Source organism: Sebastes umbrosus, chromosome 1 (genome assembly GCF_015220745.1).
Source record: "Sebastes umbrosus isolate fSebUmb1 chromosome 1, fSebUmb1.pri, whole genome shotgun sequence".
NCBI lineage: Eukaryota > Metazoa > Chordata > Actinopteri > Perciformes > Sebastidae > Sebastes > Sebastes umbrosus.
In genome coordinates, this window is record NC_051269.1 from 6,888,847 (window position 1) to 6,949,794 (window position 60,948).

The following is a 60,948-nucleotide window of genomic DNA, read 5'->3' on the forward strand; positions in this document are numbered from 1 at the left end:
CTGTACGTTCATAGGAAAACGAAAAAAAAGGTGGACTAAAAAGTTCCGAAAAATGTCTGACAAAAAGTTCAAAGAAATGTCCAAAAAATGTCAGAAAAAAGTAAAAAAAAAGTTCGACAAATGCCTGAAAAAAAGTAAAGAAAAAATGTCCGAAAAAAGTCCGACAATCCTAAATTCCCTCTGTAAAAAACGTTTACTCTTATATGTCAACAAGAATTTTGAACCTCAGATTTCTGGTCTGGAAATGTACGCAAATTAGCACAAATTTGATAAGATAATGCCTCATTTACATGTTTAAACAAAACATTTCAGAAAACTTGTAATTCAAAAAATAATTGCCTTAGAAAAGAATAAAATTCCTTTATTGTCATTGCATATTTGAGTATAACGAAATTAGATAGCAATCCTGACGGTGCATACACATCTATTAAACAACAACAACATACAACAACTATTAACCAGTAGAAATAAAGAAGAGTAAAAAAGAAAGATATATTATGAATAAAAAATCTGTATTTATTTGACCTATAAAAACAATAAGATATTGCACATTGCTTCATTGTACTGGCTCTATATACAAGTAATAAATAAATACGGGAGTAAATATGTACAAAGAAATAAACCAAGGTGCAGTCTTTACCCTATTCACCTGTAAAGTCTCCCCTTATTACAAACAGGTGAAACATCAGTAAAAAAAAGCTTCTCCCTTGAAGTATAATAGAGTGTTTGTAAGGTTTTATGTCTGACATTGACCGAACAATCTTTACACTCTTTAAACATTCGTCTCACACCTCATCTTCTAGCTCTATACGTTCAGCTTGTGCGCCCCACCTGCTGAAGTCCTGATGTGAGCTCTGTTAGAGGAGACCACCCCGACAGTAACAGGATCACATTTATTTATTGCCTCCAGGGGATTCGTGCTCGTTCAAGGTTTCTAAGATGCTTCCTGATATAGTCACACATTTGTAAATATCTGAAAAAAACTGGATGCAGGGATGTTGTAAACAGCTGGTAATTGTGAGGCAAATGAGGCCACGTTCCCCTTAATACTCAGGCCACCTATATTCCACATACCTTTCTGTTTCCAAGTGGAAAAACAATATAATTGAGGCCAGGTATACAGGAATGGTTTTCACTAATTGTTGTGTCTACATAGATTTTTGGAGCTGTTGAGTTTTATCTACTTCCACATTTTTATAGTTCTGACAACTACAAAGCTGTTACTAGAATATGACGTACTAACTGTAGTGGGTTCGACTCTGGCAGAGACCACTACCGCGACTCCCACACACCTCATCGGCTTTACTACACACAGACCTGTTTTATCTTTCTATACTTCTGAGGACCCTCGTTGACATAATGCATTCCACTGCCCCTAACCATAACCATCACAACTACTGTAAATGCCTAACCTCAACATAACCTTAAAACCACAGCCGATTAGAGTGCTGGCAGGCTATTAAATAGGCGCTATAAGCCCCATAGATGTGGGTCAGTAGAGGCCTACTACACCCAATAGTAGGTTTTATCATCTATTCACATGGTAGATCACCGAAAAAAGGTATAAAAGAACACGACAGCGACCTCTAGTGACCGTAGTAATTATGACAGGAGCAGAAGTGGAAGTCAGGCGCTGTAGTATAGACAGTGTGAAACTACATAAAGGGGGGAGGTTGGGGACAATGGATGGTACACAAAACAGGACGTTTTTTGTTGCCCAAACCTAAAGAAGTTGTAGTTTCGCTTAAACCTAAAGAAGTTGTTGTTTCCTAAACCTAAAGAAGTTGCAGTTTTATTGTCTAAACCTAAAGAAGTTGTAATTTTATTGTCTAAACCTAAATAAGTTGTAATTTTATTGTCTAAACCTAAATAAGTTGTAGTTTTGTTTTCTAAACCTAAAAAAGTATTTTTGTTTGTGTTCAAAACGTGACGTTTCATTCAGTTTTACATCTAAGAACGTGTTGCTTTTAAGTTTCACTTTTACAACGTAGTAGGCATAGTAGGTCCCTACTGACCCAGATCCATGGTGCTTGTAGCGACTGATAACGCCTATTTAATGGTCTGATAACAGTCCAATAGGGTGATACTACAGTGCCTGACTTCCGCTTCTGCTCCTGTCATAACTACTACGGTCGCTAAAGGTCACTGTGTTGTTCTTTTATACCTTCTTTCGGTGATCTACCATGTGAACAGATGAGAAAACCTACTAGTGGGTGCAGTAGGCCCCTTTTGACCCACATCTATGGGGATTGTAGTGATTGATAATGCCTATTTAGTAGCCTGACAACAGTCTTATCGGCTGAAAATAGTGCAGTTAAAATAAATATAAACATAAGTAAATATAAAATAGTAACGTAAATTTGTAATTTAGTTGAAGACAGTATTTCAGATGGGAAAACTGAATGTAAACAGTATGTATATGCATGATGAGAAGTAATACATGTATACAGAGGTGTAAACAGGAATCTAGTATTTAATAATGAGAAGTACTAAATACATATATATACAGTATATATACAGAGTATAAACAGCATGTGTGAACAAGAGGAGTTAAGGATTATTTATTGCCATTCTGCAACACAGGGTTGCACAACGAAGGGCAGTTGTAGCCTTGTTCATTTATGATACACAAGAAAAACAAAACCAGTAGTGCATTTTTTGAATTAGCATCAGGAGGAATGTAAACAGCAGCAACAAAAACACTAGTTAACTCTCTTGACAGATAATATGGCCGGCATCAACATTGGCTCTGTTGGAGCACCGAGCATCTGTCCTGCGGTTTGCCCATCATCTGCAGCTTGATATGGGATGTCACGATGGAGCCAGGTTTCTGTGAAGATGTGGGCACAACAGTCACCGACCTCCCGTTGCTGGGTTAGCCTGACACACACATGTTTCAATGTATATGCTGCCCTTGGGGTCCACTTTTAAGAAACATAACATTCCTTTTCATTGTTTTGTTGATCATGTACAAATCTATTTGCTTATAAAAACAAATAGTAAAGATTCATTGCAGCCTTTGCTGAACTATTTAAAGTCGAATCCATCTGCGTTCTTTGCCAATTTTTTTTGGAGTTTGGAAATAACTGAAAGTGGGGTTGTATGTATACAGTAACTTAGATGGCGGTCGGCGTGCTCCCAGTTTGGAGAAGCAGACAGGAGTAACGACAGGAAGCTAAGCAACGTACTGCTGTGGACGCCACGTTAGTTCAGATCAGAAAGTCACACAATAACACAAACTAACTAACTAACCGATCGATGCAGCGGTAGACCAGCAACTCCCGTGTCCTGAGAGGGAAAATTACTGTTTTTGTAAATGGAGTCTGGTAGCTTTGAAGAGAGCGATATAACGGCTTCAGTTCCCCGTCGGAAAGGGCTGTCTGACGGCGAGGTAAAGCCGCTGTGTACAGGAGCAGCAGAACAACAGATTTTAGACAGCTAAAAAATATTTATAGCAACAATATATACAATAAGAGTATGCTATATTTACAATAATTTCACAGCTTATCTTGCCGTCAGACAGCCCTTTCTGACGGGGAACTGAAGCCGTTGTATTGTCAATCCGTTAGTTAGTTTGTTTGTGTTATTGTGTGACTTTCTGATCTGAACTAACGTGGCGTCCACAGCAGTACGTTGCTTAGCTTCCTGTCGTTACTCCTGTCTGCTTCTCCAAACTGGGAGCACGCCGACCGCCATCTAAGTTACTGTATGTAACGTTAATACACTGACTATAAGGATGTATATATATATACTGTATATGTAGCAGCATCATCATGCAGAAACCTACATCAGGTCACCACGTGGAAAAAAGTTTTAGAAGAGTTTGAAGGCAAAAATAGTATTTTAATGCTAAAACATACTTCAACCAAAATGTAAATGTTGGGATTGAAATGCGTAAGGAACACCACTGGGACGCTACAGAATGATATAAAAACCTAAAAAAAAAAATTAATAATGGAACCACCCTTTAAATGATGGCTCTAATCTTTCTCAATCTTAACCTTAAAATAATGAGATCATTAGTGATGAGATTATTATTATTACGAGCTGACCTTTTGGATGACTCTGTTGGTATTCTTGGCACTTCAGATTCTCTCAATCGACCTTTTGTTAAGAATCTTGGCGTGACTTTTGACAGCTCCTTCGAATTTGATTAACAAATTAGTTTGGTTGTCAAAACCAGCTTTTAAGACTTTTAGCCAAGGTGAAGGCCTGTCAAATGCTTTTAAAACGTCTCGGTACTGTAATTCTTTGTATGTGGGTGTATAGAGCAGTCGTCTCTTCGCCGTCTGCAGTTAATACAAAATGCAGCTGTTCGTCTTCTCTCTGGAAAAAGAAAACGAGATCCCATCTCACCAGTTTTATCCTCCCTCCTCTGGTTTCCTGTCCGTTTCCGGATTGATTTAAAGATCTTATTGCTTGTTTTTAAGGCTTTAAATGGGTTGGAACCACCTTATCTACAGTAGCAGAACTCTTGCACCTTCCTACTCCAGTTAGAGCGCTGAGGTCAACCAATCACCAATCAATTTATTTTACTTATTTTAAGGCCAAAAAAACTAAAATGCATTATCATGACATGTGGAAATGTTGTGATAATTATACACTTTCTTATGAGATCGGGTTGGAATAAACAAATTTATTAGGGCTGTCAAAGTTAACGCGATAATAACCTGTTAATGCATACTCATTTTAACCTCACTAATTTCTTTAATGCATTAACGCAATCGATCTTTCAGAGGTTGTAGCGGCTCAGTTTTAAAGCTAGAGTGAAGATACTGGTATCATATGAAATTAGAAAACCTAAAGAATCCATTGGTACCAACCATGTCATACTACTTTTTTACTACTCTGATGTCGGACTCTGGCGGACCGTTTTTGTGTCAAAATATTGATTTCCTAAGTAAGTAGCCGTGTAATAAGCGGGATAATGTACAGCTAGCGGGTCATTGCTGTGAAAGAATCCCCTTCAGGGCGATGCACGGCTCGCTGTACATTATCCCTTACGTGGCGAAGGAGGTTAGGGGTCCCTTGAGCAGCTGTTGTTGCCTGTTGGGCTTGACTTTGCCATGTTATGATTTGAGCATATTTTTTATGCTAAATGCAGTACCTGTGAGGGTTTCTGGACAATATTTATAATTTTTTTGTGTTGTTAATTGATTTCCAATAATAAATGTATATGTACATTTGTATAAAGCAGCATATTTGTCCACTCCCATGTTGATAAGAGTATTAAATACTTGATAAATCTCCCTTTAAGGTACATTTTGAACAGATAAAAAATGTGCAATTAATCGTGATTAAATATGCAAAATCATGTGATTAATTGCGATTAAATATTTAAATCGATAAACAGGCCTGAAATTTGTAAAAAAAAACAAACAAAAAAAACAAAAACAGTGGCGCCAAAAATGACCATGTTTTACTTGTACTTCGTGTGCTGTTTACAGCTACCAAGAAACTTCTCTTCTGAGTATAACTGCAGAGATGTTTACTTGTATCTTTGCAGAACTATAATTCAAAAGTCCCTCTTTGTTTACCCTCCAGTGTTCCTCAGAACTCAAACTGCTGAAACCTCATATTAACTTGAGTTAATCTTTCAAATGTATTTTTGCACTTTTGTGGATTTCGTCCTCCATCACTTACACTGGAAGAATGTTGTCTTATATGAGCAGCCCACAAAAGCCTGACTGGTTTGTCTCGTGACAGTTTAAAGAGAGACAAAGAGTTTTTCATGATACGACCCCTTTTTAAGATAGACTTGACAAATTGTTCAACAACCCAAACTGATTAACCTCCAGTCTGGAACAAGACAGTTTTGTCTCTTTGCACATCATTTATCAACTTTGAAGACCACATCGGACCTTATTTTGACAAATAGAAATGCATTCATAATGTTCGCTATGTGATGGATGGACAAAATGTTTCTGCTGTGATGAGATGGATAAAAGCCAACAGCTGCCTGCAAAGACAGAAATGTAGTAAATGGGCTAATATGTGGATGCATATTGTTCAGTCGTTGGGAGGGAATGGGCCAAACATTCGCACCCTTAAGTTCCAGTGCAGCTGTGTAGGTAAACAGATCCATATGTCAGCAGTCCCCTGCCTCACTGTGATGCACTTCAGTGGGCTTGGTGTTGAGTGTAAACACTGTTTTTATTCCCACTCTGCTTTCACAGCAGGAAGCTGCACCACTGACCCCTGCACCATGTTTTCCTCTTCTGTCTGTGAGCTGATGAAAAATGATTCAGGAGAAGACTTTTACTGTTGCCACTCCTGTCCAAGCATAATGCAATTATGAGTTTTCATCTGACTCTCTATGGGAGCATGTAAAGTCAGCAAATAAAACAATATTACCAGGAGAATGTCAGCTGTGAATGTTTCAGTGAAAACTGCACGAATAGAAGCGAGACATTTTCTGCAAACGTAACAGCCGGGACAGAAATGTGCTCATGCATAATCGTTTCACCATACGCGTCTCTGCCTGAGTTCAGCTCCTTCACTGGAATTTAGTCCAAACTAACTCCATGGTCTTGTTAATAATTTGATTTATTAAAAAGCAATCAAGTTTCACTGACACCCACGACCTTCCACTTTAGTTTCCACTGAACCGATCAGCTTCTGACTTCATGACAGACAGGTTTTGGTCTTGTATACTTTCCACTGGCGCCGGAACAGGGGGGGCAACGAGACTTTCGGTGTTATGGTGTTACGGTCATAGAGCGCTGACGATAATGTTGGACCTTTATCCATTCATAATCAACCACTGTGTAATTCAAATGAAATCAAAGTGATGTGACATCCAGCCCGCCACAGATTCAAAATCATATTTTGACACAATTCTCAACGGCTGGTCTGTGCAGTCTGCCCGGGGGATTCAACTCGGTGGGTCAGGGACGGTCCACTCGCTCTCGTGGGACCTTTTCCTGGCGCCGGTTGGCTGCCCTCGCCCGACCTCGGTGCTTCCTGGGGTCGTGGACTTATATGCCTCGTCTACACGTATACAGATATTTTTAATTATTTTCCCCTCCATATGTAAAAAAGAAAAAATCTGTCCACACTACCTTCATTTTACAAAATATCTCCGTCCACACTGGAACGCAAAAACGACTCCAAAATAACGTTCGTTGTTTAAAGTGTTCCTGCTTCGGCCTCCTGTGACTGGAACATTTTTCAAATGTAAAGTAGTAATAACTAACAAAACGTAAAAAAAGCCGGTAGTCCGCCATCTTTGTTATTGTTTCTGGCGCATGCTCATTACAAAAAGCAACAATTGGCATTCGCAAAATGAGGAGAGGACGTCATCATTTCCCAAACGCTCCGTTTTAGACATCCACACAGATATAAAGGAACTGGAGATTTTAAAAAATCTGAACCTAAGAAGGCTTTTTCAGAAATATCCGTTCTTGTGACCCAAAACTCCGTCAGCATGTGGATGAGAGGCCAAAGCATAGAGGGAAATATCTGTTTTTTAAAATATCTGTATACGTGTAGACAGAGCCTTAGTGCTCGCTGTGGCCTCTCTCCCTGCGGAGAAGAAACTGGCTGGCCGCCCTCGCCTGACCTCACCCGGCCTTCCCGGGGCCGTGGACTTAGTTGGACTGAGGACTTTTTTTCACATGTCACCACCATTCAAATCAATATAACCAATGTGTTTGTGATTACATTGTTAACCAGAGCACCAGAGTGAAGTTCTTCATAGAGCTATCCTCTTCATTCTGCTCTCAAAGTGCACCAGATTGATGCATTTAACTTTAAAATGTATAAAGAACATTCTGAACAAAGAACAAGAAATTGTGGAGGGAATTTTTCACAATGTATTTTAACTCATCAATTAATTGAAAAGAAAATAACTGACACATTAATTAACAATAGAAATAGTACTCAATCAATACATTTTCTTAACTCATTAGTGTTCTCATCTATTAACATGTTAAACAGGGAAACAGATTGAACCACAGCCAGGATAGATGGGTTGTGCAACATGTTGTTTTGGAGTTTGTGCTTTTTTTAAGTACATGTTCTGTAAAGGCGTTTCTCCTGGACCATTTTAAGGTGCAATGTCGTTTTTAAGTTGTGCACTTTGTATTTTAATTGTTTAAAGACGGCTTGATTGTATGTATACTTGTCTAATGCAGTGACACTGAGGCCAAGAAAAATGTCCCTAAGGGGACAATATTATATATAATATAGTGTATTGTATCGTATCTATAATAAGGACAATAGCTGCAGCTCTAATATTTGTTTTTCTGTCTTTTGGCCTGTAACAACATTTCCGCAATGAGCCTCTTTTTCTTGACTCTTTTTCTTCCTTGTCCTCATCTCTCCTTCTTTCTGCTGGGCGGCTGTGTTGAAACTCCTCTGACCTCATTGCGTCATTTCCCCCGACGCCTGAATGCACCACCCAGACAGAAGGAGTTGTCAGGGTGCGGTGGCTGAGATGTGTTGATCCAGGGAGTGAGAGTGAACAAATTGCTGCTTTCCTGGAGAGCTAATACGTGTCCACATGTCACCAGTGTGTAAATGTGTAAACAGGAACCGTGCTAACCAGCTGCACCGAGAGGTGCTCTAGATTACTTTGGTGTCACCAGGGTCACTGGTGGAAAATCTCCCTGCAGGAAATCACCCATTAGACCTCTTTAATCGTCTCCTGAACAGCAGAAAAAAAGGGTCGACTCACCGACGTCAGATCTTTTTCGTGTCTCACCTCATTAGTTCCCTTTCGATGTAAAACATCACAGAGCAAATGGGGTAGTCATTAGCACATGTCCGAGACTTTGCTGCCATTTGGTGCCGCTAATTAGCGAGGCAGTCTGGTTTTAGCAGAGTGCAAAGGTGTGTTCAGTGTCAATATCGCTGGTTTAAATATTGTGGGTGCAAAAAAAAGTGAACAAAAAACTTTGAACACACTGTTGTGCAACTCTTTGCATTTTTAGAGCGTTTCTGGATGCCCAGAAGGCTGCGGTTTGCTGGGCAGCGGTGGTGTGAAAATAAGGCAGAGTGGTACTGACAAGCAGCTTTCATTTTCAGTAAAACCATCCTTGGATTAATCAAAAGAGGCGGCTACAGGCCAACATGGGAATGTGGTTTACACGGCATACTGACGAGACTTTGTAAACATTCAAAATCATGTTAGATGTTTGTTGGGTGTGGGACATGGGTGTGTAACTTCTACTGTAATCCCCATATGTCAGCATGTACTGCATTAAAGGGGACATATCGTGAAAAACTCACTTTCTCAGTGCTTGTGCTCATCCTTTCGGGTGTCTGGAGGGACTACCAATTCACAAACTGAAGAAGATCAACCCAGTCAGTTTATTGTGGGCTGTCTAGATCAGAAAACATATGATTCAACAAGCCGTTCAGATTTGGCTCCCCTTCCTATGTCACATGCATGCTCATTAGAATATACCGCCCCTCCATCTGAGTATCTCCACCCACGGCTGGAGAACTACAGCGTTTATACCTTCTCTTTTTACTTTTATTATGTACAACAACTGCTCTCATAAAGTATGTACTGTTGCATGCAGTATTAATACAAGTGGGACATACAACTTTGTCATAACATTGCGCCTTGCTCATATATCCGTCACACCAGTGGGCAACCTTCGGGTCTGTGAAGTGAAGCAGGGGGCGACTCCTCTGGTTGCAAAAAGAAGTCTGATAGGAAAATGACCCTACTTCTCACATGATTTATTACTGCTATCGCTAGTTTCAAGTCTTCTTCAAAACAGCACGATGTTCATTTAGTAAATTACGGTCCCATTTAGAGTCTGGGAATTGTCCGTGTCTGGGAAAACGGAGATGGTGATGGCCAAAAAACGAGATGGAGACGGCCAGAAACCAAATACCGAGATGGAGACGGCAAGAAACCAAGTTGATGAAGTACAAAAACTAAGATGGTTTGCTTTTTATTCTTGCAAAAAGCATTTTCTTGGCCCGAAGCTGTAGAAAGAACACTTTTCAGCGTACTGAGCAACCTTCATAGGACTAAATGGGGCGGCATCTTTTCCAGTTTGTTTTAATACATCCGTGAGTAGAGAAAAGATCCTGCTCAATATTTAAATTGTTAATGGTTTGTACTGACAGTAACGATGGAGAGCGTTCTTATAGCTCATTAGGAAGACAGCCCACCATGCAGTTAGTTCGTATTCTTAACATTCTTTCTCTAAGAAATTTTATTGGCTGTCCAGTGATGCGGAATAAAACGTCTATTAAACTGATATTATTTTTTTTATTAGGAGTTTGCGGATGCAGGGAATTGATTAGTGGAAGTGGTTCAGATCTTGACGCATCTCGTTATGAATGATGACGCGATTTAAACATTTGTTTCACTCAATAAATGGAAGCCTTTTCTTTGTGATGTAGCGCCAACGCTCGTTTCCCCTGAAGCCACTATTATATCTATTACATCCAATGAAAAATGTAATAATTTCCTCTGACGTTAATGGAGGCTCTATTTATTTCAGGCCGCTATAAAATGCGGTGTGAAAGCGTGAGAATGGGTTCAACCTCACCAGCACAATGACAGTTGTGTGTGGTTTCAATCAATTTCAAATTGGCACACAAAACGGCACTTAATGCAGATTCGAATCCGACGGCGTTGTGCAACAAAATACCATGTGTTCCAACACTAATTTCACATGCCGTAAAATTAAAAATTTAAATTAATTAAAAAAATAATAATATCAATTTTACCACAAGGGTTGAACTCCACATTTTGAGAAGCATGCTGCAGTGTTTGGGCACATTTTGATACTCGGCCAGCTATGATAAAGTTGAACCAAAAACCCCCAAAAAGACTCTTCCACTCAGATGATGTTGATTTTACTGATGCAGAACTGATGCTGAGGACCGTGATCTGGTTTCCATCTCTAGAAAACTGACATGTTTTTTTATCAAGAGATAAATGATTTCTGTTTCGTATTTCACACACGCAGATTGAAACTCTCCAAACGGAGAAAAAACACCTTCAGTGACAACCGTCAAATAGACACAGAAGAGAAATGGAAGAAAGATGTTCATTCAAACTAGAAGCATGTGTGGATGTAGCATCTTCGTTATTTTGAAAACACGCCACACAACCCAGGTGCAGCTTCAGCCTGGTTCCAACCATCTGAAGCTCCGTCATCACTTATTTGTCTCGAGTCAATTAAACGCAGTGTTATAAAAGTGATAATGTTGACATGTTGCAATGTTCAGAAACAATCGACTTGGTGGAGAGACTGATTATTTCCTCTCGTGGATGCGAACATTCGCCTTGTTTTGTTCTTTTGCATTTGACCGCTGCACACTTTGTTCATGTGTTCACTGCCACAAACAGACCATGTGTGTTTTTGTGTGAAGACTCAGAACTGGACCGATTTCAAAACCCTTTTTTCTCTCTTTCTCCAGACTGACACAAAGTTGAATCATTTTCAACTCACACTCGTCTCAGCATAATGGACTCTGAAATCGCAGCTCAGTCTGCGTATAACTCAAGAGATTTCACAGTCTCACCTGCAAGAAACAACAATTTAAAAGAGGAGAGGAAGATATTAAATAGCCTCTCACTGGGAATGTGTTTTCAGAAGGGATTTAAAATAAGATAATGATTTTGCAAGTCTTTGTTTGTTGGGCAGGTCGCTTCAGAGCCTTAAACCGGGGTTACGTCCTTTAAAGGGTAACTTCGGTATTTCTCAACCTGAACCCTTCAAGCCAATTTTCCCATCCCGTGCTATTAGTATACTTCTTTTAAACTTAAAATAAGAAAGTATACTTTCAGTTTACTTTTTATGTAGAGATATACTCAACAAAAGTATACTTACAGACGTAGGCAAAGTTGTTGGTAACGTTCCGTTAAAGAGAGAAAAACCCACAATGGTCACTGAAATAACTTGAAACTGACAAAAGTAATAATAAATAAAAATTCACTGAAAATTAACTAATGAAAATCAGATATTGTTTTTGAATTATGGTTCAGCAGAATCATTTAAAAAAACAAACTAATGAAACTGGCCTATACAAAAATGATGGTACTCTTAACTTAATATTTTGTTGCACAACCTTTTGAGGCAATCACTGCAATCAAGTGATTTCTGTAACTCTCAATGAGACTTCTGCACCTGTCGACAGGTATGTTGGCCCACTCCTCGTGAGCAAACTGCTCCAGCTGTCTCAGGTTTGAAGGGTGCCTTCTCCGAATGCATGTTTCAGCTCCTTCCACAGATGTTCAATAGGATTTAGATCAGGGCTCATAGAAGGCCACTTCAGAATAGTCCAATGTTTTGTTCTTAGCCATTCTTGGGTGTTTTTAGCTGTGTTTTGGGTCATTATCCTGTTTGAGGACCCATGACCTGCAACTGAGACCAAGCTTTCTGACACTGGGCAGCACATTTCGCTCCAGAATGCCTTGATAGTCTTGAGATTTCATTGCACCCTGCACAGATTCAAGACACCCTGTGCCAGATGCAACAAAGCAGCCCCATAACATAACCGAGCCTCCTCCATGTTTCACATTAGGTACAGTGTTCTTTTCTTTGGATGCTTCATTTTTGCGTCTGTGAACATAGAGCTGATGTGACTTGCCAAAAAGCTCCAGTTTTGTCTCATCTGTCCAAAGGACATTCTCCCAGAAGCTTTGTGGCTTGTCAATATGCATTTTGGAAAATTCCAGTCTCGCTTTTTTATGATTTGGTGTACTCCTGGGTCGTCTTCCATTAAGTCCACTTTGGCTCAAACAGTGATGGATGGTGCGATCTGACACTGATGTACCTTGACCTTGGAGTTCACCTCTAATCTCTTTGGAAGTTGTTCTGGGCTCTTTGGTTACCATTCGTATTATCCGTCTCTTCAATATGTCATCAATTTTCCCCTTGCGGCCACGTCCAGGGAGGTAGGCTACAGTCCCATGGACCTTAAACTTCTGAATAATATGTGCAGCTGTAGTCACAGGAACATCAAGCTGCTTGGAGATGGTCCTTTACCTTTAACATGAAGGTCTATAATGTTCTTTCTGATCTCCTGAGACAACTCTCTCCTTAGCTTTCTGTGGTCCATGTTCAGTGTGGTACACACCATGATACCAAACAGCACAGTGACTACTTTTCACCCTTTAAATAGGCAGACTGACTGATTACAAGTTTGAAGATACCTGTGATGCTAATTACAGGACACACCTTAGTTTAACATGTCCCTATGGTCACATTATTTTACATCTTTTCTAGGGGTACCATCATTTTTGTCTTGGCCAGTTTCATTAGTTTGTTTTTTAAAATGATTCTGTTGAACCACAATTCAAAAACAATATCTGATTTTCATTAGTTCATTTTCAGTAATTTTTTATTTATTATTACTTTTGTCAGTTTCAAGTTATTTCAGTGACCATTGTGGGTTTTTCTCTCTTTAACAGAACGTTACCAACAACTTTGCCTACGTCTGTAAGTATACTTGGCTCATACTGACAGGTATACAGAAAAGTCTAAGTATACTTGGCTTACTTGTACTTAATCTTTTGATCAAGATATACTTAAGAAAACTTAGTACACTTGTAGTATTTAACTAGTAGTTTACTGAACATACATTAAAGTGCACTTTCATAAACTATATTCGCCATTTTGGACTGAAAGCGACTACTGGGTGCCAGTAAAACTAAAAAACTAAATTATTTCTATTCCATTGTCATATTTAATGTCTCTACCAAAATGACCATGTGATGAACAATACAAATATTATAAATATGCACATTGTTACAACTATTTACTAACTTACTTATTTATTTATTAAACTTTTTGCCCGGCTGCTTCCCAGAGCAGCATAAAGTGAGCGATGGACATAAATGGAAGTTATAAAAGTCCAGCAAACAGATTTTGAGATCAACCTCAAACTTTTTCATGTCAAGGATCCAAAATGGAGTCCAGTAGACCACAGACCATGGATGTAGAAGAGGGTCCAGTAGACCACAGACCATGGATGTAGAAGAGGGTCCAATAGACCACAGACCATGGATGTAGAAGAGGGTCCAGTAGACCACAGACCATGGATGTAGAAGAGGGTCCAACAGACCACAGACCATGGATGTAGAACAGGGTCCAGTAGACCACAGACCATGGATGTAGAAGAGGGTCCAGTAGACCACAGACCATGGATGTAGAAGAGGTTGTGTCCTGTGCTTTTGCCCTGCGTGTTAGTAAATAACCTACAACCCCATTAAATTCTGTTGACATCATGCTACTAGCTCTACTAGCTACTGGCCGATAGCTGGTTGTTTGGGAACAGAGACGTTAACACATCCACCACGGTACAGGCTGACAGCATACAGCCCATGGGTGTATTAGAAGATAATAAAAGTGATGAATTACAGCCAATATAGCCATTATTACAGCGATACAGCTAGCAGGAAGCTGTCATATGAGCGTGCAGGGCGGTGCGGTCCCGTGGGTCTGATGACCGTTCATTATGGCGAGGAAAATAACTCTGGATTCAGCTGTTAGTTCATTTTACTACTTTTAGGACATATTGATTTAAATGAAGGATATTCTAGTGTTCCTACTGGGACATTGATTTACCTTAAAAAAAAAAAAAAATGATCCTCTGATTTACAGACGTCTTTTTATAGCCATGGACAAAGACTCATTAGTGTTTTTTCAGTCCAAATGCAGCAGCATCTAGCGGCTGTTTCCCCAGAGTTACGTCTCTTTACTTCTATCCTCTTTGTCAATACTGTTAATTTCAGAATTTCCATTAGTCTCTTACACACAAAAACATGAAAAAAATTGGGCCCAGGTTGAAAAATACAAAGGTTCCCCTTTAATCTTGAACATGGCTCATGCTACTAGAGGGCATTAATTATAGAACACATCAAAATAAATAGGAATAATGGTGTGTGAGTTCATGCGTGACTTCAATTTTAAATCCATGACTAGGTATTCATATTCTTAAATAATTTCAGAGAAAGTGTGCAACCAATGCGTGTAAAAAAAGCCTCCAGTTTAATCCCTTTTCCCGTAGATGTTGTTGGTGAAGATGGTACGTACTGCTGAAGGAATCTCTTGTGTGCTCAAACTTTTAAGTGTTCGCGTAAACCTAATAATCGTATCCTTGATGGATCCCAGAGGTGTTACACAACACAGGAAGCAACAAAAAGTGTTTCAAATTAACCAGCCCTCGTTAACAGCGTTATTCAGTCTGAAAGCATGTTTACAACATTTTATTTCTCGTCGAAGCAACAAAGAAATGTTGCAAATTAACTAGCCCCTCGTTAAGAGGATCATTCAGTGTTTAAACCATGTTTACAACGTTGTATATCTCGGGAAGCAACAAAATTGTTTTCAAATTATCAGGTCCCTCATTAACAAGATCATTCAGTCTTAAACCATGTTTACAACGTTGTATTCCTCACAGGGAAAACAGGTGAATCCATTAACCATTCCTTCAAAACGAAAAAATAGAAGAAACCTCAGGAGGAGCAAAAGAGGAGGGATCCCCCTTCCAGGATGGACAGACATGCAATAGATGTCGTGTGTACAGAGTAACAACATAATGAAAATACAACATAGACAATCCATATGACAAAAAATAATACATATAATGTGAACATATGTGAGAAGGTGGATCCACGAGGATGTCAAGCAGCTTCCCGGCGTCGCCAAACAGATAGAGCCAGAGCAACACAACTTCCTGAAGTTGATTTTTGTCAACTTTTTTAACACTAGACCATGGGAAAAAGTTGAATCAAACACTTCTAGGGACTTTAATTTTTAATTTTAATTTTTTCAGCAACCCAAAAATCAAAAAATAAAGATATTTCCCTCACAAATTAGTGGTATTTTTTTATTTATTTATAAGGGACATGGTTTATACTTCTGGTGAATATAATCCAATCAATCTTATTTCCATATAAATGTATGTATTTTGTATATACAGTTCCCTTTATTAACACCTTATTTTGAAAACTGTACGTAGTCACATGTGTCTACTTCCTCTAACTTCTCCAAGTCTGTCTCTAGCTCTCCCGTCAGCTCCGTTCTCTTTATACATCCATGGTCAGCTCCATCGGGGCCGTTTGAATGCATTTAACATAAATGTCAGTATATAGGTACTCTACAGTTGTAGCGTCGGCCCATTTGACCTCGGAGATGAGAGTGGCGGCCGGCTCGACCGCACGTTACCGCAATACGATAACGTTTCCTGTCCGTGACAGAGTTAGCATGCAGCTTTAGCCGTGATGTCTAGCTCTGCTTTTCCTGCAATGTGTGAAACCCAAAGTGTTTCCATCCTTTACTGGATGTGTAGTGTTTACCACGCTGGATTTAAAATGGGAGGGTGCAGGTCGTATCCACGCAGACCCTCCAACATTTTCTGCTTCGCTGCCATCCGCGGTTTGTTTTGGTTGACGGATACCGAACGGATATGACGTCACGTTACTCAGACTACAACAATAAAAGCGGTAACTTCCTTCTACCTCCACATAGACTCAAATGAAGCAAATATATCGATTCTGGCATTAAAAAATCTATTTCAAAATAAAAAAAAATCGTGATACATAGGTGAATTGATATTTTTCCCACCCCTAGTAAATTCATTCAGAAATCAGTGGCACTGAAAATTACGATAATTTAGAGCACCCCTAAATTTCTCAAAGGAGGCTTTCTGGGGAGCTCATGTCTGTTTCAGTGGAGCCGAGCTCCCCGTAGCTTCTCCATATTTCAAACCCTGAGTGTTTTAAGGTGAACCTAAGGAAAACTGAGGTAACGCTGCCATCCTCACATGCCTGGCAGCGTGCCTGCAGGATAGAAGACAGAGATGAAGTGGAAAACAGGCTTTTATAGACCACCGACCCAGGTGTTATCAGAAGGCACCAATAAACATCCTGTCCAACAATAACAGAACAGACAGACACTGGGATTGTCACAGTAGACACAAACAGGCTGCCAGCTGCACAACTGGAGACAATTTACCTTAGTTTAAATATGTTTCTCTGAGCTACAACTCTAATTAGGACTTGACAAGTAAAATACGGGCCAAGTCTCGCTAATAGACCAGAATACCGTAAAGTTCAGATGTGCAGAGTATTTCATCACCTTGTAATCAGCCTGCGCTGAGCCATAATTGTTCACATGTTGGCACCTCAAAACACAACTATAAAGTGAAAGAGTGGATAATGTCTTTCTTCTGCTGGCTGAAGTCACAACTGCACCTGTTTTATGCCCTTTAATGTGGAGAGGAAGCGTTATAGCGAGGTGATGTCATATAAGACACAAGGCCGAGCTGAGGGATGGAAACACACTGCAACAGTGATATGTGAATAAATCGCCGACGGCAATATCTGTGCTGAATTTAACAGCCTGTTTTGATGAACAAAAAAGATAAGTCATGTAAAATAAGCATGTTTTATTCAATGTTAGAGGACAAAAACGAAACACACAAACACCAATATATATAGTAAGTACGTGTATTTACAAAAATCAAACAAATGAAAAACGTAGGGCAGAGCAGTTGACATTTATTTTGACACCCGAAAAACCCTGGAGCATTAGTATCTTCAAAATAGAAAATTACACAGCACATTTTCTGTTTTGAAGAGTTTCCTTATTTTCCAGATATTGGTTTGTCTCACTTCTGAAGAGACACACGCATCTATATATCATGACATTATTTTCCATCTCATTTGTCAGTTTACTGTAAGCAAGACTTGTAGAGAATAACAAAATACATTACAGAGAGCAAGGGGTATTTTTTCATGGATTTCTTTTTATTTGTGAATAGAAACCTAAAAATTTAATCTGTAATGAGAGTAAACTTAAATCGTTTTTCACATATAATTATAGGATTTAGAGGTATGAAGTTCTTTATTTTTCCACATTTCTCATGATTAATATATATTTTTTATCCTGAACCAGGGCTGGGCTGCCCTCCATCTTCATGATCAATGCCAGGAGATCATGTATTTGGTCGTGTGCATCTCTGTGTCTGTCCGTAGTTAATCTTGCATACTACTGGATCCGTCGGCCTAATATTTTTGGTGCTCATTCTTGATTGTATGCTCAAGGACCTCTCGTGGTTGCAGTGATTCACAGTTTTTCAAAACATATTTTACTGACTGTTTTATTGACTGTTGACTCCTCACTCCTCTTAACCTCTTTTATCCAAAAGACCTGATACCGGGTTCGTCTGAGCTGTGTGTTAAAACACTGCCTTTAAAAACTTCATAAAATGCTGTGGTGGTCTTTTTTCTGAATAGTTTCTAAAAGACGAGGCCTTAACGCTACTAAAACAACACTCCAAGTGTATTTAATCCAAACAATGTTTGTTTGGAAATGATTTCAATATTTTAATTACAAAATCAACGAAAGAGAAATTGTATTTTTACTTTTATAATATTTTTGACCGTTTTTATATTGAATGTACATACTTGACTTTCGATTCTTTTTTTGTTATCTTATTTACATTGTTATTGATCTTTGAAGTTTAACCTGATCATATTTCATTATTATAATAAAACTACTCCATTTGGAGTCCAAATTATACAATTAAGTTGTTTTTTATTGATTTTATACTGTGCACAATGGTAGAATGTGATGATGCACAGGCTAAATGTCATGACCAAAGGCTCCATTGTGTGCACATAGCCTCCTGTAGTGGATATCAGTAGTATTTTAGAGCCAGATTCCATTTCAAGAGGTAGAAAACCCATTTGGCACACTTTGGGTATCCAAGTGGCCAAATGGAGAGTCCGCCTGGTATTATCCTTACTAAAACCTTTGTACAATCTATGTGCTTTGTGTTATTTATGTCTGCTTTGGCACAGTTGTAGTCAAGGAGTTGTTGAATGAATTCAGTGGCATCTCTGTGAATGGCATCATTGTTATAATGGTGTTATCCACTGTCTAATCTAGAAAACATTTTAGGCGAGCATAAAAATATAAAATTTTCCTTTGGTTCATCACAATTTACTCAGGCATACTTACTCACAATGTTACTGACACGGGATGAATTCTCTGAGGTCTTACCTATCCATAGAGACCAAGATCATGCATATAGACCTGGTAGTTGTGGAGCTATATACATATGGATACTGACAAGTAATCAGAAAGGTCTAAGTTTACTTAGCTTATACTGACAAGTACAAATATATTTGGCTTATAGGCCTACTTGTACTTAAACTGTTGAGCGAGATACACTTAAGAAAAGTATAATTATATCTTCTTGCCTTTTAGGCCTACAGAAAGGTATACTTGGCTTGTAGTTGTGCTTACTTTTTGATAGATTAGCCTATCTCTGCTGCTTTGATTGCACGGAATGCCGGCCACACAGTGCGTGACTGTCGTTAACTGTCCCGAGAGTTAACGAGGCCTCACGTTCACGCTCATTAATTGCAAACAGACACAGGCCCTACATTCACCAAAAACATGAGGTTCAATGGATGCACTCTTTTAGCTTTTTTTACAATTTTTTCCTGCGGTGTGTTTGGCTTACAGAGCAGGGAACAGCTAACGGACCTAAACACACAGCAGGACTGACACTTTCTGTTCAGAGAAAGTCTTAAACAGTCAACATGAAGCGTTACGCGTGAACTGCTGTTTAGCTGCACGGAGCCGGTGCAGACAGCTGCATGGATTAAAATGAGAGCGTATTTGTTGCGTGAGACCTGTGAGTGAAAAACGACCATTGTGTTTTGAATTCATTCAATCAAACAGCAGTGGTCGTTGAAGACACACCTGGCCACCCTTATAGTTGTCTGTGGTGGTTGAAGTTTGTGGTGGCAGTTTCTGTTAAAACAAGACACAAACCAACGTAACAACTTGTCTTTCAGTGAATTTAATAAAAAGGGATACATTAATAACTAAAACATCTGCAGATGGACTGCAGATGGACTCACGAGCACAGCCACCTGTTGTGGACTGTGGCAAGTGAGCCCCGAATACAAAGAGTAGTCAGTATTTATACATTTAAAGCATAACATGAAGATAAGTGCAAAGAAGAAAAGAAGAGAAGGATAGAAAGTGTATCAATGCGTCAGCACACAGCAGACAACAGAGCATCACAAGACATAACAAGTATTTCAGCAATCTGTTGTTTGCAGTTACAGAGAACTAAAATGTCAGGTCACTGTCCTATGGTGACGAAATTGAACATGTGAGGCCCTGAGATTATCTAAAGGTACAGTGTTAAACTGCAGATATGAAAATTGCCATTACAAGTTTCACTAAATTTCCATGTGGTTGTAGTTTTGATTGACCAACACAAGGCTTTCTTCCACGCACCAATGTGGTTTTCATTACACTATTTTGCCATCAGCTGGAGTGTCAGGTGGTGAAAATGTGTCAGCTATTAGACCTAATGGGTCATTCTGTGAAATCAGTGCCTTTTGTGTTGACGTTTTTTAACATACTATACTATGACTTTTATTTCCACAAAATTTTTTGACATACTATTCTATGACTTTTTTTCATAAAATCTTTCGACATGCTATACTATGACTTTTTTTCGACATACTATACTGTGATTAGGGTTAGGGGTTATATATTATATAGGTTAGGGTTAGGGTTATACACTACATACGTCAGGGTTAGGGTTATATATTGTTATTATTTGCTTGACTGAATGTGTTATAAGGGGCTATATGGGGAATGGGGCTTCTCTCCAGCCTTGAGGAACGGGATGGTTTTCTTCCTGGGGTGATGTTTGCTGGACTGAATGGCTGTGGTTTCCGCAACTGCCTTGAGCACCTGGTCGTGACCAGCGGTCACCATTGTCCATTGGCCAAGGCTTTAGGGGCAGCTGAGATATAAGAAAATATGTGTTATGTTACAGTTCTGTAATGTTTAGTTTGGATTTTAGAATGTGTTCTGTTACAATTCTTAAATGATTAGTTTAGATTTTGGAACGCGTTACGTTACCATTCCAAAAGGTTCAGTTTGGATTTTAGAACGTGTTATGTTACAATTCCGGAATGTTCAGTTTGGATTTTACAAAGTGTTACGTCACAATTCCGGAATGTTCAGTTTGGATTTTAGAATGTGTTATGTTACAATTCCGGAACGTTCAGTTCAGATTTTGGAATGCATACGTTACCATTCCAAAATGTTCAGTTTGGATTTTAGAACACAATAAGTTTCCTGACTGAATCAATTATTGCATGATACTGTAAAATCATGCTTTAATGTGTCAGTTTTTTTTATCAAGAGTTCCTAATCTATAAATAAACTTTTTTTATGAAAAAAAGTATAGTATGTCGAAAAATGTTAGGAAAAAAAGTCATAATATAGTACTTCGAAAATTTTTATAGAAAAAAGTCATACTACGTACGTCGAAAAATATCATGAAAAAAGTCATAGTATAGTATGTCAAAAAATATCATGAAAAAAGTTATAGTATAGTATGTCTAAAAATGTCATGAAAAAAGTCATACTATAGTACGTCGAAAAATTTTGTGGAACAAAAAGTCATAGTGTAGTATGTTGAGAAATGTCACGGAATTTTTCGACATACTATACTATGACTTTTTTTTTCCACGACATTTTTCGTCAAACTATTCTACGACTTTCCGTTCCACAAAACTTTTTCGCCATGCTATACTATGACATTATGATGATATTATGATATTATGACTAATTTTCATGATTGTTTTTCACATACTATCTTGTGGCTTTTTTGTGACTTTTTTCAACAGACTATACTTTGACTTTTTCGACATACTGTACTGGGACTGTTTAATATACTTTAACAACATACTTGACTTTTTTATGACATAGTTTTTACAATATTATGACTTTTTTAATGACTTAATATACTATGACAGTTTTAAGACATTTTTTATGACATACTATACTATAACATTTTTATGATATTTTCACAACGTAATAGTCTATGACATAATATACTATGAATTTTTCATGAAGTTTTTATGTATACTACACTATGGCTTTTTCATGACATACTATACTATGATGTTTTTCTGCATTTTTATGACATGTTACAGTATGTAATTTTTTATACAATCGTTATGACATACTTTTTCTAGTTTCTTGTCACTTTAAAACTGTCTTTTGTCCAAATCAATGGACAAGTTATTTTAGATTTCAACTTTTCAAAATTGACCTAGCAGCGATTTCACAGAGAAAAACATTTTACCGTAACAATAATTTACACAATCAAATAGCAAGTGTAATCAAAGTGTTTCATGTGCATGTTTGAGGATCTCTAGGATGCAACACCTCTAACACAAGAACTTTAGGTGTGTGTGTGTGTATGTGTGTGTGTGTGTGTGTGTGTGTGTGTGTGTGTGTGTGTGTGTGTGTGTGTGTGCGTGTGTGTGTGCGTGTGTGCGTGCGTGCGTGTGCGTAAAAGAAGCAGCTTTGACTTCTGTATATTGCCACGATAAACAATATTTATTAGGAGTTGCATTGGGGAGATGTAAACGTATTATTTCCTGTCCTCACACCTCATCCTTGCATCTGCCCTAGATTTCAAAGGAATGAGAAACTAAAGAGGAAGAAAAGAAATGCAAGTGCATTTGTGTGTCCTAAATAAACATTGAAAAGAACCAATGAATTCTCTGCAAAAAAATAAAAAATCATTGCATTTGACAACACATTAGTCCACATGTAGCCCATTTTTAAGTTTATGAAGTATATTCTCAGTAAACTATTATTTTATTTATTATTTTTTACTGCAAGTATACTTGTAAGTTATAGTACTTAGCCAATGATTTATTCATTACATGAAGAGACTTTTGCTATTTTAATTGCTATTTTGTGATGAGATTAAAAGAATTAAGTTTGAAGATTTAAAGTAAATTAATATCAAAACATACATTTTCAAAGTCTCACATCCTCTAATAGGCTGCTCCATCAAAAAGTAAACACAAGCCAAGTATACTTAGACTTTTCTCTATGTGTAAGCCAAGTATACTTAAGTATAATTTTGTTAAATATATCTCTCATAGGTACATAAAAAGTAAACTGAAAGCATACTCTGGTATTTGCAGTTTAAAAGAAGTATATGAACAGCACCCTCAAATAAACTTCTTTTTGGTAAGGGCCCAAGAGAACAACATCTTCTATTAGGAGTGAAAATAACTGGAATATGAACATAATTTGTAGAGGATGAGGTAGCAAATGAAAAACCTTTAAGAATGTAAATAACCTTTACCTTTTTCAACCTGGCTGCAGCCTCTCATCTCGAGATGAATGGATAATTGAAACAATGTGAGTCAAGCAACATTATTCACAGTTCATTGAGATATGCTGTGGTTGTCAACACATTTGTAGCTTGTGAAATCTTCAAAGGCAGAGTCAGACTTGGCTGCCAACAATATAAAGGTGGTGAATACCTAATGACTCAACATAAGGATCATTGGGCTGCAATAAAAGAGATCGGCTAATAACTTGCATCTGCAGCGTTCTGCAGGGAGAAGTGGAAATCATGGCCAAATACCATGAAAGGTTGATGTTAAAACAAGCCATTTTGCAAGGAAAGTATGAAAATAGAAAAGGATATTTCTGAGAGAGAACACACTGACGATAAAATTTTACAGTGTGATTCACAGCTCTGCATCAACTTCAATTTTAGTGAACATGACATGCAAATTAACAACCAATAACAGCCTGTTTTGACATTAAAGTGAGTTTTTTCCACTCTAAATTCACATTTCAAAGTTTTCTTTTAATATTTTCAATGTACCTCAACATGGAAGGATACAGGTGCTATATTAGTACTGAGAGTCTCTGAAGGATCATCATGAGTGCAGTTGGATTAGCCAACCCATCATCTACACGGCCTCATGAAACAGGTGGGGCCAGATGTATAAACAATGTGTACGTACAAAAACCATGCCTACACCTTTACCCACACATAAACAAGTATTTATAAAGGAAGAATGAGCTGTGAGAATATGCGCACCTCATACTTCAAACCAGGCGTACATACAATGTTCTGGAGATAGCTGTTGGTGATATGATAACTGAATATAATCAATGAAGGTCCGTCTCCCAGAGCTCCTAGGAGCCCAGGAGACCGCTGTTCGAGTCCCATGTGAAACCAGAAGTCAAAGTTAATTTATTTATCACCTAACTTCCGTACTTAAATTCTGGTGTTATTTTAATCCAAACTGCGATCTTTTCCTAAACCTAACCAGGTAGTTAGGTGTCCAAGCCTAACCAAGTTGATCTATTCCTAAACCTAATAAGTTGTTTTATTTTGAAAAGACTGGGGCGGAAATTGAAACATACCAATTCAAGATCAGTGTGAGTGCACATCTTTACGTCCTAAACACACACAGTGCTTGTAATCTGTTCAACTGTCGTTGATGTATTTAGTTGTAATTTTTCTTCTAATTTTAAACAAAATAAATTGTTGTGAATTTGAAAGATTAGTCAACATTCACAAATTATTCTGTGGCACTTATCACACACATTTAAATAAATAATTGCTTTACATGATGTCAAATGTTTCTAATTTCTTTCTACACCATACAGGCATTAAAAAAAAATTAATGTGCATGTTCAGGGATGCACGATCCGGCAGTGGGAGGAGAACAATATGAAGTGATGAAGTTTGTGGTAGAAGTACCGGCAGCAAGAAATTCAGTCTACTTTCACCTCTGGATAACCATGATATTAATTAATAATAACATTTTCATATCATGTCAATAAAGCACATATGATAATGTTGTGTAAATAATCCAGCGCCTCTTAAATCATTTTTTATGTACAGTTATGGTTACAGACTCTCTCTCTCCCTACACTCGTATTTTGAGTGTAATTAATTTGCCTAAAAAGAGACAAAATGCATAATAAACAAGGTTTAATATTAATTTGACTGCATTGTTATTATTATTATTTTTTCAAATTTTCCATAGATATTGCTATAGAATCATTATCGTGAATCTTCATGGCCACGATAATCGTGTAGTGAAAATCTGATATTGTGACAGCCCTACTTTGATTTATCCTTGGCTGTGCTAATAAACAAATGTGATTACATGTTAAAATAAAATGGTAAACATTATTCCTGCTAAACTGTTTTGTTCGTTATATAGATTTAGAGACCTAAATCTATCTACCTCACTAAACCTCAGCATTTTAGCTGTTTCATTGTGAGCGTGCTGAGGTAGTATAAGCTCAAACCGCAGCTTGTGCCTTAATACAGCCTCACAGAGCTGTCAGCATGACTCTTATTTTCCGACATATTTTGGTAAAATTGACCATGATCACTTCAGCTTTTATGGCTTTGTTCTGATATAAGTCTGTAAAACTAGCACAATTATATTTACTGTGATGATGTTTGTAATGCTATCCATCCATGTAGTTTGTATGGGCTGCAACGCTTCAAAATTAAGTCATAAACAGCAATTAAAATGTCAACTCTGCTGCAAAGCTCTTGGAAAAGAGTGTTTGGCTGCTGCTGCTGCTTGCTGGGCAGCATCGACTGCTGCCAGTTCGTCCATCAGCGTTTGAAGTGGCTGAGGAGATGCTGGTTTCAGTTTATGGAAATAAGTGCACTTACATCACGCCAAGCATCTGTGATGGTTGTAAATAAGTTTAAAATGAAATATCTATCCTGTTTGCAGCTCCAAGCAAGCATAAACCACTTCTCTTTTGGAGAATGTCTCTGTCCACAAGTGATGCTGATAGTTGTAACATGTCTGAATGAGGAACTAGCACGCACGTTGTGTAGGTAATTCGACACACACTGTATTAAAAAAGAACAAAAAAAAAACTGGCTCAGTGGCATAACTGATCCACATGTGCTTTGCTGCTGAAAAACTCGACCCATGCAGAGAAAAGCGATAGAAGAATCAGGAGTTTTGCAGCAGATTTGTAATGTGGGCCGATCCGACATGTACTGTACATGCTGATTTAAAGTACAGTATAAAAGGAAATAAATCACATGATAATCTCAATATATCAATGAAAGTCAGAGATTAGTATCAACCACTGTAAAGGTTTATAGTTTCTTCCTTTGAACCGAACAATGTGTTAATTACAATATACTCCAATGGTGAAGCACAACCTAGTTCTCTATACTGTCAGCATGTTCGCCAAATATGAGAGAAGACATTGCTTCTGTTAGTAAGACACTCAGATTAAAGGCCTCTTCACACCTCCCTAGTTTTGGTCCGGACTTTTGGACTTTTCAGTTTGATCCTAAACAAAATTACAGTCGACAAAACATCTGAACGTTGGTCTGACAAAAAGAGGTGGTCTCGGTCCGGATCAGACTGAACCATGGTTTGCGTTCTTTCTAGTGTGAAAACATTTTTTTTGGATGGTTCGGACTTTTGGACCAATTGCAGGAAGTTCTGGCCGGCTACTGAATGATAATAAGCATTCCGCAGAAGCAGCTGAGGGAAAGCAAGATTTCCTTTGGCTCACACCCAATACATTCAAGTTGAGATAATAATTTGTGTATTTTTTAGATAAACGGATTTTGAACATCTCATTGAACTCACTAAAAACAACAATAATAAAAAGTCAGAGCAATCCCCACACTGACTAACGGAGTGTAGAAACACCAGATACCAGATGTACAGTATAAACAATGTGTACACACAAAAGCCACGCGTTCGCCTTTTCCCCCCACACATAAACTGGTATTTATAAAGGAAGAATGGTACACGGTTTTAGCTGAGATAGCCGAGGGTGATATGATGAGGAGGAATATGAGTTGAGAGATGGGTAACATTGTTTTAAGGTTGTTTTCCAATTTCACCGATTGTGTTATAATTTTTGCAGTCAGCACAACATTCTGTAAAATATCAATCAAAGACACATTTATAAAATTTATTTCGTCGTTCTTTTTATTTACAGTTGAGCCGTCATCTCCCTGTTAATGACTGTTTAATTTTACCCTGACTTGTGAAGTACTTTGTGAACATGAGCGCTATGAATTAATCTTTGATCCTCCTTCTGATGTAACAACAATGATGATCGAGATTTTACAGCGAATGAATGAATTAGTGGTGTGAATGCTACAGACGTCAACCACGGCTCTGAGACATCAGTAGGTTAAAATCTCTGGCCCCGACGATGGCTCTGAAATATCAGTTAGTTAGAATCTCTGGCCCCGACCATGGCTCTGAAATATCAGTTAGTTAGAATCTCTGGCCCCGACCATGGCTCTGAAATATCAGTTAGTTAGAATCTATGGCCCCGACCATGGCTCTGAAATACCAGCAGCATAACTGTGCTGTGTATTGATAAATCCATGAAGCTGTCCGTGGTGCTGAAGGAGCAGATGGATTTGTAATTTTTTTCTGACCTAACTAGTTGTTCACGGGACGGTTCTCTAATTGGGGTGAACGAAACAAACCCGGTTCGTCCCCGATAGAAAATTAACAAATCGCCTAATGCATGTGCGCCCAGCTTCACAACGAGTGAGATTTATAAAGCAGAACCAGACGTACATTCAGCTTTCTAAATCTGAGAAAAAAACATGTGTATGCATATTTCTTAAATATATATAATATAACTTTTTTTGTTCTCTAGATTTAATGGGTCTTTTTTACCGCTTGATAATTCTGAAAACTATTTCCGAAAACTAACGCCCATTGTTCCGGAGACCCATTGCTCCGAAAATACACACGCTCCCTTCAATGAACAGAAGCACATGGCTAATTATTAAGCAGAATGACGTCATTGGAGCGTTTTATTTTAATCCTGACCCTCGCCAGAGCTACAAGTATTTCTCCTTGAGCCTCGCTGCGTGACTGGGGGAAATTGCATAACCCTCCCTCCACCATAGATAACTATATTGTATTATATTCAAACCAAAGGTAGGCAGTATTGGAGGCTGACCTTTTCCAACGTTTAATAGCGAACGGTGTCTCGTAAATCTTGGCCCTCTCACCCCCGTTCCCTCATCGGGTAAAAAAAATTAAATACCAGCCCAACTCATTGTGTCCTCTCCTACAGTACTGCAAAAGTTACCTATGACAAATCAACTTGCATGCAAAGAGCATGGAGGGAGTGAGAGTTATCACCAAAATAAACAGCTAATTTCTTAGCAAAATGCAAATCCTCTTTACAGAAAATCACATCATCCCACAAACTGTGTGTGCACTTCAGCAGAATATGGGTACATGACAGCCACTCCTCCAATTTACAATTTAATAAGCCTACAAATCACACACACACACACACATATCACAGCGTGCACATCGCCAACATTATTAATTATTAATTAATGACCGTTTTCCCAAATAAACCGTTACAAACACAACACTTGCAGCAGCGGTCAGAATAATATCAGTTGGCATTTCAGCCGAGAAAACACAATTAGAACTGATGAATTCTGGGTAGGACAGGTGTCTTTGCTGTCGAGACTGTGAAGACAACCCAATAACATGGGAAAGTGTGTCAATAGCACAACATTACAAGGACATTTTGAATGTCATGAGACGCATTTTGGGCTTTTCGCGTGTCATTTGTACGCCATGAAACAAGCTGAAATCAAACCCGGGACATAACAGTAATGTACACTTGCCACCCCTCCCGATTTTCATCGCCCTCTCCTGGTTTCTTCCCGGGGTCACAATTCTCCCACTTTTCCCCAGATTTATGGCAATTTTTCACACCTTCTTTCCTTTTCGTTATCTCAACATGTTTCTGGCACAGGCTGTACAGCGTGTATAAACTCTACTCTTTTCCACCCGGATGGCAATGGAGCTACACTGACCCCGCGGCGCGGTTTGGGCTGCACTCGCCACACATCACAGCATCACAGCAAAGCCGTCGTGGCGCTGCGCAAGCTGTTAGAAATAACGGGTTTCAGAGTGCATTTGTGGCGTTTTAGCGTTGTGTCTTAATGGACCTTCAGTGAGTGAGAGAAGAAGAGAGAAATAGAGAGAACTAAGAGAAAGAAAAACTCAAGCAGGAGCAAAAAATGAATAAAAAATTATGAGTTTATACCAGAGATTCACACAAGTTCATGTTAGAGGGGCGAATTATTCAGTTTTCTTTCCTGAGAATTTAAACTAAAATTAAAAGTAGGCCTATTTAACAGAAAAGCGCTGTTGCAGTGCACTTATTATTTTGTTATTTTTATTCTGTAACCCTCTGAGACCCGTGACAGACTTTACTGTCTTTCAGACGATCTAGTAGGTTCAGTTTTAGAGCTAGAGTGAAGCTACAGATATCATATGAAACTAGAAAACCTAAAGAATCGATTGCTTACCATGTTGCCAACCATGTCATGTTACCATGTCGGGATGGAGGCTAAATAACACTCCACGTTTGGGCTAAATTTTAGCGAGGAAAAACTGGCATGGCCATTTTCAAAGGGGTCCCTTGACCTCTGACCTCCAGATACGTGAATGTAAATGGGTTCTATGGGTACCAACGAGTCTCCCCTTTACAGACATGCCCACTTTATGATAATCACATGCAGTTTTTTCATGCAGTATAAATGTGTTATTGTCTCCTATTCTAAAATGGTTTGTTTGAATATTTCTGCATACTGGGGTCCCTAAACAGTCCTGAATTACATAAATTGGGTATCACTGTAAAGCTGAGGCTCTTGTGGATCCAATGAGCCCAACTGTATTCATGTGTGACGATGTTAGTCCCCATACATTTCAATGTATTGAAACCATTTTTTTTAAAGGGACTATTGTAACTTTCAGAATGTCTTGTTAACAGCGACACCTGTGGCCGTTAAGTCAACGAAAGTCAGCTTCGGGCTCACGCTTGCTCGCTCTCAATAGACATGAACGAGCATCGCTCAAAACAGTGAGGCGACACACGTCAGCTAAAACCACAATATCACTCTATATTTCAGCTGTTTGGCAGTAATGTTAGCTGACCAGACGAAGGTCTGTCCATGAACATGATTTAGATCTGATCCTAGTGTTGGCTAGCGGGTCGGTGCCGGGGCTTAAGCAGGAAGAGAAACGTTATCGTCTCCCACAGGGAGACACCGGCACCCGGTCGGAGACGATAATGTTTCTCATTGCGGAGCCCCGTCACTTCACAAGACACGGGAAACCTCTGTTGGTCTGGAGGAGCTGCAGCATTTATTTCTGCATAAACGTCCACTGTACATTCACTAGATATTCTCAGAGCTAAACTAACTCTTCTGCAGTGTGGAGTGAGCGCGCGTTCAAGTCAGGCAGTTAAAAGTCACCAGAATACAGGAAAACAAAGTCTCTGAAACTCTAATTTACCTGGGGAAGGAGCCCCAGACACTTTGGTTCTGAAGTCCTCCCTATTTTTGAGGTCTCAACGTTGGCAAGTACGGTGGCATGCGCTGTGACCACTCGGCTACGAAGGCGCTCCGATATTTACATTGTCCCGGCGGCGTTGCATACATCAGTTCATGTGGCACATGGGAACAAATCATATGCTGCTGTTTCTCCCTGTATGAGTGGATGTTGCTGCTTCTGCATGTGTGTGACCTTATGTGGTCTTTTGGCCGCTGGGCCAGAATATTATACTGCTGTGTGCAATGGGCTCGTTAATTATTATTTATTTTTTTACGGCTTCTGTTTTATTACTTATGTATCTGTACGAATGGTTCAACATTAATAACGCTGCAGTTGTACTGCCAGCTGTCTGAGTCAGTTATCGAGGAGTGCCATGCAAAGCTGCTAATGCCGTCGATGACGTGGAATGATTTATAAATTTAGTTCACGTTGGTGCCTGTAATGTTACTTAATTATTTAACAAGTAAAGTTATTTTAAGAGTTGCCTACTTTTGCAAAAAATAATGTATCTAACAGTTTGGAGGTGATTTTCTCTCACCCTCAGTATGAATTTTGGCCTCTCTACTGAAAACATCACCTCATAAAGCTGCTCTGACAAACGAGCAAACAGATGCCTTTTCACACATCCAGCAGACATCAGAAGTCATTTGGATTCATGTTTTAGCGTCACCTGATGAATGTCACTTGGGTCTTCACTAGTCGCTAACTTTGTCTGCCGTTTGACGCAGACACTGGATTCATCACAGCTTTGTTGCTGGAAACAGCCCCCTGCTGCTCCAAGGAGACGGGATTGATAAGCGTGGAGTTTGCGGACTGTAAAACCAAAACAATGAGTTAAAACACTCCATAAAGCTGAGGGGGAAACTGTGAAATTGGGTAATAATTCTTTGTGGACTACGAGCAACAAACATCACACCAAGTCATTTGATCCATAAATGATCGATTAGTGCAGCTTTAAAAAATATATTGCCCACTGTGCCAGCACCAACGTAGTTATTATATAATGGAATTGTAATTGTAAAAACGTTATGGGCAGTGTTCTCTAGCGTCCCGTGTGACGGTCAGAAGTCAGCTACACTGGTATACTGGCATACTGGTCTTCGCACTCAGTGGACTCCCCAACTACAGAGCAAAAGGTCACCTTCCAGATCTCCTATTTTACGATCCAAGAAAACACTGAAAGAGAGGTCAGAGGTCAAACCTGGAACACTGTTGACAGTTCTGAGAACATCCGACTGAGGAATCTGAGTTATCTGAGTTATCTCTCTCAGTCAATGAGGTAACTTTGATTTGGGGGGGACAGCTTCAGCAGGATAAATCAGCCTGACAGTAGTTTTTACGTCTGCGTCACGTCTATCATCGGACATCTGGGGCCGCTCCACACTGCACGCCTTTTATCTGTTTATGGGTCCACATATGGTTGCAAAAATGGACGTATATTATTCTAATCAGCAATGTATTTGGACTTTTATTCCATAATTACTCTGAAAAAATAGATATATTGGGGGGGGGGGGGAAAAGTAGAAACCTCTTATATCCTCTAAAATATTGCTGTTTCATAAAGGAACCCCGCTGGGATTATCTCCTGCAAATAATAACAAAGTGAGTTTTGCTTTCATGCAAGGAGAAGCAGACATCCCACTTTCCAAATTGTTTGCATTTCATATCAAGATTTAAATCAAACCCCACAGGATGGTTTTGGAGTCGGGAAGGGGGTGGTGGTGGGGGGGAACAACTGAAGGCCACATGAGGAGTTTCACAGAGGAAATGAAGCCTCAAAGCTTCATTATAGTGCAAAAAAAATTAAAAAGCTTGTAGTCACAGGGTTAAATAAACAAAGCATGTATGAACGAACACGGTGGGATTATTCACCATTGATCCATGACCCAAAAAAAAAAAAAGATCATGAGACTCATCCATCCATTCAGCCATCTATCCATTATCTACTGTTTATCCGGGGCCGGGTCGAGGGGGGCAGCAGGCTTAGCGGAGTATTCCAGACGTCCCTCTCCCCAGCAACGTTTTCCAGCTCTTCCTTGGGGGACCCCGAGGCGTTCCCAGGCCAGATGAGATATATAATCTCTCCAGTGTGTTCTGGGTCTGCCCCGCGGCCTCTTACCAATTGGTAGTGCCCGGTAAAACCTCCTAAGGGAGGCGTCCAGGAGGCATCATGATCAGATGCCCCGAACTTTCGACGCGAAGGAGCAGCGTCTCTACTCCGAGCTCTATCTCTAAGGCTGAGCCACCCTACGGAGGAAACTCTTTTCATCCGCTTGTATCTGCGATCTCATTCTTTCGTTCACTACGCAAAGCTCGTGACCACAGGTGAGAGTTGGAATGTAAACCGGTAAATCGAGAGCTTAACGTAAACTGTATTTGTCGTATCCATACAGGTACATACATGAAATTTGACCTCTGCATTGAACCCATCCTTAGGAGCTGCAGGCTGCTGTGGATCAACTTGTCTCGCTCAAGGAGACTTCGACATGTAGGACCTGGGGATCGAACCGCCAACCTTGCGGCTAAAGGACAACCACTCTACCCACTGAGCTGCAGCCGCCCCGACGATGTCACAGACGGCGCACCGACACCAGCAGACATCAGTCGAGTTGAGTGGGATTTGCTATTTTTCATATGCTCTATATGTGTGATTGGTGTTGATGGTACTTTTTACAGTATTCCCCCCCCCCCCATCCCCTCTCTCCCAAATCATTACAAACATCTTGATTTTCGGAAACACTCCGTTCGTCTAATCATCTGAGCTCTGAGTAAATAATTTGGTCAGTCGGTGCACTAATAAGGCTTTCTGTCCCCCCGGGGGACCTGGAACACTAACAGGAACCAGCAATCAGGTTCTCTGAGGCTGACTCCAATTAGTGATCCTGTCGTGCTGTAATTGACCTTTGAACCTTTCATTTGTTGGTCAGCCAGACCTGATCTGAACTGTGTGTGTGTGTGTGTGTGTGTGTGTGTGCACCTTCGGGCACACATTTCAGACTAAAGACCAGTTAATTAGGGACGGCTCGTGCAATGTGTGTGTTGTAGATCTACAGTACGATAGACTGCTACGGGTGGACGATACCGCAAAATTTGTTTTTGATACGATACCAAGTAATACGGGGCCAAACATCAACAATATAGATACCAATATGATACTTTCTATAATTAAAAGCTGTTTATGCTTTCATGTTGCTTCCACTGTTAATTATTTATCACATGCATGTTAGAAAAACAGGACACTTTTTAAAGGTTAATAACAAAAATATGTTTTTTTATTATTGTAAATTGAATGTGGAAACGTTATTTTTGAGAATACTTAAAGGTAGGGTCGACGATGTTGGAAAGCTAGCATAATTAGAGAGTAGCATCGCCTCAGGAGCTCTGTCTAAACTCCCCCCCCCCTCCCCACGGGTCTCCTTCCAAGGCAACGCCCCCCCCCACACACACACACACTAATGCACGAGCACCGCCGCATCATAACTACTTCACAGACACAGAGCGGAGAGAAGACCTCAACTCAACAACGCTACCTCATGACAAGTAACCACGGCAGTGCTACTGCAGAGCTGAGTTTTCTCTTCCATTCTCCAGGAGTTGTGCGACGGCGACGCGCTTTGAGTTCAGAATGGAGCACGCCAAGGGTAGAGTACGAGCAGGGAGGCAGGGAGGCACAATGTACACAACATCACAACAGCAGTGAGAAGCAAACGATACAACAGATCATTGTTTGCACAGACAGACAGTTCTACTCTTTGATAAAATACAGACGGGTGTAGAAGAGTATCGATCCTATTGACACCAGAATCGATCTTCAAAACGAGACATAGGTATCGGTAGTATCGATATTTTCACATCGATCCGCTCACTTCTATAGAATACGATACATTTATCAGTTTCACATCAGTCTTTGTGCATTTTCAAGAGTGCTACTATATGACTATATGATGGGCTTATCTTTTTTTGGTTATTTTTAGTAGGTAATTGGATTTTTTATTTATTTATGGACATCCAGGAACCGACTGGCTGATCTGAAAACCTTCTAACCAACAAAGAGCCTGTTTACTGATGAACGGATGTGAACATGTCTTCTGGCAGCAGGTAAGGAAACTTTTATGATGTCTGGGATGAAAGAAAATCATTTAAACTGATCTACACCTCAACACTCCCTGCCCGCCTCACTGTATACATATATATATATATCCTTTATTTAACCAGGTGAAAAACTCATTGAGATTAAAATCTCTTTTCCAAAAGTGACCTGGCCAAGAGGGCAGCATAGACATTGTCACCACAATAAAACATCAACACAAGCAGACAAAAACAACAGTCACACACCGCAAGGGAACAAGCATGACATCCAGTTTGTATGCAACACAAAAAAATTGCTATAACGCACAAACAGGTCAATATCAAAACAATTCAATGAGAAAATCAAGAGCAATCACATCGACCTATAGTGCCACTTTCTAGGATCCTTTAAAATGGACTGAAATTCCCTTGTACAGTAGTAACCAGCTCTTACAGGTCCCTCTGTACATTATTCCAGGAAGAAGGAGCAGCGTATTTCAGTGCTTTTTTTGCCCTAACTCCGTTCTAACCTCTGGGACCAACATCTGTAGAACATTGTGAGAGCGCAGGCCACACTGATTGCAGTTTGTGCGCATGAATGTACACAGTGTTGAACCAGATTTCCACAGCCAGAAATAAAACATAAAGCACAATGGTAACCATTATCCAGCTTCTTTAGGCACTGGTCAGGTGCATTCATACAGAGCAGATCACCGTAATCCAATAAAAGTAAAAAAAAAGTTGCTGAAATCAAATGTTTCCTCGCCTGGAGGGAGAAACAGGATTTGTTACTGTAATCCTGTCATTTTCAATATAAGGTAGCCTACATGTTATCTCTGTCATTTCAGTTCACGTTCTAACCTAGGCTGATGAAAATGTCATCCCAACAAACAGACAAAATATCATCATCTCTCCTTGATACAGCCGTGCTAGCTGTCGCTCACTTTGATCCAGACATTAAATATCTCAACAACTATCTGACTAAGTGCCAAGAAGTGTTGTGTTCCACACAGGATGATCCTCCACCAGCAGCAAGGGTCGACATTATGGTCTGTTAGTGAAATGTCTTGATGAACTATTGGATGAATTGTTTGGTGCATTCATGCCCCCCTCAGGATGAATTGTAATAACCCTCTAACTTCTCATCTAGCACCATCTTCAGGTCAAAATTTCAATTTGTCCAATACTTTGGTATTTATAGCTAAATACTTCAACATCCTCATCATCCTCACATTTTGTGTTTAGTGCGAATTGGCACATGTTAGCATGCTAACAGGCTAAACTACGGTGGTGAAAAATGGCCAACATTATACCTGCTAAACATGTGAGCATTGTTGTTGCCAGCATGCTAGCATTAGCATTTAGCTCCTCTGTGTCTAAGTAGAGCCTCCCAGAGCTGCTAGTGTTGCTTCAGTCTCTCGTTCAATACCAACGCATGCAACACCTGCTTGGAGTTAGACTAGTGTTGTCTGGCATTGGGACATGTTCTATGTCCAGAATGGCATTCTGAGAAACGTAGGAAATCACAAACAGAACCAGAAGCAACCGAGGCAGGTCGAGGGAGCGTGGGTTTACAGCAAAAGGAGTTTACAGTGCCGAGTCACTGAGTAACCGAACACCGCCGGCACATCTGACAGGTGAAAGGGAGGATTTCCCCTCAAAGGCCGCCGTCGGTCTCCGATATGGGCTCCAGAGGTAACACCTACCAGAAACAACACTTCACAGGAGGGTCTGGTTCACATTTATCTGTCCATCTTCTGCATAATTTGACCTTTCCCATTCCCCCCCCCCCCAACCCACTGCGATGCTGGTCCCGCCTCCAGTACAAACCTCCCATTATGTCTTCATCATCAACAGCAGGGCAAGGTACTGCTACTTAAGCAGAGAAAAAAGAAGAAACAGAGGAGAGGGGGATAAACAGTGGTTTGAGGAAAGAAAAGCCTCATAGAGAGAGAGAGAGAGAACCAGAGACGGGGGGAATAGAGACAGCGAGAGAGAAGAAGTGAAACAGAGCAGAAAAGACAAAAAACACACAATTAGAGGTGAAGTGTGGGAAAAGGGAGGGACGACAAAGAAGGAGAGTGGTGACTTGTGGACCAAAGAGGCAGAGAAATAAAAGCGAGAAAGAAAAGTGGGGGGCAAAAAAAGAGAGAGCGGCACACTGTAGAAACAAGAGAAACTGACTGGCAGACAGCTGACCCCCGGGAACCACAGGTAAGGCCAACGGAAATTTTGATCTTATCTGGTCATGTTGAAAAAGTTCCAGGGAATTCGTTTGAGCGATGGAAATGCACCGCGAGGACACAATCACTTGTAGCATGTATGGGAAATCTCAAATCTCACTTCTTTTCTGGTCCTTAATCTTGGTTATCAGAGAAATAATATTGCTGAATTTAGTGGAGATCATCTTCTGTGAGGTTGTTGAAGAAAATCCTCTCCTGCGTGCCAGCTGCTTTGAAAGGGTTTCCCCAGCTGGGGCCTGTAAAGTGCAATAAAACGCACAATTAAAATAGAAATCTGGCAACAAAGGAACCAATCAGTCTCTGATAAATTTAGCATTTTTTGGATCAACGTGTCCAATTTGTTTGGATCGCCTCCGTGATTTGACTTGGAGTGTTTTAATGCGGCTGAGAGAGAAAGCCGGAACAAGGTCGATTCAGGTTGTAAATTCTGACGGAGAACCGTAACGGTTTACATAAACTCCTGCAGTAAATCCCAGTTGTAGTAAATTCATTTCTTCACGTCTTACATGTATTTACTACACCATGTGCAGAAAATGTGAGCATATATATTCTTCCCTATTCCTGTTTGAGGAAGGGAGATTGTTGACAGCCCCGTCACAATGAGCAGATAAAAGGGGGGAAAGAAAAGCGGTCGGACTCGTTATAAGTTGTGAACCCGGCCGACTTTTAGCCACTGAAGCAGCATTTTGTTATTCTAGTATCAACAGATTCCTGATCAGAGATAAGAACCTGCTAAAAGTTGTGGACAGAAGTCGAAGCTGCTGCATTGAAAAAAATAAATAAACTTGGGATTCATTTCTACACTTTACATGAAACCAGTGTCTTAAACACACATTACATTAATAGCATTATATTTATATATATTATATTATATATATATATATATATATATAGTTTTTAATATTGTATTAAAAGTGTGCTTTTAATTCCACAAATATGTTAATAATATTTTAAAATGCCGATCCAATGTTAAGGAGCTTTTTTATGACCCGTAACCTCTGGTTAAAAGTTACAAGTTTTACAAGAATTCTGTATAAAAGTCAATAAAACATTGTTTATTTCAACAATTACACTCTGGATAAACAAAGTTTTATCTTTTCTTAATGTGCTTCATATCCAATTAAAGTTTTCCTGTAATAATAACTTTATTAAATATTATTTCAAGCTGCTCTTGAATATCTGTCAGAGTAAAATAATATTGTAATTTTAATGTGTTAAAGTGAATAATGCACACAAAAGATTTTCTTTCTTGCTCATGACATAAAAATGTTTTAAAAGAAAATGAAAAATAAATATGCATGAAAAAAAACAACTAATAAAAATTTTTTTGTTAGAGCTCATAGATTTCTGCATGCTAATTTGTCTCTTGGATTAAATGAGAAAACACAATTCCCTTTAGAACAAAAACATGCCATGTAATAATTAGAATGCATGAGTAACATGTCTGCACATAATTACGCCTTTTCAATATTGAAATTGTGAAGTTTTATGTATAATTCATAAAAGAGTTGTTATGATTTGTTGTTATAACTCGTATAATCTTTGCACGTAATCACTGAGCAATAACAGTAAAACAGCTGTAAAACATCAGCATTACAAAGCAGTAACTGTAAATATATCATTAAAGTGTAACGCATGATAATGAACAATAATAGGGATATATATTGTAGGTATGGTTTAAATAAAAAATCACAGAGTAGTGTCTTAAACACTATTTAATTACAGTATATTGCTGTTGCCTGTGGCAACATGATGGTCGTTATCCTGAGGAATGCTGGGTAAACAAAGTAATTTCAATCAGCAACTTGATGGTTGATTAAAGTCGTCTCTCAGAAATAATACTCTGATACAAAACATGCAACTTAAGCTTCGATTTCAATAATCGGCATCTAACGAAGAGGATCAGAAGAATAGATGTGATCTTCGTCTGACCCTTCGACAACTACGTCCAGATGTGAAACACACACTTCTTCTGCTGTAGAGAGCAGATAACAGTCGGTCTGTCGTGCACAGTGAGGACACTTTGTGATCACCATTATCGTGCTGAAATGAACATCCTGTGAGCCGTAATGCGGGACGTTTCCACTGTTTTCATTTTGTTTCTGGTGTCGAGCAACCGATGCTCTAGTAGTTTACTGCACTTACTGTAGCATACGGTGAAGTCTGGTCTGTAACAGTGGAGCGTTTGGTGGAGTGAATGCTAAAAAAATATACTCACTGTGTGTGTGTGTGTGTGTGTGTGTTGGTTTGTCTTGCTTTTTTATTGTTTTTTATCTGCTATACTAGATATGATATTAAAAGGAAATATTTCCTTTCTGTTAACCAAAAGGAAAAGTAAGCAGAATAAATAGTCGGTTTGATTGAAAGATATTTAAACTTAAATGACGAACCTCCCCAAATCATTTCCTTATGTATCGGTATGTTTAAAAGGCACTGAAGGGAACCAGATCAATCTGAATAATCAGGTTACACAGAAAATTGAGCGTGGTTTCATGCCCCGTAGTCTCCTGGTTACTGTGAAATCTGTGTATTCAGGCATCTGGGAATTATGGCATTTTTATTTAAGTGTATCAGTGATACAAGAACCTGCCCCTTGACTTGTGTGTGTGTGTGTGTGTGTGTGTGTGTGCGTGTGTGCTCCGTACTGAAAGTTTATTTACTGCACAACTGTGTCTGAACTGACTAATTTAAACTTTTAAAGGCTATTTAGTGTCTTTGTCGGACTTTGAATTAAACTATTTTTGAATAGGATTAATTGTTACGCAGCTTCACAGTGATATATTTTCCCTCTCTGAACTTTTTCCTGCACACGCGTTCATGTAAGAAGCTGATCAGAAACCCAGCAGTTGTTATCCGTATACGTTGCCAAAAATCAACTTTTTTTTTCTGGAGATATGTACCCGCGGAGACCAGGTTTCACTGATTACAGAAACCAGGTTTTCTGGTTTACATGAAAGGAAAAGTCTAGTAATATTCTATATTTGAAATGAAAAGACCAAAACAGCAATGATCTGATCCTACTGACAAGTATTAAGTATCGTATCAGAGCCTGATGTATCTTCTTCCTCTGTGCCGTATCAACCCTGTCTCCTACAAAATTACGCTTTCGTATAACTAAACTGAATTTGCTGTTACGTTTCGAGGGAAACGTACTTTCTCCCAGTTTTAAACCGTCTTAAACACATTGTAAATTGAAACAAACAACAAAACACAACTTTGTTAGGTTTAGGCGACAAAACTACTTGATTAGGTTTAGTACAAAACAAAACCCATCATGATTTGGCTTAAAATGATTCACACGGGACATGAGCAGCGGTCTCAGGTGTTAGTTTGACCCATCAACCACCACTCCCACCCGCCCGTAGTGGACTTTCTTGGATATTATACCACATAACTTTCAACAACGGTTATCTCAATATGCTACGTTACATGCTCTGCGCGTCGCCCGTTGTGCTACGTCGCTCGCTGCGGCCGTCCGCGGGCTTACGACAAACGTTATCGGCGGCAAAATACATTCCCTTCCAAACGGAACAGCGAATGCAGTTTATCTGTTTGGGAAGGTCACGGCTGCGTAGCGCTCCATTAAAAACACATCACCGAGCCGCACTGGTTCACTGGGTGACACGCTCACCGTCATTACCATGAACCCACACGATCCCACACACGCCGTCCTGCTGCCACAAACACTCAGTAGAGTACCACGTGGATTAATCCGCCGCTGAAAATAGTCCCACGACAAATGCACCGTTTCCTCCAGTTTGAGTGACGTTTGTTAAAAAACCACAGGGACCAGCTGTTTTAGGAGATTACTGAAACTATATATCTGTGAGCGGTTTTAAAGAACAGTCGTCAGTAGGAGCCAACGGGCTTTGGGGCTGAGTGAGGCAGTCGGGAAGTAGCCTATAGAATTAGATTAAAACAGCAGCAACAAATTTGTCGCTCCAGTTACACGTCTATCAGCTCTGTTTTATTTTTAATTTTCTCTTTCCTTGTGGCTTTTATCCGTTTCTTCTCACCCTCCGAACATGTTGCGATAGAATAGAAAACGAGATGTTTCATATCTCCAGGAAACTTGTTGGCACTGACAGTATTATCTTGTCGTGTCTGGTTCTGTGTTATAATGGCATGAGAGGAATGGGATGTAGTCTATATCACATTACTTCAGTAGATTCAGTTGTTTTCCAATTTTTCAAACGGCGACCCACCCTGTGGAGTGTGTTGGAAAGCCTGATGGGTGAGAAATTAAATATTAACAGTTTTGTAGGGGAGGGATGCTGACTTCAATATGCTGGACGGCATGAAAGAGAAACCCACTGTGGCGTGTTGTTATAAAAAGATCCAGAAAGTCAGATATTATCTTACTTTAAAAACATTTTTTTAAGTGTTTAAATAAAAATCTGAATTTTTTTTTTTCCCCGACGTGGAAAGAAAATATTTTGCTGATTAGAATAATTTATGTGTACCTGTGGAAGCAGCAGCAGATGAAAGGCGAGCAGTGTGGAGCGGCCCCAGATGTCAGATGATAGACGTGACACAGACGTAAAAGCTACTGTCGGGCTGATTTATCCTCCTGAAGTCGTCCCCGCAAATCTGCCAGAAGTCTCTCGTCTTTCCTTTAAAGCTTTTTTGATAACTGATTGTCTCTGCTCCGTCTAAACAACAACAAACAAACACACTTTGACCTTTGACTTTTCTATGATTGTAAAGCAGGAGATCTGGAGCATTGTTCTGTCATGTGTGTGTGAGATTATTATTGAGTTTGTTTACACTTTAATATTCACAGAGTAGCCTAAAAACACACATTGTAGCATTTATAGCTTCACCTCATTGGCAATGCTAGACGTGTTTTTCTAAAAAACAAATTTATATTGTAATAAAAAAATACACAATTACATAATCGAGGGACATAAAATACAAATCTACAATTAATGGTCCACGAAAGTCGATAAAATCGAAATGAAACACACCTGACTGTTTTTACGCACCATTTGATTTTGATCTGTTTTGCCTTTGTGAGCTCGTAGACATTCGACAGTTAACACAGCATGCTAATAATAAAACCGTCATATAAATAAAAATGACTTCTAAGAAGGGGAAACGATGCATAATTCACAGAAATCCCAAACAATATGAATCATATAATAATAATACATATCGGTTGAGATGAACTTTAGTCTTACATTATTAAACTGCTATCTCGGATTGGAACAACTAAGACATTTTTCTACAACAATTTATAAACGTTCCCGTTTTAAGAGCAGCAGAGATTATAGAGCCAAGAAAAACTTTAAACTCCTTCACATTTTTAGCCGGTTTTCTGGTTGTAAATTTCGGAGGCATTTTAGCGTCCCCCTGAGATGTGCCCTGAATAACTGAGCCAGTAACTTTTCACAGACTCCCGAGCAGAGTTATTATTATTATTATTATTATTATTATACATTTCTAGATATTATTTGAGGTCAAATATTTAGCTCCATTAACCAATATTTTTATATTAGCACTAAATTAAATGATGTATGCGTGAATGTGAAAAGGCCCACAGAGACGGATTACCCACTCTGCAGCTCCACTGAACCTCTTCTAGCCGGTGGTTTGGGTTTTACAGCACATTTACTGTTTGATTAAGTCTCCCCGCTCTCATTAATCTGCTTCTAGCGGCAGTAAACAGCTGTTTTCAACCGCTGTGTTGGTTTCAAATAGCAAAAATACTTGTAAACATGCATCAGCAGAGGGAAAAGTAGATTACTTAGCATTAAGTTTCAACATTTTTTCTTTTTTAAATTTGTGAAACTGTCGTCGTTGGAATCCATTACCAACTGCTGTAAATCTAAGTAGATGCCGCCCTTCCGTGAAGAAACAAGATACAAACTTTTTCAAACTTCTTTCGAGACCACAGGGGGGCGAGTGTTTGATGCTCACAATATAGATTTCTTGGTGGAATATTTCTTTGTGGGCTCGTCATCACAATGGATGGGCCGAGAGAACGCACTGAGCGCAGCTACAAAGAGACACACACACACACACACACACACACACACACACGTGACGGTTAACCAGCCGGACTGCACACAGATGTGCGGTGAAAAAGAAAACGTGAATAATTTAGTGAAGATGGACCACAAATGTGACCACAGGACAAAACCTTAACCTCAATCACAAAACTCTCCCGTGAGTTGCTTTTGTAAACTTCTTATTTAGTAAACAACATATATAACAATAACAACATATAGCATTACCAAGATATATGCTCAACAACTTCTACTTTTCTATTTATTTTTTTCCGTTTTGTTGTTTTTGGGGTTGTCTTACCCATCACATGGTGGAGGGTTGTTTAAAGGCTGGAGGGGAGAATAAGAATGTCATGTCATGTTCATAATAAACATGAACAAACAAGCATACCATACTTCAAATGATCCACGTCTAGCATTACAGATATATGTAGAGGCTGATGATTTGCAGTTGTACGTATCTAACCTCCAGTATAGAACAATATACATATAATACAACATTAACAACATTTAGATGGAATTGTTTTTTTTAGAATTATTATTAAAAAAATATGATTAATATTTACATTTTAACATGAGACATTTGATGATGTCTGTGTATTGTATGAGAGCGTGTGTATTAAATTAAATACTACAGTATTTCTTAAATGATTGATGGTCAATGTAACTGAACTATCATCTCAACCTACAAAATAAAGGCCTTAAAAAAAGAAAAAGCTGTTGTCAATGTATCTTATGTCTTTAAATCGGGGGAAACTGCACATATCTAAAAAATAACTTGACAATAATTACTGTATTATTATTCCTTGATAGAGACACAACACCTAATGATATAGATTATATTGTATTTGCATCGTTACTACAAAAATAAATGTTTATCTTTGATTAATGTTAAGAGAATGTTAACTTAATAAAAACTTAATTATTATGTATTATTTCCCCCTACAGAGGAGTTGGAAGTACCGTAGTCTTCCTCTCAAACCCGGGGCCAAAAACTAGAAATAACTGTAGATGAACGCATCAACTGAAATCATGTGCGTTTTGGCAGCTGGATTGTCGGAGGCGTTGCTGTTGAGTTCACAGAGATTTAATCGAGAAAATCGTGTGGCGTGACAAAACGAGGGACACGTGTCCCCCCTCCCATCCCTAACTAAGTCTCGGTCATAGGGGTTGTTTCTGTAAAGCCGCCGACAAAAACTTTCAGTTTAAGTATGAACGCTCGGTTTGATCTTTAGTAGTGTGCACTTTTTTAAAAATGTCTTTACATTTCAATAGATCACAGCCAGTATTTCATCTCAAAATAAGAGACACACTAACATGACAAGACCATTTTTAGCTGTTTTAAATTGAACGTAGATTAAATGTAATTATTTCTCTGTGTCTGTTTAAAGCAAAGAAGCGTTAAGTTAGTCATTATGGCCAATATCACGGTTTTAATTGTTTTGAAAACTGTTTCTGATTTCAAACATGTTTGTTTTTTTTGTGTTGTGTTTTTATTTAGTTAAATAAAATCTGATTCATCTCGGCTTTCTAAAGTAAGACGCTCATTTCCGTTGTTATGAATAGAAACACCAAACTCGCAGGGTGAAATATTGCAGGTTGGCGTGTGTTTTCCTGCTGGTTCTGATTCTTTGGAAACCATAAAAAAAGGGGGCAAAGGAAATAATATCCTAATGCCGCCAGCAGCTTCTGCAACGGAGCAGATCAATTTAAAAATGAACGCTGCGTATTTGTTTCCACCGCAGTTTTCCGAGACATGTTTCTTCACAAAATGTATGTGTGCGTTGGAACAGACAAAGTACAGAGGAAGATCCTTGGACTAATTTCTACCGAATGCAAGTCAGATGTTTTTTTCATAGTCTGACCGTCTTTGATGTAAAAAGCTAGTGTTTGTCTGATAAATTATTATTTAATATTCCTTAAATAACCCGTCAAGCTGCCATCTTACATAGCCTTTACATCCATTTATTTTTTTTACCCTTTTTCATAGGGTCTTTGTTTGGGGACTTTTTCCTCATGGAAGTGAGGGGGCTGTAAAGCACAGAAGGTGTCGTATCCTGTACGGAGTGTAAAGCCCCCCTGAGGCAATTTGTGATTTGTGATATTGGGCTGAAAAATAAAATTGACTTGACTTGACTTGAAACCTATACCATCTGTTTGGTTGTTCTGCTGCCGAGGTCTGTGTTCACCTACTTTCTTCACCTTAATCTAATAAAAGTGCTCCTAATCTAATCAAAGTATGCACCCGTTAATCGCAGCTGAAATCCTTTTTTCCCTTTTTAAATTGACAGCACATAATCGGGGATAATGGTGAACAGTTTACAACTTATCAGGAGATTTACAGCTACGAGTGGAAACGTTGATCCACCTCCGTATTTCATACTTTAATAAACTGACCAAGAGAAAAAAGGCGGAGAACGGAACGAGGAATTTGACTGCCTTTCCACTTTTCCTCTAGAAACGTCATACTCTAGTTCATTTTTCAGCGGAATCCCATTTATGGATTATTATAATCAATACCAAAATCTTTTTGTTTTGCGGGGCTGGTATTTATACATGTTTCATGTGCAGTTTCACAAGACTTTAATGTGTACATATACGCATACACACATGTAGTCCGGTGTAGCGGACAGGCTCACCGAAAAATCTGTTTCCTGTCGGTGTTGATCAGTTAATTGGTTCATCAATTACATAAAGCAGTCAGTGGGTGACAAAACAACAAGGTCAAGAGGTCAAATGAAGTACTGTTGAGTAGTAACATTCAGCCATTTTTAGTTATGATGCTGTCGAGAGAAATTACGTTTTTTCTTTTCCATTATCATTTTTTTTTTTTTGCTGTAAAATTGTAGTATTTTGTTGATTTTTTATCATCAAAGTCAAATGATTTTTTTAAAAATGTTTTTTAAATTTTATATTTAATGTTTGAATCATCAAAAAGTAATGAGTGAGAGCCCTACCATCAGTTATAATTTACTATTATTATTATTTCACAATTATTTCTTAATCAAACTAAATGGTATATTTTGATACATTATCAAGATCAAAATTTCTTAATTTTTTATTTATATATATAATTTTTTAGCTTGGGACATCAAATTTAATTACGACGTCTAGATGGTAAAATACTTGGACAAAAAAAAACATTTGATCAGACTTGATTATGATCTTCTTATCAAAATAATTCTACTAAACATCCACTGTTCTGTCACTATTAAAAACAACAAAACATCGAGGTCAAGAGGTCAAATGAAGAGCTGTTGAATAGTAACATCCATCATTTATAGTTGCTCTGTAAATGCTGTAGAGAGGCATGACATCTTTTCTTTTCCATCATCTGCTTTTTAAAAATATATATTTCTTGTACCATTGTACCAAGTATTCTAAAATATTGTTTTTGCTGTAAAATTGCAATATTTTGTTTTATTTTTTTCCATCAAAGTCAAATCATTTTAATGTTTGAATCATCACACAGTCATGTGTGAGGAGCCCACCATCAGTAATAATTTACTATTATTATTATTTCACAATTATTTCTTAATCCAACACAATGGTACATTTTGATACATTATCAAGATACAAATTTCTTAATTTCTAATTTATTTGCTTTTTTTTTTTTTTTAGCTTGGGACATAAAATGTAATTATGACGTCTTGATGGGAAAATAGCCTAAAAAAAAAAGAAAAATAAATCTGATCAGACTTGATTATGATCTTCTTATCAAAATAATAAACATCCACTGCCCTGTCACTATTAAAAACAAGAACGAGGTCAAAGAAGGTCAAACAAAGAGCAGTTGCGTAGTAACATCGAGTCATTTACAGTTGCTCTACACATGCTGTAGAGAAGCATGACATCTTTTCTTTTCCATCAACTGCTTTTTTAAAAAAATTATTTCTTGTACCATTGAAGTATTCTTAAATATTTTTTGGGTGTAAAAGTGTAGTATTATCTTCTATATTTTTCATCAAAGTCAAATGCTTTTTCCCTGTTTGAATCATCACACATTATATTAATAATAATATGTTTATTTAATTTATTTTTAATGTATTTGTTTATTTTTAATTACATAATCAATTATTTCTTAATCAAATACAGTGGCACATTTTGATACATTCTCGAGACCAACATTTTTTAATTTCTTTATCATTTAGTTGTTTTTAGCACGGGGGAGGGGGAGGGCATAACCTTTTATTTGACGTCTAGATGGGAAAATCTGAACGTTCTTGATCTTCTTATCAAAATAATTCTACTAAACATTCACTGTGCTGTAAATATTAAAAACAACAAAAAGTCCAGTACAAACTAAAGTAGCATGAATAATAACCAGCTCCATTCAACCACCACAAAGAGAGGACTATTGCTCCCTAAATAACTCTTCAGTAATAACTTTATGTATCAAAGAATACTGCAGCGTATTAAAAGATGTGTGTAAACTGCACTTCACAGGAGCTCTCCCTTCAGCACCACATAACCACCGAGTCCAGAGATGTAGTGACAGTAATATTTCTCACATGAGAAAAAACAACAAGAGAATGGTTTTAGGTTCCTGAACTCACAGCCTGAGGTGGCAGACGGTAACGGTGGCAGTTTGTCGGGTCACGCAGCCTCTCGAGAGCCATTTCTACTGATCGAAACTGTTTTCTCTTGTTTCTTCAAATCCTTTCCTGTTCTTTTATTGTCGGTCTCATGATGTACGTCTCCTTTCGAGTTTGACAAAGGCTGCGTTTGGCTTTGAAATATCAAACTTTTCCAAATGTGTTTATTGTTCTCCTGAAGTCCTTCATCAAGGTCTTCCTTGCAGCTCATAATCAGCTGGTTTATCCTGCATATCGTGAATATTGGACTTTAAATCTATTTACATCTGTATTGCAGCGTTATTAATTTTTTTACAAAGCACTGGACATTATAGAGATCAAACTTCCATGAATCCAAGAGGCCTGATGAGGTAGCCGGGGAGCTTTTTGCTCCCCAAACGAATTAGAAAACATCACATCTAAATCAGGACTGAGAAAAAAACATCAGCCGCTGAGTTTTAGTCACATAAACATATCGTGTTTTTTATTAATTCGGTGATTTGCAGGTCAAAAGATGCACATAAATAACTATATTTCAACATGCGGTTCCTTCATACTGAAATACGGTTATTTAAACGCAGTTAAAATCTCCAAATTACCTGGAATGATTGACTGTTTCTACTGAGAAAAAATATTGCAATGATGAATTGTCCCTACAGTCTGCGTCTCATATCTGGACAGCAGAGCAACTAGACCGTGCATTTCATATTTTTGCCCGCACATCTGCACATGTTTTTGTTGCTTGTTAACTTCCCCACTGAGTTTTTGTCATTGAGTCATTGTTCACCTCTTTAAATCATCCCGCTTTGAAATGGATCAATGCACTAAAGTGTGGTTTCCAAAACTTCATGAAAAACAGCCACTCTGATCCTGTGTTGACGCTTTAAAGTCGAACCAGACGCTGGGCAGGAGATGTATCAAGGTGGTTTGAGGTGCTATTTAACATATACAATGTGTCGGACATTCTTGCTCGATGCTTCCACTGCTTTCAAAGGGACTGCTTAATGCTTTAAAAAATCTATTTTTTGAGTATCAAACATTTAAACCCTAGGTGGCTGTAGAGAGTTTTGTTGTTTCCTGCTCCTACAAAGAGCAGCGACTGTGGTCAGCTGACATTCGTGTCTGTTAACAATTGATTCCGAAGCTGTCATGGATGAAAAATGAATCACCATGTTCCCTTAAACGCACCATGAGTAGCATTTGTAGGTTGCGGTTTGTAAACACAACATTTAAAGTTGGACCCTCCTCACCGGCTCACGCCCACCCCACTTTGACCGCGGTTTACCGTTACGGCGCTCGCCAGCTGGTGAACACCAACCCCCAGATTCACTCTCGTTTTAGCTTTGACCGCTTGGCGTTTCGCCCTCGCTGTATTGGCAGGGTTTATTTTCGGCATCGTGTCCGCCATTTTCTTAGCTTCCTCTTGGATGCGTGCTTACGATCGGGCACCTGGTCGCCACGTTTTTATGGAAGTCGGCGCCCAGAAACGTCCCCGAGCGAACGCAGCAGAATAAGAAAACACAGGCTGAGGGCTGCAGGGTCTCTGCAGATACAGACACGGCTGCTGTGCATTCAGTTCCTGTTAACCCACTAGAGGTCGCCGTAGACCGCAGGATGTCTACATGTTTGGGAAGAATTGAGAGAAGAAGAAGAAGAAGTTAATCTCATGCAAGTGTCTCGCTCTCTTCCTTTGTAGTTTAGATTTCTTGGACTGTAACAACCTCCTCACACGTCTCGTGGGTCATAAAAGGGATTATTTATGTATGAGTCTACATTGGAATATTCTCCTCATTCTGCCTTTAATTAGATAAATACACGGTCCACAACATGTCTCTGTTTTTGCCATTTTTTTCTTTTGTATTTTGCCAGATTAGTAATGACACAGACTTTGAAGTCCACACGTCACCGCTGCGCCATTTTCCAATTTGTATCAAAAGAAATTGACTGACTTTTATCACAAGCTGCAAATTTGTGCAAAAATGGTGGACCGTGGAGCTCGTGTTTGTCATGATTTTCAACGTCGTCTCCTTTGAGACATCAAATCATTTTGCAGCTGCAGTTTGAGCACAGATGATGTTGGATTTTTGTCACGGGACTACAAAAATGATTGTTGGGCGTTGGGGAGGGAGCTTATTTCACCATGAATAACTAAAAGAATAAACTTAGTCCAGGTTGATTCTGGTTATTTTTTGCTCACCGTCTATGCACTCATGATTTTGTTCACTGTCCTTACAACACATCTATGAGTCGGACTTCACATTTTGTCAATTCAAACAAAAAAGAAGTCATCAGGAACCATAATTACAAGGACAATGACACACACGCAAACCTATTACAAATGAAAGACATAAAACTATAATACAGTCCATTTAGATGTAAAAATATTTCATCCCAATGCCTTGTTGTGTCTTTTTCATAGAGTCTATGTAAGCCTTTGTATATCACGGAAAATATTAATAATTCACAAATTAAAAATGTTTTTAAAATGCGATAAAAAGCCCCACATGTTCAACTGCTTTTCTCTACACGATATATAAATGAAGTTGCTATGAAGTTCAGTGTGTTCAATAGACAGACAGATGATGCAAAATTAGGAATTGTCAAATTTATGGAAAAATTTCCCAGCTACTTTTCATTTTGAATGAAGAACTGTTAATAAATAAACATCTACTGCTGCCTCTGACTGAGCAACGTGTCTGACGAAGCGCTGATTGCAACACTTAGCCTTTCGTTAAATTACTTTAAATGTTTTATCCCATTACAGGAGGTGTTTATATTGTTTAGTCTAGCGTCTGGTAATGGGCCTAATGAAAAACAAGGACTGCAGCCAACAGGCCAGGAACCCTCAGCTAAATTAAACGCAGTCTCCACAACACCCGGCTGTGAAGGAAAAGAACAAACGAGAGAGGAGATTTAACAACTGAACGCTAGATGAAGTTGGAATAAGTCACAATAAATTACGATAAAAGTCTGGATGAAAATCACTAGAGCATAACGGAGGGAAGAAAAAAAGAGAGAGAGAGAGAGAGTGGACAAACCATCTGGTGTTTCAACAGTCAGCAGCTCTGACTACACTTCCCACAGTGTTGCAGCCCTGCAGTTAGCTGCAGCCCACACTCTTATTCCTGTTAATTAGCTCTAGAGCAGTGTGAAAACGCTTTATGCAGAACTGATTTAATTTGCAGTTGTAGTTCTAGTAAAGACTGAAAAACATGATTTCTGAATGTCAGCTCTGTATGTTTAAGCATTAAAAGGATAAAACCGTGTAATATGTCCCCACTGCAGAGAGGCTCATATACTGATCTAACATTGGATTATAATAACACAGACAGGTGGGGGACTGCTGACGCAGATTAATAAGTTCCAGTTCAGTTAGAGTACAAACACATGAACACACACAAACTGGTGTTACAGTTGATTATGGTGATGGTAAAACATGCAGGTAAAAACAGTGTGAAACGCAAACTCGTTTTAACGCCACTAATTTCTTTAACGCAATAATGCAATCGATATTTCAGAGGTTTTAGCGGCTCGGTTTTAAAGCTAGAGTGAAGATACTGGTATCATATGAAACTAGAAAACCTAATGAATCCATTGGTACCAACCGTGTCATATTAGCTTGTCTCGAAGGAGGTTCAATAACGCTCCAAACTCATCAGTTTATCAGCAGACAGTTTTTGATTGATATTCTGAGCTCTGTTTAAAGAAACAATAATTTGACATTTTGGTGAATCAGAAATGTTGAACTATTCATTTAAAGCTTTAGTAGGCGAGATTGGAGCAAATATGATTAAAAAATGTTATCTTTATAAAGCGGTCGCTATATCGTGACAGTAGTGCATGAAACAGGTAACCTGAAAAAAATCTGTGTGCCTCTGTGTCCTCCGGTGCTCCTAACGACATCTGCAAGATTTCACAGACCGGAGGAAAACAAGCAGTAAGAGCTGATCTGAGGTCTGCTGTCCAGCTGCTGTCTATGAGAGCCGGCTGTCAATCACTTTGAACTCCGACCAAACGGTCAAACTAGGCAGTGCTGATCAAATATGAATCAATATTATGTAACATTAATGTCTATTTCTCTCCTCAAATGTTCTCAGAATCATCTTGTAGTGCAGGTTTAGCTGTAAAATGAGAAAGTTTGTGACGCCGCCGCCATTGTGAAATCTGGTGAAGGAATGCCAATTTCCAGTCACATGACCGGAGCACAGCCAATATATATATATCTTTTTTTATTTACTTATTTATTTGCACATATATAAAACTGCACAAATTCCAGTCAATGAAAAAACAAACAAGAAATGTATCAGGAGAGGTCAAGAAGCCACAGGCTTATACAAAGGACCTCTCACTCCATCCCCAGGAGAAAAAAACAATAACAAAAAGGGAAGATCTTAACTAACATAATTTTAAAAAATACAATAAAAGTTAAACAACAACAACAAGTACACAAAATGTGCAGAAAAACCTAACCAAACAGTGGAAAACAATCGCATAAAAACAATGAAATACATACAAAAAACAGTACAGAAAAAAAGAAATGTATCTAAACATATCAAAAGATAATTAGATATCATGAATTAAATGTGATGATAAATTTCTTTTAAAATGTTCTAATGATAACGAGCTCTTGATCACATGTATTTTGGTGTTCCATATTTGTACACCACGATATCTGAGGGAGTACTGGCCATGTTTTAACGCTCTCTCAATGAAATGACTTGTGATTGGTCAAAGTCTCCCGTCACGGGCTAGATTTCCTAAAGCCTGAAAACAGAGCCATGAGGAGGAGCAGAAGTCTAGTTATCTCTCAGAACACTTGAATTACAATATGCTGAAAAGTTATTATGGAATTTTTTGCCCAATGATGCCAAAAATATACTGCCTACTGCAGCTTTAATGGACAGTTATAAACATTTACTTATTTATTTATTACTGTTTTTTTTTTAACCTTTATTTCAGGGAAGTTTCAATGAGAGGAAGCCTCTCTTTTCGGTGCAAGAGTACCTCAGTACAAGGCCACAGCCAGGGCTTAAAAATTAGAGAGGTCCAGAATTTTTATATAAGGGTTGTAAAATTGAACGCGATAATGCGCTAGCACAAATTCGTTTCAAAGCGACGTTTCTTTAACACATTAAAGATTGAACACATTGTGATTTTTAGATTGTAGCAGGCTCAGTTTTGAAGCTAGAAACTAAGCTCCTCAAAGTTCTCCATTTTCTCCGCCCATCCTCGTCCACGTCGTTAGAAAAATGTGGATGTGCACGGACAGACGAAAACCTTCCACACGTAACCCCCGTGAAAGGGCTGCTTCTGATGGTGTGACGTCACTTTGGCCGTGCATAAATCACGCTTAAGCCTGTTTAGAAGCCTGAACTTTTCAGCAGCTATCAAGGTTACTCAGAAGTGAATTGTTTTGATCAGCAACATATGCAAATCCCAATTTATAAATTATGGTCATGTTGCAGATTGCACCTTTAAATTGCACTGAAATATTGTAAAAAAAAAAAAAAAAAGTGAATAAAGTTTGGCGAGTGGCTCAGTTTTCGAGTCAATGTTCACTTTGCTTCTCATTTGAAAAAGACAAATGTCATCAAACACTTGAAGTTTCTACACACCTGAGTATGTAACCGGCGTGTCGGAGGAGGCGCGGCTTGAAGCAAAAACGGGAAAACTTCCCGCATTTGTAAATATACGATACTTTGGTCAAACGAAGCGCGAAAGCGTTTCCTCACTTTCATTTTAAAAAAAAAAATAATAGAATAAAAAGAGACAATAATAGCCTCTTTTCTTTATCATTACTCAATAGCCAATAGCCATCCTCGTTACAACACTGGCCGAACCCAAACTCCCAGTTAAATACAGTATGTCCTTAAGTCTGTTTTAACACTGCCCAATTGTCTTATGTCTTTTTGTAATATTATATTGCACCAATAAAAAAAACACACACATGGCGAACACACACATTTGAAGTATTCACTGGAAAAAATAAATAAATAATTCAAAACAAAATCTACAAAACAAATGCAAATGACTTTGTTCTGCAGTTAAAAGTCACATAAAATAAATATTGAAATATGCATGTTCATAACTCTTTTTCACGTCTATGCAAAAAGTGAATATCACACAAACTATTGTTCTACTTTCAGCCGACAATTTTCAGCAGCTTGGTGCTCATTCCTACGACGTCGGAGGCCACAGCTGAGGGGTTTAACACGGATGACGTCCTGCGGCAGCCTGTGACAACGTCATCGGACAGCAAATGCCAAGAACTTTATAGCAAACATGACCACACTGTTATCTACAGTAAGAATTGAGCGTCATTGTGTCAGATTTGCATCAGGGACTGGTTACCGCTTCAACAAAACACCACCTGGCATTTATCAAGTGGGTTTTTTTGCGGATGGCAACACACATTGGAACGATTCAAAGAGCAGCAGAGGTCAGACTGTCGCTGTAAACCTGCTTCCAAAATTTCCAAGCAAACAAACGGTTGATGTAATGCTGAGTTGTGGGCAAGCAAGCAGCGAGACATTCAGGTGACTCACAACTCTATTAATGTGCTGAGCTGTAGCAGATAACATTACCCTCAGGTAACCACATCAAACAGCTTCAAATGGGCGTGGCATGATGTTTCACACAAACAATGTTATCTATCAAGACTTAATAAGGAGGATATTTGTTGAGGTATCTCAGTCCGGACCAAAGTGGTGGACCATCTGACGTTATAGTAGATTTCCCTCCCAAACCTTCTACTAAGGTGATGATTGGAACTCAGTCGTTAGTTAATATACTTTACGTGTATTCAAAAACGTAAACTTAATATACTTTAAATTTAAAATATTAATTCCAAGTATCTTTTTGTTCCAGAGAAAGATGCATCCCTCCCTGCTGCTCGGCTGCTTGGTCCTCGCTGCTGACTACTTCCTGGCCTCTGCCTACATGATCCCCGACGACCGACTCTTCACCAATAGGGTCGTTGTATCTAACGCGCTGCCTTACAGCCCTCCTCCTGTTCTCATTGTAGGTAAGTTTGAACTCTACAGTGCTTGAAAGTGGAAAAAAAAATAAGTGCCAGTACCCTCTTCTTCACATGATGGCGTGTGTGTCGGCCGGTATCGGCAATCTCTTGTGACTTATTCCTATTTATTCATTATTTCTTGAAGCATGTTAAACCGTGTCAGTCATAATCAGCTGTGGTTTTATTGTTTTATCATTATATACCTGGGCTATGCATCTTCTATAGTAGCTCTATAATACTCCAATAGTATTCTAACTGAAACATTATAGGGTTAAGGTGTTGTGTTTGTATATTTACCCATAGTGTTAATAGTTAAAGTGCTTTCCTGTGTTATTTGTGGCCTATAGTCGGGTATCATTCAGGTTTTAAGAGCAGTGTCCCAGTCAGGATGCTCCTACATATTATACAGAGACACTTTCTGAATTTCTACAATGAATAAAAGATTAAAGGAGATATCGGGTTTTTGATTTAAAACTGTGCAATTTTACATCATTTTGGACCATTATTATTACTAGTTAAATTATAATTTCTATTATTTATCACAGCCTTCGTCTGAACATTTAATTCTTCTGGAAATGTTCACCCTAAAAGAGCAGATTCAGAAAACTTTTAAATAATGCTTCATTCATTATATTTGTTCACAAATAAAAAAAGTTCACTAATTATTTTACAAACAGGACGGGAACATCGTATAAATAAATGACTGCACCATCGTTCTCTAACCTCCCTCTACCGTGCCGTGTGTCGGCTCGTCCAGATGCTCCCCACATAGTTTTTATGCGCCGTTACAAATTGCTATCATGAATCTCCCAGAGAAGCTGATATGGAGAGGGCAGAGGAGAGTACCGGCAGCTTGTGAGAAGTGCTGGCAAGCAACAAAAAGTCCCGGTATGCCAAGGAGTAAAATGTAAAAGAGCCGGTACAGCGTACACGGAGGAAATGCAGCCAGCGCCGGGAGAGGTCCCACTGGAGATCCTCCCACACCGGGCAGCTGTCCCTGACCAGCTGAGTTGAATTCCCCCGACCAGACTGCTGTTGAGAAGTGTAATAATATTTTTGGTTCATTACGAAACTGGAAACGCTGCCTCAGACGAAGTCAGACAAAAATGCCTCGTCACTGTTTCAGCTCTGCTCAAGAAGGAGGCGGGGTGGAGCTACGAGGTTTCGTCGACATTTAGAGGATCCGATGGCAATACGAGATTTAGTCACAAGCTCTTTTTAATACTTTTCATTGGTTAAATATTTGTAGAACCCACAGACTGACGTAAAGGTTGACCAATAGCACTGAGTTATAAAAAACAGATATCATTTTTCTGGCATTTTTGAGGCTAGGTTCAGTTCAGTACCATTTATCATCCTGTATGCTGATGATGCATTTTGTTTCTGCTGTGAAAGTTCTAGCAGCATCTTTTCTTTCTATTCTTCTCTTTAAGAGTTGCCGAAAGTGAAGAAGAACAAGAAAGGAAAGAAACAAAGAAAGGTATTACCCCCCAAAAAAAGAAAGTTTTTGATGATGTGTGACGACAATTTATTCAGAAAGCATGCTAGCTGTGTCTATTGCGAAATTATTAGATGATACACAATACGAGTAAATCCCTATCTTCCTTGTGTAACAAAATAACTCAAAAGGTCCACTTACTAGCTTTCACTAAACTTCCAGCTGCCTCTCATTGTCCTTAGAAAAAGATAATAAGTGGATTATCTTGTCACACATAACTGTTGCCAAAGTCCAGAATGAACTCCCATGCTAAAAACATATTTCATATTCTCTCACAATGTGGCCATAACAGCATTTTCACTCAAAACACATTCATGTTTCCATCTTTTTTTATCTTAAGTTGCTGTTCCAACTGTATGATCACATGTATTGTTACCGCCTCTCCCTTTCTTTCTCTCAGAACAAATTCGGTGTGAAGAAGCGCCCTCCTCCTCCTGCTGACTGCATTCCCTTGTGGGGAAGCTGTAAATCTCCAACCAATGTGTGCTGTGATTTCTGTGCTTTCTGCCAGTGCCGGCTCTTCAGAACAGTCTGTATCTGTCGAATGGGCAACCCTCGCTGCTGAACAGAACCGACCCAACTCCGAGCTAACAGAATAAAAAATTCATGCTAAGCAATTGACTTGAAGTGAACACCGTGAGAGGTGAATCGCTTATAGTCCTTGGTTTGTAACTTTGCCTAAAACATTCTCTGCATGAAAGCACTTTATTACAGAGGACTGCCCCACAGTGAACTCCCCTTTATCTTACAGAGTGTAGGCCTACTATTTATAGGACTGCTCACAAATTAAAGTTTTTATTGTACTTTGAGCTTTTAGCATGCATAAACTGGATATGTTTGCTAAAACAATTTTATATATTGCTTTATTTTTACACAGAAATACATGAATGCGCAGTAGCAAATATTTTATAAAGCCTTATAAAGAATAAAGTCCATGTACTATATTTTATATAACAGTGTCTTTGTTTTATTTAATGTCTAGACCAAAGTGATATGAATTCACATATATCTAAAGGATAAGGTTTCAACCAATCCCAGGAAAAAACCATAACCAATATGTATTATAACTTCCGCGCAGCTGTGAGTCGGGGCCGACCATGTTGAGGAAGAAGAAGAGGAAGATGAAAAAAGGAAGAGGAGGAAGACAAATGAGAATAGAGAATAGAGGGTCCATTATCATTAGACCTTAGCTAAAGGCATTAGCATGTTAGTTTTGCCTCGCCCAGGTTTTGAACTCACAACCTTAAACAGTAAGGGCAAGTTAACAATCTGTGTGAGCTTACTGTGAAGTGAGAAACTACTACTTCACACCACAGAGTGTATATAAAGATGGACGACGTGTCTCCTCTTCCTCCCTCTGTACAGAAGTGAAGCCAAAACATCCCTGATACGGGAGCTGCTATCTTGAGATTTTGATGACATTTGGAGCCAGAGTCTGTTCAGTAATGATCGGACGGTGGAGCCGCAGTATCAAGGTTGTTCCGCCCGGACCGATAACGAGCCGAGCACGGCCGCAGCTTGTCAGCTAGAGAGAATCACAGCTGCCAATCAGGACGTCTCACCCTCTTTTACAGCATCAAATAACTAATTAAAACCAAATTGATCAGAAAAATGAACACTTCAACAAACATCAGCGTGATAAGAACTACCTAAAATGACAGAAACCATCTTTGGGTAGAATGTATTTAAGGGGCACTTTGACTTTTTAGTTTGTCCCATGTCCCATCCACTAACATGAAGGAGACGGGCTTTATCATCCAGATGTTTTGCCTTCACTTTTAGGGGGCTGTCATGTCGTCCATCTTTATATACTACAGTCTATGGGTCACACTATGACTCAGGCAACCGCCAGAGTTACATGTAAAGGCAGATTTCAAACTAGTGTCAAAAATCAAGACAAAATATTCAGAATTTGCGTACTTTATCTAAGGCAAGGCAAGGCAAGGCAGCTTTATTTGTATAGCACATTTCAACAACAGGGCAATTCAAAGTGCTTTACAGAAACATTCAAGAACATTGCGACAAAATGCAAAAGAACATTAAGAAATAAAAACAGTTATAAAAACATAAAAACATTAAAACATTAAAGATTAGAAAATAAAAACAAGCTAAAAATAAAAGCTAGGATAGAAGCTAAAATTGCATAAAACTCAAAAGAGTAAAAGTTATAGTGCAGTGTCAGAATGAAAGGCACCCGCAAACAGGAAAGTTTTAAGCTTTGTTTTAAAAGAAGTGAGAGTTGGAGCGGTCCTGCAGGTTTCTGGGAGCTTGTTCCAGATATTTGGTGCATAAAAACTGAATGCTGCTTCTGCATGTTTAGTTCTGACTCTGGGGACACTAAGCAGACCTGATCCAGATGACCTGAGAGGTCTGGATGGTTCATAACACAGCAGAAGATCAGAAATGTATTTTGGCCCTAAACCATTTAGTGCTTTGTAAACCAGCAGCAGTATTTTGAAATCAATTCTCTGAGAGACAGGCAGCCAGTGTAGAGACTTCAGAACTGGACTGATGTGATCCACTTTCTTGGTCTTAGTGAGGACTCTAGCAGCAACGTTCTGAATCAGCTGCAGCTGTCTGATCGATTTTTTAGGAAGACCGGTAAAGACGCCGTTACAGTAGTCAAGTCGGCTGAAGATAAATGCATGTACTAGTTTTTCCAAATCCTGCTGAGACATCAGTCCTCTAATTCTTCTTATATTCTTCAGGTGATAGAAGGCTGTCTTTGTAATTGTCTTAATATGGCTGTTAAAGCTCAGGTCTGAGTCCATGACTACACCAAGGTTTCTGGCTTGGTCTGAGCTTTTTAACATCACAGATTGTAGGTGAGCACTAACCTTTAATCTTTCTTTTTTGGCTCCAAAAACTACAACCTCAGTTTTGTCTTTGTTCAGCTGAAGAAAATTCTGGCACATCCAATTATTGACTTGTTCAATGCACTCACTCAGTGCTTGTATTGGACTGTAGTCTCCTGGTGATAGAGTTATGTAAATTTGTGTGTCGTCTGCATAGTTATGGTAATTTATTTTGTTGTTCTCAAAAATCTGACCCAGTGGGAGCATGTAGATGTTAAACAAAAGAGGCCCCAAGATGGAGCCTTGGGGAACTCCGCATGTGATTTTGTTCAGCTCAGATTTGCAATTACCTATAGACACAAAGAAGTCCCTGTCTTTTAGGTAGGATTTAAACCAGCTGAGTGCTATGCCAGAAATACCCACCCAGTTTTCCAGTCGGTCTAGTAATATATTATGGTCAACCGTGTCGAATGCAGCACTGAGATCCAGTAAAACTAAAACCGTAGTTCTACCACTGTCTGTGTTCAATCGGATGTCATTGAAGACCTTAACAAGAGCAGTCTCAGTGCTGTGGTTTCGTCGAAAACCTGACTGGAAGACATCAAAAGAGTTGTTTAGTGCCAGAAAGCTATTTAATTTTTGAAAAACTGTTTTTTTCAATTATTTTAGACAAGAATGGAAGATTTGATATCGGTCTGTAATTATTTACTATTGATGAGTCCAGATTGTTCTTTTTGAGGAGTGGTTTGATGACAGCAGTTTTCAGGGCCTGTGGGAACACTCCTGAAACAAGAGATGCATTAACAATCTGTAAAAGCTCTGAGACCATACAATCTGATACTTTTTTGAAAAGGCCTGTTGGCAGAATGTCAAGGCAGCATGAGGAGGATTTTAGATGTTGTATGATTTCCTCCAGGTATGTCTGATTTATTGGATAAAACTGTGTCATGGTATTTGCACCAGGTTTAAGTGGACGCAGGGGAAACAAACATCCTGTACCTGCTATGGAGGAAGTGACTGCTTGTCTGATTTTGTGAATTTTTTCTGTAAAAAAGGAAGCAAATTCATTGCAGGCCCTGGAGGATAAAAGTTCAGAGGCTACTGACACAGGAGGGTTTGTTAGCCTGTCGACAGTAGCAAACAGGGCACGTGCATTGTTATTGTTTTTGGTGATGATGTCAGAGAAGAAGGACCGCCTTGCATTTTTCAGTTCTGAATTATAAATGCAAAGTCTCTCTTTATAGATGTCATAATGAACTTGTAGATTTGTTTTCCGCCACTGGCGTTCAGCTTTTCGACACTCTCTTTTTTCATTTCTTACCAACATGGTATTTCTCCATGGAGATTTTTTCTTACCAGAGACAATCTTCACCGTGGTGGGTGCAATGGTATCAATAACATTTGTCATTTTAGAATTGAAATTATCTACAAGCTCATTGACAGAGGTCCAGGGGAGGGTGGGTGTGGAAGAGAAAGCCTGAACAAATTGATCACTGGTATTTTCAGTGATATACCTTTTTGTGATTACCTCTGTCTTATCATTCCTGTGCACAGGAAGAGTACTCTCAAAGAATACACATGAATGATCAGACAGAGCAACATCCATCACTACAACCTTGGAAATGTTCAGGCCCTTTGATATGATTAAGTCCAAAGTGTGTCCCCTATTGTGTGTGGGCTCTGTCACATGCTGACTCATTCCATAGTTATCAAGAACCTGACACAGTTCTTTGGCCCCTCTGTCCTGTTGGTTGTCAACATGGATGTTAAAATCACCAACAATGACTACACAGTCAAAGTCAACACAAATTACAGACAGCAGTTCAGTAAAATCATCAAAAAAGTTTGCACAGTATTTAGGTGGCCTGTAGATATTGAGAAACAAAGCTCGAGAAGAGGAGTTCAGCTGAAGAGCGACATATTCAAAAGAAGCAAAATGTCCATAAGATATCTGTTTGCATTGGAGAGAATCATTAAACAATATGGCAACTCCACCTCCTTTCTTATGCATTCTAGCTTCGCTCATAAAACTAAAGTTGGGAGGAGTTGACTCGATAAGAACAGCTGCACTGTTATTTTGGTCTAACCAAGTTTCAGTTAAAAACATAAAATCAAGCTTGTGCTCAATAATAAAATCATTGATTAAAAAACTTTTTCCTGCCAAAGACCTGACGTTTAACAGGGCTAGCTTTAATGTGCTAGAAGCATTATTATTATTTTTTGGGACATGGTTTGGCTGGCAAGGAATCAATGCTAAATTTGATAAATTAGCACAATCAGTAAAAATCTTCCTGTTTCTTTGCAGATTCACCATTCTTTTTCTACTACTTATTAGAACTGAGATAGAAGAAGCTCTCATCACACAGGGCCCCAGCTTTTCCTGGAAACAGTCACGTGTATCATTAGCCTTGAAGCCTGGACCCAGCACATATCAATCTGTGCTTGCAACATTTTGTAAAGGAACATCCTTATCAGACTGCGGAGACAGAGGCTGATTCCATTGTGGAGGGGATGGAGGTGGTAGGTGTCGTGCTTGTGGAGATAGTGCCAAAGTTGTTCGAGG

General features: G+C 38.9%; 1 protein-coding gene across 2 annotated transcripts; it reads left to right on the forward strand.

Annotated features, from left to right (window-relative positions):
* The first annotated feature begins 35,159 nt into the window (after positions 1-35,159).
* asip1 (agouti signaling protein 1) lies at positions 35,160-56,539 on the forward strand. 2 transcript variants are annotated; one of them, XM_037765974.1, is made up of 4 exons: positions 35,160-36,463; positions 53,942-54,098; positions 55,526-55,572; positions 55,991-56,539. In XM_037765974.1, exons 2-4 carry the CDS (start codon positions 53,948-53,950, stop codon positions 56,153-56,155), a joined length of 363 nt encoding a protein of 120 aa, XP_037621902.1. In that variant the 5' UTR covers positions 35,160-36,463; positions 53,942-53,947; the 3' UTR covers positions 56,156-56,539. The 2 variants fall into 2 exon arrangements, with proteins under 2 accessions (XP_037621902.1, XP_037621912.1); XM_037765984.1 differs by lacking the exon at positions 35,160-36,463 and having other exon boundaries at positions 51,910-54,098.
* The last annotated feature ends 4,409 nt before the right edge of the window (positions 56,540-60,948 follow it).

Bases quoted from the DNA above. Each gene is read 5' to 3' on its own strand.
- asip1 (XM_037765974.1), top strand. From the start codon at position 53,948: ATGCATCCCTCCCTGCTGCTCGGCTGCTTGGTCCTCGCTGCTGACTAC. The intron at 54,099-55,525 runs GTAAGTTTGAAC...CTTCTCTTTAAG, and splicing joins TCCTCCTGTTCTCATTGTAG to AGTTGCCGAAAGTGAAGAAG. The intron at 55,573-55,990 runs GTATTACCCCCC...TCTTTCTCTCAG, and splicing joins AAGGAAAGAAACAAAGAAAG to AACAAATTCGGTGTGAAGAA.